The sequence below is a fragment of the Myxocyprinus asiaticus genome, chromosome 40 (assembly GCF_019703515.2).
Source record: "Myxocyprinus asiaticus isolate MX2 ecotype Aquarium Trade chromosome 40, UBuf_Myxa_2, whole genome shotgun sequence".
NCBI classification, from domain to species: domain Eukaryota; kingdom Metazoa; phylum Chordata; class Actinopteri; order Cypriniformes; family Catostomidae; genus Myxocyprinus; species Myxocyprinus asiaticus.
Genome location: NC_059383.1, coordinates 26,846,294 through 26,918,382, shown reverse-complemented (window position 1 = coordinate 26,918,382; position 72,089 = coordinate 26,846,294). Strand labels below are relative to the sequence as shown.

The window sequence follows — 72,089 nt, the reverse complement described above, 5'->3', positions numbered from 1 at the left end:
TTCTCTTCTGCTTTCTCTTTCTCAGGCGAGGCCTTGGCCTCAGATGCTTTAGAGCTCACGACAGTCTCCTCAGCTTCCTGCTCTTCTTGTTCTCCCTCTTCTCCTCCCTCTGCATTCTCTCCTTTCTCTCCCTCCTCCTCATCCTTTCCAGCCTCTTCTTCTTCTTCATCACCTCCCTCCTTCTCTCCCTCCTCTGCATCTTCAGCAGGGGCGCTGGAGGCCACTTTGGCTTGGGTAGAGGCAATCACCTCCTCTCCTTCTTCTTCTGCTTCTTCTTCACCCTCATCTTTTTTCTCTTCTTCCTCTTTAACCTCTTCTTCACCCTCAGCTTCCCGCTCATCCTCTCCCTCTTCTTCTGCCTTGGCAGCTGATAACTCCTCTGCCATCTCAGCCAAGGCCTCATCCATCTCAGACTTCTCATCCACTACCTTCGTCTCCTTGATGATCTCCTCCACAAACTTATGTTGCACTTTAAGCTTGGGGGGTTCTCTTTTGACTTTGGGGCCTTTGGTGACGGCCTGGCGATATGGAAAAGTGCTGAAGTGGCTTTCTTCTCCTTCAAGAAGTTTTCTACATATATAGAAAATGCATAAAAGTAGATGGTACAGATTTAGTCTGTTATCGAAATAAAATGGAGACATGATTCCTACGGCGAAGTGCAGATAATGCAGTTTTGATGAATTGCTGTAATATTACCTGTATGCAGCAATCTCTATATCTAGTGCCATTTTAACATTCAGGAGGTCCTGATATTCACGCAGATGCCGTGCCATCTCCCATTTCGTGCTCTTGAGTTCATTCTCCAGCTGGTGGATATTTTCCTGGTGAGTCAGAAACAAATTGTGACAGTTTAGTCAAATATGGTAATCAAAAATAAATCTATTGCTGTGGTAAGGAAGGGAGGCAAGAAAGCAAGAAGGAATGAATAACTGTCTCTGTTATATTCTTAAAGTAAATTGTGTCTATGTGAAAAAGTAAAAAACAAAAACATGAATTCCTCTTTAGGATTCAGATATACAGTAAACTTCATATCCTAAAGTGGGTTTGAAACATTTTTACTGTTACTGCGGATCCATTCTGCCTATGATGCTAATGCTTTCTGAAACTCAACATCAATTAGATTATAATTTACAATATCATTGTCTGGCTCCAAGGACAACCGCTAGGCGGGTTCTGTCTATGTGTATGAGGTTAATGAACCCCTTCCTCTTCTCTGACTCAGCAAACAGCAGAGGAGAGACTGCATTGTGGATGTCTGCCCCTCCTTAACCCTTTCCAGCTTCATACTGCACCCATGATTTATTCATGCATCATATAAATCCTCTTCTGAATGAGTATGAAATTGTCAGACTATAATACTCTGCTTTCCATTCTCCACAATGTTGCGCTCAGAATAAAATGCACTGGATGTGCTCTTAACGGCAACTTTATATCATACTTGAGGATAGCTCTAGCACATTTTGAAAGTCAAATTAATTTATGATGCACTAAAGCACAATTGCACATAGGCTATACATAAAAGCCATACATTTATTCATACACAGTAAAAAGTACCGTGGTACCCTGCAGTTGTTACCTAAGGAGCTATTTCTACCTGATCTAACCCTTAAAATGACTTTTGTTTCTGTAACCTGATGAATTCAGGTTGATTCAGATGTTAAATATTATTTTTGACTTGAGCATCACTAGACTTGGTGAGTTCTCATAAAGATGATAATATATATATATATATATATATATATATATATATATATATATATATATATATATATATATATATATATTAATGCTGAATAACTTTTTAGTACTTATTATTAATGCATTACACATCTAGAAGGCCAGACGTGCATCATTTACTAAAACTACCTTTTAAATGAACTTTTAATAGGTCTATATGGGAAATAATTGTTAAAAAGCTAAATGCAAAAATAAAAAATACAGTAAATGCATATTCTTAATGGTTATTTTGTAAACAGAAGTGATTATTTACCTGTAGGCTGGCGAGATCACTGTTGTGTCGGTCCTCTATGTCATTCAATTGCCTCTCCAACGACTCTTTGGTTCCTCGGACAGATTCCAGCTCGATGGTTTTGGACTGTAACTGGCGGCGATAGTCTGCGATTTCATCCCGTGCGGATTTGATGGCGCTTTTGTTCACCTCGGCAGCCTCTGAGAGTTTAGCGTAGCGGCACACGAACCAGTCTTCAACTTGCTGGAGGTTTTGCGTGGAGTGGCCCTCCAGCTGCGAGCGAATCTCACGGAGCGCTTCGGTGATGTCCACCTTCTGGTAGTCTCTCTTCTCCACTGTGATCTGCGACGCCTGCATCTGCGCCAACAGATCGCTGACCTCCTCTTGGTGGTTGTTGCGGATAAAGGCGATCTCGTCCTGCAGGGACTGCACTTTCTTCTCTAAATCTGCTTTAACGAGCGCTGAATCACCCATGTCCTTCTTCAGCGCACGGATGATCGCTTCTGTCTCCTCCCTGATTCGGGCTTCCTCATCGAAGCGATCCCTCAGGCGCTGGATGTCTTCTTCAATGTGATCCGTGTCTAGTTGGATCTGCGACTTCTCGTGGTGGATCTGCTCCAGCATGGAGCGCAACTCCTGCAGCTCTTGGTCGTAAAGTTCGCCCATCTGAGACTGCGACACCTGCTTCTGCCGCAGTGCCTGGATCTCAGCTTCGATCTGCTTGTTCTGCTGCTCCAGAAAGTGCACCTTGTCGATATACCCGGCGAAGCGGTCGTTGAGACCATGGAGCTGCTCCTTCTCGTTGGAGCGCTTGTAGTCTCCATTGAGGATGGAGGTCTGGCCGAAATCAAGGTTTTCGGCGGAGCTCAGAACAGTTGAGCCATAAGCTCTCGCCACAGGAGCATTGAAGGTCCTTTTGTATGAAGTAGCAGATATCGGGCTAGCCCGGGACCATGTCTGGGAGCGGAAACCGCTGGAGGGGCTGCCGCTACTACGGCCATAGCTCGTCCTAGTCTCCATCACCCTCCGGTAGGGACTTCCTATATTGTCAAACGGGTAACTCATCCGGACGGACGGGGTGTGAACGTGCAGATGGAAAGAAGTGTGTGGAGTAAAGAGGTGCAGTGGATGTAGTGTGTGTGGCTATCTCAGCGCTGCATAGCCGGTCTGCTTGCCTTTATATACTCGAGGCGCTGTTGCGAAAACGCTCTGGCTTGTTTTGACTGGACCATTGATCCGACGATGTGGGAGGGACATAGGGATCTTCATCAGTGTTTCAGATTCCTGGTCAAACATAACAAGTGGTTTGAAAATAATGACAAAAGAAGGTGGAAAAAAAGACACTTAAAAGAACCGTCCCTTATAATGTAACTTCAAATGCTGTTTTGGAAAAAACTTACGCGCCTTAGGGGCCGTTCACACTAAAAGCGGCGCTCCTGCTTGGGACGCTGAAAACACAGCTTGACGCGGCACAACGGTCAATGGCATCCATCTAGCGCGTGTTTTCAGCGTGGAGTTCGGTGTGAACGGCCCCTTTTTACCAAACTTATTCATTACAAGGACGTCATGCAGAAACATTCGACGTGACATCATTGGTACTCTCTGGACAGAGTCTGAACACGCAGCCCAGTAACTGAGTGTCTGCTTTCAGCACCAAGGACAGCGGTCATCAGCTCTAACACGCTGGGCTTCTTGTAGTGTGCTGATCTCACTATGAATTGACACAAACATGTTCTTTTTAAAATGTTGCATAGAGTTAATGCTTGCACAGTCACGTGTGTGAAATGGAAGTGTACTTAGTTAGCATAGTTACATTTCTTAAAAGAGAAACACTGAGCAGATATGTATTTTTCTATATGTCTTGCACCAGCTCAGGAGCTCTATGTATTCTTATATTGCAGTAAACTTTGTCCAACAGTTAGAACGTGTTGTATTCATTTTAAACTTGTTTCTGTATCCATAATTTATGCATGCTATTTGTATTAAGCATTCACTTTAATTTTCAAAATGTGTGGACAATTTATGGCCTAAAAAAATTGGAACTATAGTGTCTTTCCATAGCCTTGTTGTGATAGCATTAATTAAAGGTAGTATGAATTGGTTGAGAGTGTGTAGCACTGCTCTGGTCTGCTGCAAAACAATTCCTTTATTTTCTGCATATTAGAATTCTGACCTTGGCTTTTTGTGCAGGGATGATGAACGGCTTCTCTTCTAGCAACCAGAATCCTGCATGTTTAAAATAGACTAATTATGCATGTCGGGTATGGGACTGGGACTTGTCAGATAGTGCTGACTGGCTCTAACACCTGCCTATGCATAGAATCCACTCTCTTTTTATGATTTTTGCCTCATATGACCAGGTTTTTAATTTGTTAAATTATACAATAACCCTTGACAGGCATATGATACATCTGCTTTATTGACCTCTCCCTCTTTCAAATAATAGGCTATCTGAGAAAAATGAGCAGGAAGGCTTTCAATATAGGCTTATAATAATATTCAGACATGCCAAGGATCCACAATGCTTTATAAAGCATTTTACAGAGTTAATTTGTATCGGTATCATCTTACATAGATTCATAAAAAAAAAAAAAAAAAAAAAAAAAAAAAAAGCACAATAACTAAATAAACGCTGGAACCTTATTTCAAAATTTACATTCAGATACCTGAATGCCCAAGAATGTTGAAATAGTAAAAGTGTTAATTTCTTGATGCAGAACTGCAGTTGTTGTAGAAAATTGAAACAAATGCTTCATTAGGAGGTATTCACTGGTAAAAATCATGAATATCTTATGCAGACAGTTATTAACTTGTAAATACCTATATTTGCAAGTGCAGCACACATTGGGACAATCGCAGAGTTCAGTTGTATCACCAAAACTTCAAAATGATTTATCACAGTGCTCCAGCCATTCCTATTGAACCACAAGAGTTTCATAGGACAATACATTTATCCCTGTGAGAGGAATACAATTAAATATTTCCATTTAATTATAGGGCTTATTCTATAATCTTAGTCACTGAATTTGTTATGTCTGAGCATTGGAGTGTGCAGCCAGCTTTAAACTGCACAGTCTGCGTGCACTTTTGCAGAGCAGCAAAAATAGCACTATACTGAACTCAATTACCTTATGTCTCTACTGTCCAGGACTCTGATTGCCCAGCCTTGAGTGAAGACCATCTCTTTTAAATGTGCAATTCATGAGGAACAGGGTATCTGTTGCTCAAGGTGCTTTTGTGGTCATGCAGAGTAGTACGGTTTAAAATTCAATGCAGGCCACCAGTATTGCTGCAGAGCCCGCCCGCCCTTACAGTACCAGCAGTGATCCATAATTGGCGATCCAGTGATCCAGCTTTTATGAGTAAGCTTTATTACAGGCAGTGAGCATATGGGCTTAGACTCAGTTTATCAATGATGAGGCACGTATGCAGAGAGAGATGCCTCTGATTTATTAATAGACAATGCTTGGGGAAGGTATATAAGGCATACGTTCCTGTAAGTGACTTTCCTAAGAAAGCATCTGCCAAGAACAGAAATGTAAAGGTAGGGGATCAAATAGGATTTAGAAACACAGGAAGGGCATTTACAGTAATTCATGAATAGGGTCTATCAATAGCATCCAAAGTGATTTTATGGAAAGACAAGGTCTGTTATTAGCTATTAAAGTTGTCTTTTAAAAATGTTAATGTGAGTAATTACTGGGTGGTATTACTGGGTGTCTACACTTGCAATGTTTTTAAGGTCACCCTTAAAGGGATATTACTGAAAGATCACATAAAAAATAAAATTCTGTCATAATTTACTAACCCTCATGTTGTTCCAAACCTGCATGACTTACTTTCACTTTTGTATGGAACACAAAAAGAGATGTTGGCCAGAATGGCAATGTTCAGCTTCAGGTTCAGGTTCAGGTTACTTTGTTTATACCCATAGGTAGATTTGGTCTGCAGTGAGTGAGTTCACACATTTTGACACACTTTTTTACAAACAGCACAAACAGTGTACAACATGATAAAAAATGCTCCATGTTCCAATCAACATTTAAATACAATATATAAATAGTTAAATAAAATAGACATTGCATCTATATCATCATCTTAGCAATGCTGCTACGACTTGTTCAACTGAGTAATAGCTGCTGGAACAAAGCTGTTTTTATACGGCTTTATTCATGTTAGTCATCATTCACTTTCATTGTAAAAGTGGAAAAAGATGCAATTAAATTAAATGGTGTCTGAGGCTTTCATTCCCTAAAATTCTGCCTAACGTGTCCTTTTGTGGTCCACGGAAACAAGAAAGTGGATGAATAACTGATGACAAAATTGTCATTTTGAGGTGAACTTTCCCTTTAAGCCCCCATTTTTACCATGTTATATTATAAATATTTTTACCATACAAGAAAACTGTTGTACTACAAAAAAATCCATTAACTTTTTAATGGGCAAATATAGAGCTGTTTACCACTTTCTCTCTCTCTTTCTTTCTTTCTTTCTTTCTTTCTTTCTTTCTTTCTTTCTTTCTTTCTTTCTTTCTTTCTCACAATTTAAATTCCTTCAATAAGACTCAGCCCAAGGGTGTTGAGATGTTAATTACTTGCAGTTGCTGTAGATTATTTAACCAAATGCTCTGTTAGGAGGCATACAGTGATAAAAGTTATTATGAAAGACAGTTAGCATTAGCAACTTGCTAATTTCCTATATTTTCCTAAAGCATGAACAAGGAGGTTTAATGAATGAAAATGTTCCACTTACATTTTCAGGACATTTGGGTTGCAAAATAAGCTTTTTGGTACAAATGCAGAGTAGCAGTGCATGAAACTGGGTTGATGCTGATTTAAATTTCTAGAGGATACTGTTGTTAAATCAGCCCTGAAGGGATTCTTATAGTTCCCTCCCTTTTGGTGAGACTTGATGACTCAGCAGCAATCAATAGACAATGTGACAAGAAGTGGTTAACAATTTGAGAAGCATATGGAAATACATTGATCTATTGGTAGGGATTCATTCAAGGTCCCACCTAACATCAAGGAAACATTTTCCACTCCTTGCATTATTGTCCTTGAAGTGTTTTTCTGCCAGCCTTGATTTATTCATGAGAGAGAAAGAGAGAAAGAGTTAGAGAAAGGGTTCATGTATGTGTTAGTATGTGTTGCGTGAAGAAGGCACTGAACGTGTGTAATAGATTGAGAGACTGCTGCTGGTCTCTTTTTAGCTGTGATTTATGGCTGTATTCTGATCAGCCCCCCAAGGTAGTTAGCAGAACGATGTGGAAGCAAAGAGCAGCATCATATGAGTAGCAAGCCATAACAATCCATGTCATGGACAAATTCCAACCCTCATTAGGTACACCTACAACATGTGTATACACTCATCAAACTCAATCAATGGGCTTGAGAGGTGGCACAGTAAAAAAGGTCTTTAAAGCATTGGACCACCATACCAATTTAATAGATGTTGTTAAGCAACCTAGTTTGTCTTGTATTTGAGAGTGTTGGGTAATTCATAGTGATCCATGACAAATTACAAATTGATTCTCAAAAATTATTATCAGATTACTTTGAGGATTACTTCATGAGAAAAGTAATCACATTATTAATTAATTTAATTTTAAGTTACTTGAAAAAAATAATTCCGCTCAACAAATTCAAAATGTGTTTCCTCGTTCATTGTCCCTTCAGTTGTTACAGAAAGACAGATGTTTAAATTGTATTCCACATAAATATTATTTTATAAATATGTGTAACCCAAGCAATGTTCTTAAATGTAATTAACTTAATTCAGAAACTGACATCTGATTACTAGAATTTTAATTGTAACTTTTTAATACTGAAAGTAATTATATAACAGTAACTAATCAGATTACACCAAACACTGGTTATAGATATGAGCTGGATAAAAGCATAATATACATTGGGGTTAAAAAGTCTGAGACCACATTGAAAATCTGGGATTAAAACTGAATTTAAACCTGGAAATAAACTGAACGTTTTCGGATTTTGATACATTTAAACAAAGTTGACAGTATTAAGAAAGAAAAAAATGAGATAAGATTCTGCATGCATTTCTAGGTCATTAATCAAATGGTAACATATTACAATAAGGTTCCATTTGTTAACATTAGTTAATACTTAATGTATCATTAAAATAAATTAACAATATATTTTTTGCAGCATTTATTAATCTTTGTTAATGTTAGTTAAAGGGACAGTTCTCCCAAAAATGAAAATTCTCTCCTCATTTACCCTTATGCCATCTCAGATGTATATGACTTTCTTTCTTCAGCAGAGCACAAATGAAGATTTTTAGAAGAATTTCTCAGCTCTTTTGGTCAATACAATGCAAGTGAATGGGTGCCAAAATTTTGAAGCTCAAAAAATCACATACGTCAGCATAAAAGTAATCCATAAGACTCCAATGGTTAAATCAATATCTTCAGAAGTGATATGATAGGTGTGGGTGAGAAACAAATCAATATTTAAGTCTTTTTATTATACATTCTCCTTCCTGCTCAGTCAATCTCCACTTTAACTTTCACTTTCTTCTTCTTTTGTTTTTGGTGATTCACATTCTTCATGTATATCGCTCCCTACTGGGCAGGGAGAAGAATTTCTAGTAAAAAAAGACAAATATTGATCTGTTTCTCACCCACACCTATCATATCGCTTTTGAAGATATGGATTAAAGCACTTGAGTCATATGGATTAATTTGACTAAATACGAAGACATTAACAAACTCATTGTTAATTTTCCAGTTCAATTTTTCACTCAAATTGTTATGTGGACAATAAAATTTGTACTGTTTTTTATTTATTATTTTTATTTATTTATTATTAAATTAGCAAAATAGAAGCATTTTCACCAGTGATCTGAGACTTTTGGACCCACTGTCATAAAGGTGTTCTTTGCAAGGCCATTTCTCATTGGCAGAGATCTGTTTTTAATGAGATGCCGTTTGATTGAATATACAACACATTTTTTTCCAGAAATAAACTGAACAGATAGCAATGTCAAAGAAGGTGGCAAGATTCCGTCAGCCAGCTTATCATGAAACATCAGGTCAGTTTTCTTACTCTTACTTTCTCTTACACTTACGTGTCTTTCTCAACAAATGCCTTTCAGCAGAAGGTAGCTTTTAATGTACTGGGCTAAAATGAATACAGGAGAAACTGTGCTCACTCACAAGACTAAGTGAATGACTAGGTGCAGTTTTCCTCAAAGTTATTGAACACTCCCTCTGACCCCATGTCTGCCAGGGATGGATACCCTAAATCAAGTATCTTTGCATTTTCAAGGACAATGGAGGGGCTTTACCATCAGTAGAGAAGAGAAAATTACTGTAACAGCATAAAAGAGGATGTTTTAAGCACTTTCACAGCTATATATTTTGTCTTGTTGTTTAAACTCTCACTGAGGTGGCTGTCATCTTTCATCTAGTATCTAATATATTTATACTTTCACAGATTTTAATTTTTTCTGATGCAAATGTGACATTGCAATGCAGAGAGTAACAGAAGCTGGGTTACAATGAGGTCATGGCTGAGATTTAGGGATTCCACAGCATCATCTCACATGGGGGTGCAGAGGAGGCATTAGGTTGGGTGCAGAGGAGGTGGCTGAGTCATGTCTCCCTCACAGGGGCACTATGGTGGAAGTGATGATGTCAAAGAGAGAGTCTGGTGGAGGGGCGTATGGATAGAAAAGGGAGGGGTTGCCCAGGATACGCAGTTTATCTGCAATGCATCAGCAACTCCCCGGCTCCTTATCATTCTCCCCTCCCTTTCTCCCTCTCTCTATGATTATCATCCTCAAACTTTAATAATGCAATAAATACCAATACTACATATAACATAATCTTTTTAAGACAGCTAGAAATTCATCATGTTTCTAGTACATGGGCAATTTTATAACATACTGAAAATCCAAGGGAGCTCAGCTTGTTCTTTGTGTCCTATGTAGTTCATAAGTTAGTTTCCTCTATGGGTGGACTCCCCCTGTCATGTGACTGAACTAACCAATCTAAACTCAAGTCCTTCATCAGGTGAGAGCGTTCAAGGAGGGTCATCATATCAGTGATATCTGTGTCAACAAATTGCCCCTCTCATGGGACAAGAAAGGAGACCGCTTACCCTTCATAGATGAGATTAGCCAACAAAAGATGACTTTCACCAAAAAGGACCAAAACACAATGCAGTCCATGAACACACACACAGACAGCAGCTGCTCACCCAAACACCATGTACAGGCATTCATCCGAACACACAAACTCACTAACACATGATTCATGACTCAAAAGCACTCAATACAAAATCTATCTTATAACTGCGATAAACATTCATCCATTTAAATCATGTGGTAACAAAGTTGTTTGTAATTGCTCCTACTTTTTATGTGCTTACATTTTATGTGGCTAAGTCAGTGCACAGATCAGTCATTATTTTGTAAGATTGTGGAAGACGTGCTTTACCTCCTGATAAAATGGCTATACCCAGCAGACCAAAATAAATGACAGTTTTTAAAGAGTGATCAACTAAAATAAACTAAAGAAGTAACAAGTTCTCTCTCTCATATACCTTTTCTAGTTTACTTACAACTGTCACTATATTTTATTTTACTTTATTTTCATATTATTTTGCAATACTGGTATAGTTAAAATTTTATTTGGTTCTTAATATGTATTTATTTACAATAGTGTTATTTAACATATTTTTCTGCACTATTTTTTATTGTACACAGTTATGCTGCAAATGCTTTGTCAATACAAAAGCAGCTTATTTCATGCCAATAATGTAACAAACAATAGTGAGAGAAACAGACCCAAGAGAAGAGGAACAGTTCAAAGGATTTATTAACAGTAATAATGAGCAGTCACTGGGTTGAGGAATGTAGAAAATCCCAAAACCGTCTGCAGCCCTCCTGACACCGTCTGCAGCCATCTCCAATGGCGTACAAGGGGCAATCAGTGAAGAGTGTGTTTGTAGGATGAGTGTGTGCATTGTGGAAGTCAGGAACAGATTCGTAGAATCTTCCGTTGAAGCTTATTGAGATGCAGAACAACGGCCAGCAGAGAAGAGTGAACTTAACTCCCAACACGCGGGCAGAGACGAGGTATCCTCCGTGGAAGACCAGCTGACATGCAGCAATACTGGAAGGTAACCACACACCCGACACACGGGCAACCAACAGATACATGAGAGAGGACCATCTAGGCAGAGAGAGTGAGGTTAGTATTCAACATCAAACAACAATCTAGCAAAGATACTAAGAACACGATGGGCTTAAGAAGGGAGTGAATTAGGGGAGAACAGGTGTTGCTCGGCACGCTAATCAGTGGCATGATCAGCGTTCCCCCGGGAACAATCAGTTTTCCCATGGAAACGCCGATCATGCATGCTGGCCGTGCCTGCGAGACATGAGGGAGAGAAAATGACAAAACAAAACAAACCAACAAACTCACCGGAGCCATGACAAATAAAGCACTAAATTGACATTTGAAATCGAAAATTGAGAAAAGGAGAAAGAGAGATAGTATTCAACATAAAAACGTCTTAAACATGAAAAGAAGTCCTTTGCATTTTAAAAAGTCAAGCCTTACAATCCCATTCTTGCACACGCATTACTATTGTGTCCATTGCTATGGTTGTGTGTTTGTTGTTACTGGGACAATGAGCCAATCCGTGTGGGAGTTTTATTATGCAGATAAACTTTATTGGGTCCTTTGGCTGTACTATAAATATAGACAGTGAAAGATCTATTTGTTGAATATGCTTTGCAATATCCTGTTAATAATTACCTCTATGTCTTTCCCTACACCTCTCTTTCTTTCTCCCTCAGGTTCAAGGATGATGCAGCACTGTGCAGTGAACATACTGATTAAAACTGAAAGCATGCTAGGAATAACATCCCTTCTATTTTCTACAGATGAACAAGAAAAAGAAAAATACCTCAATGGAAATTTTGATGAGTGACATCATGTCTCTGACTTGTTTCTTCCATCTTGTTCTTCTGTTTTTCTGTTCAATCATTGCAGACAGCTCTCCAGAGATCAGTTTTCTGCAGTGTCATTCTGTTCATTTCTTTTCTCACAGCTTCTTTTTCTTTCTCACTGATGATTTTGTTTTCCTATGCTGGCCTGACTATATACTGTTTAAAGTAAGGATGCATACCATGTTTCACACATTGAGTTTTTTTCTTTTTCTTTTTTTTGTCCCAGAGATGTATTAATACAATTATTTACACAATCTTTCATATTAACATACTAAACTGTTCCCAGACCCCCCAAGGGACCCAACATGGCCAAAATAATGTAACCTGTGGGGTCCCCTGGTGTTTCGTCAAAACTAAAATACTAGAAACATCAAATTCAATTTATTTTTTTCAAATGTTTTCGGTGACACAACACGGCATTGCCTGTTTTCATCAATAATCCAATACAGATTTTTTATGGAGGGATTTCTTATGAAGGTAAATCAGTAGCAAAACTCGAGAGCTTGCATATTTGAATTTGAGAACTTGTACAATAAATATGTGTACTCGTAAGTTGAAATTTACACTTACAGCACCAATGTGAAAACTTGTAAAATAAAAATTTGAAGTTGAATGTTGCCTTCTGTTCTCACAGACAATAATTCAAAGCTTGTGTTTTGAATTCACAACTGTAGAGAAGTAGTCACAAATGTGTAAAATGACATTCACATAAATACAACTACAGACACAAACTTGTATTACCGTACTTTATTTCATTTTCGCAGTACAACCACAAATCGGCACTTACAACCTTTCAAATCTGGCACTGCAACTTTAAATCTTCACGCCTTGACTTTTGCAAATATTTTGTGAAAAACCTGTAGCAAAACTCACTTGTGCACTTGTAAAATCCTGATGCGAGATAGAATAAGGCTATGTTCGGACAGCAGGCAAATCAGATCTTTTCAGGCAGACTGTCCGCACTATTAATTGCAAGTGATCAAATCAAATTTGCGCGTTCAGACATAACCAACCTATCTGCATGGGTTGCTTTGGTAACGACGTAGGCGTACCCATGTGACAATGCTTTCAAAACAGATGTGGGAAAAATGGAGGTGCATCATCTCGCTCTCCAAATAAGTACCCTGTCCAGTCGCGGTGCACAAGAAAAACTCAGCGACGGAGGAGACTGGTAAATATTGTGATGTTCCGTGCTGCAGTCACTGATTTTTGACGTCATCTTTGTGTGTCGCGTTAAGAATGACGCAAAAGACCATTTAAAATCCGATTTGAGCAGCCAGAGTGTCCAGACTGAGACGCATCTGAAAAAATCAGATTTCAGTCGCATTTGAAACCACCTCCCAATGTGATTTGAATCAAATTCGGAAAAATCAGATTTCATGTGGTTTTTTGCTGTCCAGATTAATAAAAACTCATCTGGATACAATCTGGATATGCAAAAAAATCAGATTTTTAGTGGCAGTCTGAACAAGGCCTAAGACAAGTGTTCTGCAGGGGAGGGGAAGGTGCAATGAAGTTGTTTTATTGGTTGATGCCTAGCCAATGAATGCCACCAGTGTGGATAATTTTTGTTTAATTGCATTACATTTATTGTACCCTTATGTGCAGTTTTGCTGTGCAGTTTTATGTTGCCATGGATTGTATTGTGCTGTGTTGCACTTACAGTATATTGTAGTATATTGTGCTGTGCTAAACTATACTGTGCTCTGATGTGATGTCAAAAGTGGTAACCTGCAACTGTTACCTTTAGGAGCTATTTCTACTTGATCTAACCCTTAAAAGTAGATTTGTTAGCATAACCTAATGTGTTCAGGTTGATTCAGAATGTTTTTATTTTTTTCTTTTACTTTAAACCAGTTCATTTATCATGTTACCACATGAAGCACATTTGTTAGGTTAACATTTTTTCAGTTTATCTTGTGTTGGACTGAGTTTCATTTGTTGAAGAGGTGGCCTCATTGTCTCATATGTTGATATCCCCACTGCATCTGTCTGTTTACAGGCTCCTAAGGTCTCTCTGCCTCCCAGCAGCTGTTTGCCATAAATAACAGAACAGACAGTCCCCCCACTCTTCTCTCGCTAATGTGCTTTTGTCTCTGCTAGAGTCAATAAGACAATTAATGTTTTTATGGAGGCACAGATAAAGTTCAATATATTTCTGAAATTCATTTGGATTGCTGACTTTTTTACTTTAACTGTCTCTGCTGGATCCCTACTCTCACTGCTGGAAAATCCTGCTTAAATGAATAGTTCATCCAAAAACTAAAGTTGTGTCATCATTTACTCTCCTTCATGTTGTTCCAAACCCATATGACTTTATTAACACAAAAGATGTTTCACAAATATGGTCATGCAATTTCGCCATTTTACAAACACCATCCTTGTGTGGTAAAGGATCAGACCAGTTATATTTGGGAATCAATGTCACAAAAACTGCCTCAGAGTTATCGCTAAAACAAAAGTGCATTTTGTAGCTGAGTACGAAAGCAGTTCACGAAACTTAAACTATTTTTATGCTGCTAATGCAGTTGGATTACATTGTGAATATGAAATGACATGTATTTGGGAATTTTGATGCGTTTGATGGACAAAACCCCTCCAACAACAAAGTGGCACATGGTTAAATTACACACAGAGTGATAATTCAAATAATACTTAAAATGTGTCCATCAGGAATTAAGAAAGTTAAGAAAACATGTAAACATATTCAAATGCTTCTTTAAATTTGACGTTGAATCCTTTGCAGTTGACAGGATATTAACTTTTGGAAGGGAGAGTTTACATTGCACAGTGATATTTTTTCCCCGTGTCGCATTAAAATTTAAATTATTTCTGTTCTATCTTCACCTGGCTTATGACAAGTATCAGGTCTGTGTGCAATTTGGCAACCCTCCCCCTCTCCCTCTCTTCCGAAAACATTCGAAGAGTTACTGAACATATATCATAGTTAGGCTGAGTGAAAAATGTAAAAGATTTAATAAAAGAGAAAAAAATTCCATATAGTGATCAATTAACTGCTGTTGCCTAAATAACATGTAATCATGTAATCCATAAGAAAGTAGCTGTAGTCCGATTATGAGTATTTTAAAATGTAATTTAATCCAATTACAAGTACTTGATTTTTGTAATATGATTATATAATCCAGATTACATGTAATCAGTTACTATCCAGCACTGGCTATTTGTTAGTCTCAGTCACCATTCACTTTCATTGTATCTTTTATATCATGCAATGAAAGGGAATGGTGACTATCTAAAATGTCCTTTTGTGTTCCATGGAAGAAAGTAAGTTATATGGGTTTGGAACAACATAAGGACGAGTAAATGATAACATAATTTTCACTTTTGGGTGAACTATCCCCTTAAACTGGATTTTTTAACAGGGTTCCTGTTTGCCTCAATTATATAATGATTACGTCAGTATTCAATACATATTCATACCTCTTTATGGAAAATCATTTTGCAATATTTCTTCAGATGCAGGAATAGAATGAATTAGAGTTTGTAGATTTAAAAAGAGAAAACAGGTTATCAATGCAGAAAACAGCTGAGGGCGGAGACATTGAATTTTCTGTAGGGTGGTAGTAAGAGAACTGGGTGGGATACTGTACTGACTAACATTCGGATATTAACATTCTCTGTCTCCTACCTGCAGGCACATTATATGATATTTAATCAAAAGCTGTTATGCAATGCTGTCTCACCTCGTGGGGCGGAGGGAGATATATGGATGTTATTAGTTTTATGGCAGAGAAGGGCAGCCAGCCTGCCTCATTGCAGCCCTGAGTCACACCCAAGGAGCACTGGTCAGCCCATAACAACACGCAGAGAAACATCTGAGAAACATAATACGGTGTAATGGGAAGTGAGTAATGTCGCCACCTCAAGCTTGCATGAGACTTTCAGTTGGTGTACTGTAGATGTAGAGATGTACCAAGGAGGTTTTTAACATCTCAGTGGCAGTTGCTTGGCTGGTGCAAAATCCATCAGAGGGCTGTTATTAAAATTCTACCATAAATCATCAATTTCATGTTTTGAAGAGTACTCTATCCAATAGATAGCTAGATGGATGGATAGATGGATGGATATATAGGAAGGATTTCACTGAGGTTTAAACATACATTTTGGAGTCAACTAGTTGACTAGTCTAAAAGTAAAAAACCCTCAGAAAACAGTTAAAAAAATTGTGTTTATGCGACCCATATAAAATACTTAATCTATTCCAACAGCCAATTCCGACACTAAATTCAGCTGAAAAGGGGCATTTATCTGCTACATGCTTGCCTTGCATTATGATCATTGTACATTAAATATAGAACATGACACACATTCACTGAATCAAAGTTAGCGAATACAGGCACATTTATTGAAAACAATTTAATGAATAGTGCAGGACCAACAGAGCAACCCTAATAGCCCGTTCTAAATTGAATTCACCAAGTAAAAGTTACTTAACATATTAAAACAGTCAGGAGATTGTTGAAAATAAATAAACCATATTTACAGAAAAAAAAAAAAAAAATGTGCTGAAAAGTTGTGTGTTTTTAATGACGTGTATCCTATGATCTAATATGTTAAGAACATTAACCAATAACAGATACATTGTAAAAACAGCTTGGATAGAAAAAAATAGGCCTGTGCGATATGTACAGTAAACCTAATGAATTGTTCTAAACATGACGTGCACACAGAATAAAAGATCGTTTAACCAGTTAAGCAGTTGGCATTTAATTGAAAATAGCCTTCTTGATAAGCAAGGTAATAATAATAATAATAATAATAATAATAAAAATTGGCATACCTAGCCTAAAATAGTCATTTTCTAGGCTACTTACTCAGACCATTAATGTGTCAGTGTGTTTCAGTGTCCCCTTCTGCATATCGTGGCCGCCTTCGCCATTTCACAGCCCTGTTTCGCTGCCGGCCCACCGGAAAAGTCCCGGTTGTCCCAGTGGCCAGTCAGCCTCTAGCTAGCTAGATAGATAGATAGATAGATAGATAGATAGATAGATAGATAGATAGATAGATAGATATAGAACAATAAAGTACAGTACAGAATAATATAGTATAAAGTATAGTTTAGTAGAGTAGTATAGTATACCCAGCTAACAAATAAATCTTAAAACATTTTCCAAACGTTACATTGTAGTTGTGGGAACATGAAAATGTCAAGTTTTCTTTACGTTAGTAGAATGTTATTTAAGGTTAATAAGGTTATAAGGATGTTCCATTAACATTTTATTTACAACATTTGTTCCAAACCTTTAAATAATGTAAGCCAAAGTAGTTGGAAAGTTCCCTCTTATGTGAGTAGTATAGTATACATGTAAACATTCATTATATGCAGGTTGCATATTCATTATTCATGCAACCTATACTAACACATGTGTTCAATATGCAAATCACTGTTTTAATATTTTATTTTCATATTTATACTACTAACTCTACAAACTCATACCTCTTTGCACATAATTTCCTTTGCACATTCCTATACATAACTCGTACATGTACTATTCAGAGGCAAAAATCCTTGTGTGTGTAGGCACAGCTTGGCAATAACACTCTGATATCTATGGTATCAGATGTTAATACCATGGTACTTTGATATAGGTACAATTACCATATTGAAATACCATTCTATTTGCATGGTGTTTCAAGGTAATGGTAAATGTCCAAAAAAGCATTGTATACTGTAGAACTTTTTGGATGTGTTTTTGTGTAGATTTATTTATGCGTGATGCTTCATGTCATGTCATGTTAACACAAAACCAACACCTGCAGCCACTAAGCCAGGTCTGATCACCCTTTATATGACATACATATGGTCAGCCAAACATTGAGTCTGCCCATATTACCCATGAATCCACGGTTACTTTGATAAACCCAACGACACTCATGATTTCTGCTGCTGTTTGCTATGGACTGGGCCGGTCTGGACTGGGCAAATGTGCTGCGTCCGCAGGCCTGCATGCTGATATCTGATGTGAGGTGAAATTGATAATGGTGCAGCCTCTGTTCTGCACTGCAGAGCTCCTTTACCTTCCCCTTCTTCCTGTGTGTATATCTGAGCGTGTTTGTGTGAGTTTGAGTTTTATTTTGGCAGTGCTCGATTACATTTAGCTACAGATAATGCTGCCCTCTGTTGGACAGTGAGAACACAGGGGCACTGTTGTGCTGACTTGCAGAGTCAACAAAATTCTGCTGATGCAGCTATACCAGAGATTGTTTCTCAATACATAGCTGCATCTTTCACATAAGAGCCACATATATAGTGATGAGCAGGCTCTGGGATTTTTTGAGGTGACCTTGAGAAAATGTGTGTGTTGGGGGGGGTTACCTTTGAGGCCTACTCAATACAAATTGAAGAGAGCGGAAATCATTTTATGTATTGCGTTACTATAATTTAAAGCCCCTCGCACACCTGAAAAGTCATAGGTATGTGCGTAAGAAAGATATTATCAAGACAAAAGAAAAAATCCCACACACTACCATAGCTTGCAAAACACGATCAAGAATTTATTGCGATGTTTCGGTCACACAACCCTTGTCAGGCATACAAGTATTACAAGTATGCCTGATGAAGGTCATGTGATCGAAACGTCACAATAAATTCTTGATCGTGTTTTGCATGCTATGGTAGTGTGCGGGAATTTTTGCTTTTTGTCTTATGTATTGCATTACTGCCAGGGTTCCAGTCCAGACTTAAAAAATTACTACTTATAAACTGTGACAAAATGTGTCAAGAGTTCAGAATGGCATACTACTCATACTACTTCTGTGTAAATGACTGCACAAACAGTTGCTGGTCACATTAAATGTGTTTTACAGACCTATGCTGAAAAATAGGTAACACAAATTAGTAACATCACAGCAGTGTGAAGATAATGTGTGCAGCTCCGCATGTTCCTGATTTTGAGATCAAAGAATCCTCTGGAAAATGGTACAAATATGTGTAATTCAACTTAGTACCCTTTGGCAAGCGGAGTGAGGTATGTAATCTCAATTTGTGTTTCTTTGTTTATTTCATCATGGTTTGAAGCTTTGTTTGTGTTAATATTTGTGCACGTTTTTTAAATGGTCTAAATCATCTGTTGTGACCATTTATTTCCATTCTGTGACACTGTGAATATGCATCGATTAGATTTAATCCCTTTTTATGTGTATCTTCATTTGTGTATACTTGTTTTGTCATTTCTTTGTGTAGTTTCACAGTGCTATACAGCAATACATGGAAGTGATTCTTAATGGTGCTCATCTGAGCAAATAAATTTAAAAGCACCCATCAGAAACACTCTGTGTCCCATTTATTGAAGCCAAGGGGGCTGCTACATTCTGCCATATACAGTATATGTTTTGCAGAAATAGTAAGAGTAGTATGATAGTATGCCATTCTGAACATGGCCAAAATATGCACTCTTACAATCATTTACAATGAATTATAATATAAATACTACAAAGTGAACATTTTCATTTAACAAAATGAACAGTGATTGATCAACAGTATCATCAGCAATCACATGCTATAAATGCCCTCTATTCTGGTAACCAGTTGTGAATTCACTGAGAAAATGACTCTGATTCAAATAGCTTACCTGAGCTTCTGAGTTCAAACCTGTTTTGTGAATCTTTTCGGCTTATTTATTAAAAAGACCCAATTCAAATCAGCAATTTGTCCGCAAATCAGACATCATGGGTCACGCTGTGGTTGTTGCTGTGTGTAGCTATAGATGTTATTCAATAACTCACATAATGATATCTGACCAAACCACATATGAACGCATACAAAGTGTTCCTGTCTGTCAGCAATGGCTACTAGATTTTAAATTATTGTCGCAATTATTATATTTTTTTTGTCACATTTGCAACGATTTTAATTTCATTCGGATCATTTGGAGCAAAATGTTACCCTATGATCATGTGCTACATTGATGCATTTTGCTGTTGCACACCGTCTCTATGTTTATATCAGCTTGATTTTTTGCTCGCGTGGGCCCCCTAGTGGCCTGGCTCCCTGGGCACATGCCCATAAAACGGATATATAATCTGTTAGCCAACTTGTTTGCAGGTAATCCAGTTTCACTGCAGTGCACTACAAGTGTTTTCTCTCTAAAACCATCCTCCTCTCCGGCACCACCTGTCTATATCTGCTTCAGGTGGATTGTTTTATGTCTAATTGTGCAGCAAGTGTCTTACATGCTCAGCTTAGCATCTCTGTGTAGGTTCTAGCAGCAGCAAGTCTTCATATTTGCTCAGCAGTAGCAGCAGAAGCATAAGCAAAGCTAGTCTGCCAACAACAAACCTACCAACTTGTCATATCCATTATAACACCTTTATTTAGAGAAAAATACTTAGAGACACTAAGAGAGTTGTCATGACTCATTAAATGTAGTAATGTTGTTAATGGGGGGATATTTGGCAGTTTTCAGTTTTCGCTTTGTGCTATTTAATAAAAAATAAAGAGTGTGCAGAAAGCATACAGAACTATAGAGAGACGCTGAGTTAACCATAGTCTGTCACGAAGACATCTGTAACTAAAAACCACAAAAAATCTAATCAGTCACTCAATGAATTAATGTATAAATAAATAAATCAATAAATAAATGTAAAAAAGCCTATTTAGGATGCTATATGAGCTTATACTCATAGTAAAATAACAATAATGGGCAATCAAAAAAATGCTCAAGCTACAGAGAAATACGTCCAGATGATCAGAATTATTATTAAAACTTTTATGATATTGCTGTTATTACCAAAGAGAGTTATAGAACATAGCGATAAAAATATGGAGACAATTAGCAACTTTGAACCTAATGTGTGCAAAAGCATCTGAACTCCATGTGATGAGGAGGAGGGTGTGGCCGGGCCGTGAGGGTGCATGGCTAGTGCTAGATGATCAGCGGGAGATAAAGGGGGGCTGGAGACACCAGTTAGAGATAGAGAGAGACGCGCGCTGCCGTGCTGCATGTGTATGTGCTTGTTTATGTTTGTTTAATGTTGAGTTTGATAAAAGTTACGTTGACTGTTCAGCCGGTTCCCGCCTCCTTGTTGCCCATCCTTATACTGTTACAGTGGTGCCGAAACCCGGGAGGGAGGAGGGATGCGCTGTTGCGGAGTCCTCGCCGCTGCCGTCCGCCATAGGAGCAGCCGCGGCCGTCTGTCTGGGGATGGAGGGGTCGCTGCCGGCCATCGAGAGCCGGAGGAACTGCCATCTGCCGAGAAGGGGAGGAGTGGTTCCGTCCGCCAGGGGTCAGAGGGCTCGCTGCCATCCACTGGGGGTGGAGTGAGCTGTCATCTGCCAAGGGGTGGAGGAGCGGTTGAGGGCCGGGCGACAGCGTGTCCGAGGACCGGCGAGCAAGTTTTTCTCTCTCTCTCCTCACTCTCTCTGTGTCTCCCGCTTGCCCTTTCCCTCTCCTCATGCCTCCCCTTGTCTCTCCCCCAGGTTCCCAGGAGGCGGGGTGGACCACTGGCTGATGGAACAGCCGGAAGGGCAGCGTCTCCCCTCCAGAGATGTGGGGGAGTAAGTCAGTCCTGTGGGCCCCGGCCTGAATCGGGCGGGGGAGGAGTGTGACGAGGAGGAGGGCGTAGCCAGGCTGTGAGGGTGCACGGCCGGAGCTGAATCAGATGATCAGTGGGAGAGCGAGATAAAAGGGGGCCAGAGACACCAGTTCGAGAGAGACGCACATGGCTGTGCTGTGCTGTGTGTGTGTGTGTGTGTGTGTGTGTGTGTGTGTGTGTGTGTTTGTTTTATGTTGAGTTTGATATTAAACTTTACGTTGACTGTTCAGCCAGTTCCTGCCTCCTCCTTGCCCATCATTATACTGTTGCACTCCATTATAAGGATGAGATTTTTCTCTTTCATCCCATGTTTGCTTTCTGTATAATTCACTCAGCATTGCTTGAGATCAAAGACACAACAGTATCAAGGGCATAGAGCACCTCTCACTCACTCTCTGGGGAGATCTGAGCTTTGTGCTCCTCCTCTGACTGCTGTGTGGTAGTGAAGAATTGTGCCTGCTCTGTATATAATGGCATTTGTCTGAATCTCATTAGAACGGGCCAAGTCCATGATAAAAAGCCCTTCCCTAACATCCCCTAGCAGCTCCTACAGTCTGAATGCAGGCATTTGCTCAGCCTCTGCGGATTCCTCTCATTAAATATTTAAAACTCTATGCGCAGCTATTAGTAATCTAGAAATACAAAGCTTCCTGTTTTCCAACCAAACCACTGTGTTGGTAAATCTAATACAGTGTTGAAGAAACTTTCAAAATGTAATGCGCATAGTTATGGAGGACTCAGTGGGTAGCACTGTCGCCTCACCACAAGAAGGTCCCCGGATCACCCAGAGCCTTTCTGTGTAGAATTTGCATGTTCTCCCCGTGTTTGCTTGGGTTTCTTCTGGGTGCTCCGGTTTCCCCCACAGTCCAAAAACATGCAGGTCAAGTGAATTGGAAACTCTTAATTGCCCACAGGTCTGCGTGACAGTGTGAATGTGTATGTCTGTGTGTTAGCCCTGTGATGGACTGGCCACCTGTCCAGGGTGTTTCCCTGCTTTCGGCCCAAGACAGTAGAGATAGGCTCCAATACTCCCCGCTAACCTGCATAGGACAAGCGGCTGTAGAAGATGGATGGATGGGATGGATGAATGGATAGTTATGGACACATAGTTAGAGGTGAAGTGTGTAATTTCTGCACCACTAGTGGCACCAAATGGAATTGCAGAAATAATTAGTTTTTCAAACAATTTTCCTGAACACTCACCCATCTTCTATTGGTCTGACAATAAAACAATCTTGCCACAAACCCACGCTATTGAGTGAGCCAATGTTGCTGTTTTTTATTTATTTATTTTTTTACATTTTATACTCTGGCCATTAAACTGGGATAGAAGAAAATATTTAGATATAGGAAAAAAAATAATAATAATAATATGCACTTGAACTTTAAAATACAAATCTCCCATTTCATTCTTCAATCAAGCTGTTATCCTGTTTCTTGACTCCACCCACATTCTCTGTATTTGGATGACAGACAATGTTGCAATATTTTCATTCTGATAAGACAATATAATCTTCTTTAAATAAATGTTTAAGACTTAATAGTGTTTTATCACAGCTTAGTTTTTGATGTCAGAGTTTTATAGCCTTGTATTCTAGCACTTTTGAGGACAGAGAAATTCTTGTTTACCAAAATTCTTACCATTCTGGTAATTCTCCCATAATGGAACCATACTGTGTAATCTCTGTCAACTACACAGTGAAACTGATGTTTTAGTGATAATGTATAAACATTTCATAACAGAACTGCTGTGAGCTCAGAGGTTGTTAAAGGGATACTTCACCCAAAAATAAATTCTGTAATCATTTACTCACCCTCATGTTGTTCTAAACTCTTACGACTTTCTTTTTTCTTTGGAACACAAAAGGAGATGTTAGGCAGAATGCCTGGTCTCAGTCACCATTTATTTTCAATAAATGGAAAAAAAGATGCAATGAAAGTAAATGGTGACTGAGATTATCAGTCCCAAATGGTCTACCTAACAACTCTTTTTGTGTTCCATGGAAGAAATAAATAATTTAGTTTCGGAACAAACAACATGAGGTTGAGAGAATGATGACAATTTTCATTTCCGAGTGAACTATTCCTTTAAGCAATAGTATATGCTTCTGTAGATGTCTCAAGTCAATGTGATTTCATCTTAATTTTTAAGAAGTCTGAGCAAGTCATAATTTTGAGATACTAAGTCAAAATTATGAGATACAAAGTAAAAAGTTTGAGTTAAAATGTCTACATTATGAGTTAAATAGTCTTATTCCTTCATAAAAAAAATTAAGTACTGAGTCTTATCTGATCAAATTATTTTTTTTGTTTTGTTGTGAAATTAAAGGTTTTAATGTTGTGATTCAACTCAGACCCGGTTTGTTTTTAAATACCTATGGAAAAAATTAACTGGAAAAATACTTCTAAAACCTAGGCAACTGAAAAAGTGGGCAGTCACTGTATGTGCTCCTTATAAATGTAGAACAGATTTTTATAATTGTTTTTATAAAATGTATACTTTTGCAATTATTTATTTGCTTTATTATTTATTTATTATACTGTTTGTTTATTTTTTGTACCTGCAGGCATATTGTCCTAGGACATGAATGGTTAATTGATACCACAAAGGTGAAAGAGGTCACCGAATGTCATCAATAAGCAGTTAAATGCTCATTAACTGTATTGACTTAAATATGTCAGTTGCAGTTTTTTCACAGCAGTGTTGAAGTGTTAATACAACCTCTCTCTCTCTCTCTCTCTCTCTCTCTCTCTCTCTCTCTCTACACACACACACACACACACACTCTTATTTAATTCCTTTCTTTTATCTTCCTTTTCTATTATGCTTGGGTGCTAAATGTGGCCCAGTGCTGCAGTGGGCCACATTTGTTCACCATCTTGCATTACTCCCTCTCCTCAAATTCATAGCCAACGCCCAGCTCCTGCAGTACTGCAGTCTCTCTTCTTTTCCAAAACTCTCACCCCTCCTCTTGATCACTCTCTTGTTATCTGCAGTGAGTAGGAGGGAGAGAGAAAGAGAGTTTCCATGAGGAGTAGCACACCTCATGTCTCTCATTGCTGCAACGTGCAAGGATGAGACTGACAGCCTGCCAATCCATCACAATTCAATCCATTACAGTCACTCAGACGGGTACTTGTACAATTACACTGGATCTTAATTCATAACACTCATCCTCTATCAGACACCCTGCCTCTCATTAGTAATCAGAGCTCATTGGGCCATTGCCCTCTCACAGAAACATCTGCATGAAGAGATTGGTTCTTTCCATGATGTCTTCATCTCATCTTCACCTGTATTACCCGATGCCAGTGTTTCACAAACTTTTTTGTGTTATGTACACCCATAGCCCCATCAATAATGTTCAGGTACTAGTTCATTAACACCAACTTAACTCATATTTTTCTGAATATCATTTAGCATTAATATTAAAATTATATCAAATTAAGGATAATTTATATATTTTGTACAGTAATTACAATGTATACATTTTTTTATAATTAAAACATTTGTATTAAATATGTTATACATTAATTTTTACACATTTTATTAATATAAATGTAAAAATACAATTATAAAACTTTCACACCATTTACAATTAATTAAAAAAATATATACTAAAAAGTACCATGGTAAAACTATGTTTTTTAAACATGTACCATGGTACTACCATGTTGTTGTTTTTCCTGTTTATTATTATTTATTTATGTATTTATTTTTTGACATGTCAGGGTTCCCATGCATCCTGGAAAACCTGAAATTTTGCAGTGCATTTTTCCAGTCATGGAAAAGTCATGGAAAATTAGAAAAATACCTAAATGGCCTGGAAAACAATTATTTATTCTGGAAAATATTTTTGTATAATAAAACAGTTTGACTATGTTGCTAGCAAGGTTTTCGTTACATTTACAAAAACATGGTAACAATCAGGACTCGGAATATGAGTCATAGGCTGCATCTGAAACCAGGAAATTGCTGCCTCTGGAGGCTGTATACGGAGGTAGGAAGGGATCAAGGCACGTCCGCATCCAATGTTCATGTCACATCTTGTCTATTGAGATACGTTCATCTGATCTATTTTTGAAGGCAGCACAGATGTATCCTTCACTGCTATGAAATCCCGCAATCCTGTGCACGTGGATCTACAGTGGTTGAGCTGAAAAAAAAATGGCGGCTGAAGAGGCAGTTGATGGCCAATTTCTAGCGAGAAATTAGTATTGTAGTTATGAAATTTACACTTGGTTATCACCAAAATTCTCTTGATTTTGTTCTAGATTATTATACCTTTTTAGATTGGTTGGATGAATGAAGCAGACGTGTTACCTTTAGTGGGCACAAGATGGCGTTAATCAGTTGCTGGTATCCTAGCAATGATGTGACATGCTGCCTCAGTAGCCTGTCCAAAACCAGCTTCAGGAGGTGCCTTTGTACGCAAACGCTGTCTGCTGAGAAACCTTTGGTTTTGGATGCAGCCAAATACACAAACTGCCAGCAGCTGCGGATTGTGAAACAACATTAACGGTTAAGGGCACTTACACCCTCGTAACTGATTACAGCAGCAGCCAATTGTGTGCTTGGTAATCGCAGTCCAACCAAGGCAGATTGCTTGATTTGTTACAGCTACAGCCAATTGCGTGCTTGGCTACAGCAGCGTGTGCACAGTGAGAAGCAGCATTCGTGAAACTTCTCATTCATAAACAAACTTAATGACCTGCTACATGTACCAACTGACTGAATGAGAGGAGAATGTTCATTTACTTAAGCATCGACATTTGAGTCTACCTTGTTCATCACAGAGAGAAAAGTGTGGAAGAGCTATTAATGTGTAAAACTGACTGATGTTTATACACGTTGAGGGGCTTTCACTTGACTCGCGTCAGTGATTTGACACCGCCAAATACATTGAAGTCTATGAAGTGATGCGTCAGCACAACCTCGGCTCCAATTTCACACCAAAGTGTTTTTCACATGTTTTTGCCTCACAGATGATGTCTTTCAGAATACAAAGCTTCAAGAAATATTTTAAAACTGTCCAAATATATGAAGAGATAGTAAAAATAATTTATTTTAATTAATTATTACCTTATCGTTTCCAAGTATCCAGCTTTTTTCTTATAATGCCTAAATACTATAAAGCAGTGTTTCCCAACCACTGTGCCGCGGCACACTAGTGTGCCGTGAAAGACTGTCAGGTGTGCCGTGGAAAATTATCAAATTCCACAAAATAAATAAATTATTTCAGGGATCCGAACTCCTCACCTTTCGGAGAAATTCGGCATTTTGAAACCATAATAGGTCATTTTTGTGATTGTGAAGAGCAATGATTAATGTGCAAATGCGACTGATATTTATACGTGTTAAGGGTCTTTCACATGACTCGCGTCAGCGCTGCAGAATACACTGAAGTCTATGAAGTGACGTCACTTTACACCAAAGTGTTTTTCACACACACGTTTTTGCTTCACCTGTAATGTATTTGAGAGTACTAAGCAACAAGAAATATTTAAAAACTGTCCAAATTTGTGAAGAAACATTGAAGGTCTCATAATTTCTTTTAATTAAATATTACCTTATTGTTTACGAATATCAGAGACCCCTGTTATTGAACTAATTTAAATTCACCAAAAATGAGTCCTTTTATTACTTTCTTCTATCAAAGCAACTGCAAGCTTTTTTTTCTCTCTTCCAAATACATGTCTTCAATGTTTATTGTGCACACCTCCTGCTTTTTTACGTGGCAAACTCGTAAAATCGCCCCTCTGTGACGCTTTCTGCAACTCTTGTCATGTGGAGGGCAATGCGGCACTTGACGCTGGCATTGAACGGAGTGTTGATGCCTCGAATGTGCTGAACAATGACAAAAGAAAATTATTGAAACTCAAAATTATTATTATTTGTCTATTATTGTGGTCTTCTCTGATAAAAGCCATGCTCAGCAGTTTAAATAGGCTACTGTAGGAAAATGATACCGTAGACCTGCTTTGTGTTTATAATTCTTATACTGAAGTCAGTAGATTTGTAGCCATGCAAGTTTTAATAAAGGAGAAGGTAAGGACGTTATTGAAACACTATTATTAGACTATTATTGTTGTCTTTTTGGATGAAAAATAATGCTCAGACTGAAGGAAGACTATAGATCTGCTTTGTTCTTTTAATGCTTAAACTTCATAAACTCTCTTGGTAGATTTCGGTCATGAAAGACTCAAAATGATTCACTGACTCACTCATAGCACATAAGACGCTCATTTGTCGCCACCTAGTGACATTTCCAGAAGGGGTCAATGAACTAATCAGTTAATAAAATTGAACAAATTTGTGAAACAGAAGCAAGCCTCACCAAAATACTTTTTATTTTGCAGCTGATTCTGCACAATTGTAAACTTGAATAAACTTGAATCACTAAAATAGCTGGAACTGGTGCTTTTAGCTTATTCTTTAAAAAATATATCCCCAAATATATTCGTGGACCAGTTATTGTCTTAACTTTTTCGTCCCTCATGAGTTTGCATCACTGTAATTTGTTGTGGCATTGCAAGAACAAATCTACAAATTAAAAAAGAAGAAAATTTGTTGTTTTTTCATTACCCATTTAGCGCTCTTTCCACCTGTGACCTCACACAGCGTAGCCTACCTATGTGACTTGTTTTTCTTTTTTTCTTTTTTTTTTTTTGGCATAGCCGAATTTCAAACATTACAAGTAAACACGCTACTAAGATGGACAGAAAACATGGACAAGTTCTTGAAAAGGAAAAATACTGACGATGGTTAGCCTATGTGGGATAGTGGTGTGCCGTATAATTTTTTAGTCGTAAAAAGTGTGCCGTGGCAGAAAAAAGGTTGGGAAACACTGCTATAAAGTCGGTCGTGAACATCTCAAAATGATTCAGTGTCTCTCTCGAAGCACATAATATGCTCATCGGTCACCATCTAGTGGCATCTCCAGAAGTGGTCACTAAAATAATCAATTAATGAAACTGAACAGATTTGTGAAACAGAAGCAAGCCACACCAAAATACCCTTTATTGCAGCTAATTCTGCACAATTGTGCAGATAAGTTGCTATACTTGATTCATTAAAATAGCTTAAGTTGGTGCTTTTAGTTTATTCTTTAAAAAAATAACCCCAGAAAACATGTTCGTGGATCAGTGATTGTCTCAACTTTTTCAAACCTCATGAGTTTGCATCCCTGTGAGTTATAAACTTTAGACAACGATGACAGTCGGACCACTTCTTCTTTTTTTTTATTAATTCACACTGGGTTGTTAACATGGTGATTTGGCCTTAATACCTCAGGATGTGAATTAATTTTCAATAATTCAATAATCGGTGTCAGCTTATACCACGGTTACCACACGTAGTATGCGGAAAACACAGAATCTAGTCATAAAAATGGCATTAGCAATAAAACGCAGAATGTCATGGAATATGACATTTGGATGAAAATTAATGTTTGAATGTACAATTAATCAAATTTAATTAAATTGTGATATGTCCTAGTGTGATAATTAAACTAAAAAAGGTATCTGATTTAATTGAATAAATAATCTGCAAGTGATGCACTCTTCAAAATGAATGTGTAGGGCGGGCCACTCATACACTGAAAACACCTCATCGTGATCATCATGTGTGCTCTTGTGTGTGTGAGATAATGACAGAGAGCACTCTGAAGTGTGCAGCACATACAGACTATATATTTATTTAATTAAATCACTGCTTTACGGGAATTAATAATCACACTGGGCCATGGAGCAAACTGCATATCTGGAGATGAGAAACTACCGTCAAAAAAACTGAAAAACACCTAAAAAAAAAAGAAAAGTGATTTTGCTTAACTATTACACTTGTTGGGGCGCATAAAAAGTCCTGGAAAATTGTGCCTTGAAAAGAGAGGGAACCCTGCATGTGCCAATGATAATTCCATGGTATTCATGAAAGTATCTTGGAGTTTTATCTAAATACCATGTTACATAATTTCAGTACCATGTTATAAAGTGTGTTACCATCTGATACCATCACTGTACCATAGTACCACCTCAGTACTTTTTGTCATTACACACATTAATTTGTTTTTTTCTTCCCATTAAACTGAACTGAAAAAATTAAAATCTATGACAATAATCATGATCAGTTATTTTAGTCTATTAATTTTTTTTACGCTTTATACTTTTAACAAAGTAAATTCTAAATCTTGTACCCCTATGCTTTGCTCACAGAGGATGCACTCTACAGGAGTGTAACTGAGGACTTTAGAGTCTGTGCCTAAATTGAATCAACAAAAATAAAGAGCCATCAGTGGTGGGAAAATCCACAAGATAGTTCAGAAGATATGATTAGAAAGGATTGTGCAATTCTTATAAACTCCAACCTGGCAAAAACAAACGTATTAGATATCAGTAGAAAGGTTTCTCTGGAAATATATAGAGGTTCCCTATAAGAAAAGGAGCGTGTCAGAAAAATGCTTAGGTGTGTAAGGACAATGTACCATGAGGGTATGAGCAAGCAGAAACTTTTGCATGCAGGCATGCTGGGTTTTGTTTAAGCAATGTCAGCTGCATTCAAATATCCAATATACTGTATAGTAAAATGCTATATAGTAGAGACTAATAAAGCTATTTTATCAGATCAATGTTCCTATCAGTGAATTAAATGCTTAGCTATGGGGGTCTAGTTTTCAAGCACATTTAATGGATTAATATGCTGTTGTCACACTGAACAAGCCTGTACAAGGCTAACAAATTTGCTGTAATGTAATGCTTGGTACACGTTGACCAGTCGCAGCAATAACATTGTCCTGAAATTCTCTAGAATTGTTCTCAAGAGGCGAAGAAATTTAACCTGTGAGCTTCAGCAGATTTCCAGGCAGGATACAAGAGAATCAGTTCAATACTGCAGGAAGCACACAGGTCTCTTTGGATAACCTTTCTGCAGATAAAGGTAAGCAGAAATAGAAACAGTTTAATGGGAACAACATAAAATTCTACAAAGTGTACCTGTGCCACAGACAGAGTTTTGGAAGTAATGGCCCAAATCCACTATCCCTCCCCCTAAACACAAGGACTGCATTGTATTGAGGAGAGAAGGAAGGAAAATAGAGACAAGTGTGGCTAATACTGCAATACAGCATGCAGTATTCATTTTAGCAGCGTTTCAAACACACAGAAAAAAGTGAGTTGCCATTATTTCTCGACAGGAAATGTAGCTGCGATATTGAATTTTTTATTGGTTACACATCTCATAATGATTTTCTGAGTTCTTGCTCAGTGTCTTGTGCCAAATGAATGCCCTGGCTTTCTAATGCAACTGCATGGCTGCTGCATAGTCTTATATTCTAACTGATTATTGAAGGTATGACAATGCATTTTAGCATTAGTCAAAAAAAAAAAGAAAAAATAATAATAATAAAATATATATATATATTGCAATTATTCATCTTTTTTGTAAAGTTACAAACAGGAACAGTCTAGGTAACTCATTTGCTTATTTATTTAGTTGATTTTAATTATTTTGTTTGGAGTGCTAATTTTGTTAAGGAATAGATTAATTATTTTTGGAGAAGATGTATAATGCTCAATTATATATATATATATATATATATATATATATATATATATATATATATATATATATATATATATATATACACTGCCGTTCAAAAGTTTTGTCATTTACTCATTCTTTATTCTATTTATATATATATATATATATATATATATATATATATATATATATATATATATTCATTTTAGAATAATAGTAAAGTCATCACAACTATGGAATAACAGAAATGGAACTATGGGAATTATGTTGTGGCTAAAAAAAATCCAAAATAAATAAAAAATATGTTATATTTTAGCATCTTCAAAGTAGCCACCCTTTGCCTAGAATTTGCAGAAATTTACTCTTGACATTTTCTCTACCAACTTCTTGAGGTATCACCCTGGGATGCTTTTTAAACTGCATTGAAGGAGTTCCAATCTATGCTGGGCACTTACTGGGTGCTTTTCTTTATTATTTGGTCCAAGTCAACCATTTCAAAAACTTTTTTTGTTTTGTAATGAAATAAATCAATTTGTTGACAATTATATTTTTGTCTACAAAACTAATTTCAAACATTTAAGCATACGCCTTCAGATCAAAAGATTTTAAGATCATGAGAAACATTTCAGTCAAGTGACCCCAAACATTTGAATGGCAGTATATATATATATATATATATATATACACACTGGCAGCCAAAAGTTTGGAACTTTTATTCACCAAAGTAGCATTCAACCGATCACAATGTATAATCAGGACATTAATAACTTGAAAAATTACTATTACAATTTGAAAAACATTTTCGGATCTTCTTAAAGTACTTCAAAGAGTTCTCATCACAAAATCCTCCACTTGCAGCAATGACAGCTTTGCAGATCCTTGGCATTCTAGCTGTCAGTTTGTCCAGATACTCAGGTGACATTTCACCCCACACTTCCTGTAGCACTTGCTATAGATGTGTCTGTCTTGTCGGGCACTTCTCACGCACCTTACAGTCTAGCTGATTCCACAAAAGCTCAATGAGGTTAAGATCCATAACACACTTTTCCAATTATCTGTTGTCCAATGTCTGTGTTTCTTTGCCCACTCTAACCTTTTCTTATTGTTCTTCTGTTTCAAAAGTGGCTTTTTCTTTGCAGTTCTTCCCATAAGGCCTGCACCCCTGAGTCCTCTCTTTACTGTTGTACATGAAACTGTCTGCTGTCAGCTGAGAACATGTGAGGCGTCTATTTCTCAAACTAGAGACTCTGATGTACTTATCCTCTTGTTTAGTTGTATCTGGACCTTCCACATCTTTCTGTCCTTGTTAGAGCCAGTTGTCCTTTGTATTTGAAGACTGTAGTGTACACCTTTGTATGAAATCTTCATTTTTTTTTTTGGCAATTTCAAGCATTGCATAGCCTTCATTCCTCAAAACAATGATTGACTGATTAATTTCTAGAGAAAGCTGTTTCTTTTTTGCCATTTTTGACCTAATATTGATCTTAAGACATGCCAGTCTATTGCATACTGTGGCAACTCAAAAACAAATATAAAGACAATGTTAAACTTCATTTAAAGAACTAAATAGCTTTAAATTATGTTTGATGTAATGGCAAGTTATTTTATAGTACCAAATTAGCAATTTAGCATGATTACTCAAGGATAAGGTGTTGGAGTGATGGCTGCTGGAAATGGGGCCTGTCTAGATTTGATCAAAAAATACTTTTTTTCAAACAGTGATGGTTCTGTTACCTCAGTAATGTCCTGACTATACTTTTTGATCAGTTGAATGGCACTTTGGTGAATTAAAGTACCAATTTCCTCCCGAAACAGCAAAATCTGTACATTATTCCAAACTTTTGACTGCCAGTGTATATATATAAAATTATAATTTTTAGAAAGTCCAACTCAATATAGAGTCATACGGATGCCTTGATATTGGTTGATAAATTGATATTGGTTGATAAATCATCCTGTTGCTGCTAGCGCTCATGTTTGAAGACTTCTAGCCTGCTTAGCATTGCTTACCTTTCTATTTTCAGTGTTTAACCATTTCTCTGCTCATAGTTTTTTCTGCTTTTATACTTTTTTAATGCGATACAACTATGTGCATTTTACCGTGCACACCCACCTTTACCGCACACATTTTTTTTACATGGATTATTGTATAGATCTCAAACCACTGGTAATCAGGAACAAAGCCATAACCATGTCTTGAACATTAGGGGGGACCCAACCATTTTGGGGGTGGGGGTCATGGGTGTTGAGGTCACAAATATAATGGTCCTCTTTGGTCCCTTAATATAGTGAAGGTGCTGAATGCAATAATTTTCTGAATAAAGGCTTGAAATGCGATAAAGGCCCAAAATTGTATAATGTTTGGTTTTAAAATATACATGGATTTTTAAAGTTCACACAGTACAAGACAGTTTGCATTGCTAGCAATTTGCCTGATTCAGTCATCTTTTCTTTCTTTTTTGTGCTGTCTCAAAGAAAAGATGAATATAATTTGAATTTTTTTTCATCAATGATGTATCTGTAAAATGACATGACTGTGTCAGCTGGCTAGCAAAAAGAAAATACACAAAATTATTTACTGCCCTCAAGTTGTCCCTCATTGTTTTTTCCTCCCAGTAAAATCTTAACACAATACTTTCTTCAAGAATCCTAACACTGCTGTTTCTCATACAAAAACTGTTAATTATTGACCAGTACTGTCAAGGTCCAAAGAGAAGAAAAAAAAAAATTCATAAAAATACCATAATAGTAGTCCATACAACACAAAGCTGTTGTGTGGCCCCAGAAAGCTTGGAATATAGTGCACTTGTCATATGGACTACTGTTATGATGTTTTTATACTGAACCTATAATAGTGCTTTATAGTATTTGTCCTTTTTTGAAGCTTGACAGCTCCTGCTCACTACAAACTGTTATTCTATGCAATAGAGCTGCTTAAAATATCTATTTTTATGTTCCAAGAAAAAAACCAGCATATGGGTTTTGAACAAAATAAGAGTGAGTAAATGAGAGTAAAAGTACATTTTCCATTTTTAGGTGAACTACTCCTTTAACTGGTGGCTGATTTTTTGAGCACAGCCTGACAAGACATACTCAAAATAAAATAGTCTCTTTTAAAACTAGACTCTTAGGAGATGCTGTACAAAATTCAAAATTAATAAATTATTTAGAAAATCTTAAATTGATTTTAAATTATTACATAATAATATTTGCATTAAGAATATATGACACTGGGGGCCTCGGTAGCTCAGCGAGTATTGACGCTGACTACCACCCCTGGAGTCGCGAGTTCGAATCCAGGGCGTGCTGAGTGACTCCAGGTCTCGTAAGCAACCAAACTGGCCCGGTTGCTATGGAGGGTGGAGTCACATGGGGTAACCTCCTCGTGGTCGTTATAATGTGTGGTTCTTGCTCTCGGTGGGATGCGTGGTGAGTTGTGTGTAGATGCTGCTGAGAATAGCGTGAAGCCTACATTTCCGCAGTAACATGCTCAACAAGCCACGTGATAAAATGTGTGGATTGACGGTCTCAGAAATGGAGGCAACTGAGATTCGTCCTCAGGATTGAGGCAAGTCACTACGCCACCACGAAGACTTAGAGCGCATTGGGAATCGGGCATTCCAAATTGGGGAGAAAAGGGGAGAAGATCTCAAACACACACACACACACACACACACACACACACACAAAAAGAATATATGACACTGTCCTTGCCAAAACCTAAAAGCACAATAGAAGCCACAAGTCACAGGTCTTACCATGTTCTAGTTCTATAATGCTCTACTTTGTGTTTTTTTATAGATAAGTTTCTTAGACAATGTCAAGAGAATTTTCTAAAAAGCTACTTTAAAAGCCTGCCAAATTACCACATTTATTCAATTCCTTTACAATATACACACTTTGTCTTAAGCCTGATTTGCTGAAAACTGCTCCATTAATGTTTTCACATTTACAGTTATGAATGACATACAAATCACGTACTGTACATGACATATTTTAAGTTCAGAACGGCGAATTTCACCAAATGGTGATTAGTTTGCACCCTTGGAAATTATTGATGGTTTACAACATTTCAGTCATAAAACAGTGGTCAAATATTGCATGTTTAGTTAGATACTTACATCTCACATGACGCAAACACTCTTAACTGCTTGCTGATGCGTGGCGCTCCACGAGGTTCAGAGAAATTTAAGTCCCGCCTTCATCGATTTGATTGGCTATCTCATATGACATTGACAAGCGGTGCAGCAGAACTGCAACAAGTATATCAATTATTGGTGGGTGGGGGGTCAATCCGGCCATATCTGAACATCTGCTAGCTGCACTGAGATATCACACAGGTCACATAAACTACAACACATAGAGAATTAATCATCTATATATCATAAAGAGACTGTGTCTGTTCCCCGAACTACCAAACACAAAACCCTCATTAAGTAATTTAGAAAAATTTTGATTGATGTCAAACTTGAAAAAGAAGAGAGAGAGAGAAAGAGAGAGAAAAAAAGAAAAAAAAAACCTGAAGATAAACATCATATAAAGGTAGGGCTACTAAACATTAGATGGCTTTCATCCAAAATCACTAATTGTAAATGAAATTATTACAGATCATAGTTTGGGTTCGCTCTGTTTGACTGAAAACTGGATTAAAACAGATTAATATATTAGGTTAAATGAGTCTATTCCCTCAGGTTATTGTTATAAACAAAGGTCAAGGAGGAGGTGTTGCTATTTACAGTGATATTTTCAGTGTTACTCAAAGGTCTGGATATAAGTTCAGTTCTTTGAACTGATAATGCTTAATGTGACATCGTCGGATATAAATAAAAAAATCTTTGTCTTCTATTGTTCTTGCAACAGTATATAGACCACCAGGGTGATGACAGGTCCAACTCATCACCAAAATCATACACTAGATCTAATTTTGTCATATGGAATTGATGTTGATAAAAAATTAATTCTGCTGCAGAGTGATTATATCTCAGATCATTACCTCGTCTCTTGTATGCCGCGCTTCGCAAAGGTCACTCAATCTATGCAACATTATCGTTCAGGTAGAACTATTTATTCAATTACTAAAGAGAGCATCACTAATATTCTTCCAGACTTGTCTCAAATACTCAGTATGCCAAAATGTTCAGAAGAACTTGATGTTGTCTCAGAAATTATGAATACAGTCTTCTCCAGCACTCTAGATAGTGTCGCCCCCATTTGATTAAAGAAACTTAAAGAGAAAAATCCAGCACTATGATACAATGATCACACTCATGCTCTTAAGAGAGCAGCTCTGAAAATGGAGCGTAAGTGGAAGAATACAAAATTAGAGGTTTTTCATGGTACATGTAAGGATGGTGTCTCTAACTACAGACAGGCTCTAAAAACTGCCAGGTCTGCATATTTGAGCTAACTCATAGAAACCACAATAATCCTAGGTGTTTATTCAGTCTTCTTCTTTTGGCTGCTCCTGTTAGGTGTTGCCACAGCGGACCATCTTTGATCCGCATATTTGACTTGGTACAGGTTTTACGCCGGATGCCGCTCCTGACGCAGCCCATTGGCTGGGGGACTCTCACTCACATCTACAGGGCAATTTTGGAGTCTCCAATTCACTTAACCTGCATGCTTTTGGACTGAGGAAAGCTGAGCACTTGGAGAAAACCCAAGCGAACACGAGGAGAACATGCAAACTCCACACAGAAAGGCCCAGTTGAGCCAGTGTTATGGATCAACTGGGGATGTGCACGTGCAGGTGAATAATTTTACTTGCCTTTTCAGCAGATTCGTTCAATGTGAATCGTCAGTGAGTAAAGAAAAGATGTTTTGCACATTATATGTAAAAAGTTGGTATCATTATTAACCCAATTCGTTTCATCGATGTCTGTTCCAATCAATTTGACACAATTTTAAGAGCGATTTTAACGGTTTCACAGGGTAACATCTGGTTTCCCATGTTAACGTGGGACATTGGTTTGAATGGGAACTGGCGATTAAACTTGTCAAGAGCAGTAAATCATAAGTGGAACTCTTTAATTTGCAAAACTAAAGCATAATAGGCTGAAATGTGTAAATAATAGGCATATACACTTAAATTACTTCCATTTATCAAAAAAAAAAAAAAAAATTAATAGTAGTTTTTATAAGTTTAAGAAAATGATTGTTTGCATATGATAGAAAGTCCAGTTGGTCTATCGGTAGCATGTTTGAAACCACACTAATAGACCCAGGTTCAACTCCCCTGTAAACATCTTCAAATTTAAATAATTGTATGTAATAATATCCTTTACTTTTCAAAGGTTCTGTAAATAACAATGTCGTATATTTATGATTACCCATGACACTGCCAAAATATGATCTTTCAGAAGTCCAGTTTTGTTTTTGTGTGGAGACTGGAGAGCATATACAAAGGCCAAACTGACCAATGATAAATGATACTCTGAGAAAGCATGAGAAAGTTCTTCAGAAACAATGATTTTGTTTGTTTGGCAAAATATTAAGATCTTAAGATTTAATCTTTAAAATGTTTGACATTTCAGGAAAAGCCTGTAAACTATAAACAACGTAGATCTTAATTTTCTTCTTAGTAATTCAACCATTCTCAGAAAATTCAGTAGGTTATAATTTGATTACTGGCTGTCAGATTCGGTTGCAATTTTGATCGATTTGTTGAAAAAATAAAATATTTTACAAAATAGTTCTCAATAGACCTATAAAAAGTACATCATAACCTGCAGCAGAAAAGATACAACTGCACTTAATGAGCCAGGATTTTAACCCGGGACGCTGAGTGATGGACCAGTGTGACTTACACTGAACCAGCATCCCAGCTCTAATTAGTAGAGCACTTTGTTCATTTTCAATTGTAGGAGAAAGTTACTCAAACTACCATGGCTAATTAAGCCATTATTCATTATAAAGAAAAGAAAACGCAATTGAAAGTATATTATTGACACACATCAGCCTATGATGCTTTAATGTTGCATATAAAGAAATCCACTTGCGATTTACTTCTCTTGACAAGTGTAATTGTCAAAAATATAAAATCGTTTTGTTTAATGACCCACAACACTTACTTAGTTTACTAATTTTAACCATTAATAGTTCTAAACATAAATAAATAATATTGGCATTATATGAATTCCTTTTCTGTTATAGCATAATTTCATGTACAGCTGTTTTGAAACTTAGAAACGCCTGTTGTGAAAAGCGCTATACAAGTAAAGTTGACTTGACTAGTCCCACAGAAGTTTTGCGCGGGTCTGCAAAGGGTGCCATCTAGCGGTCAAAAGAGTGGAGAACATGACCATTAAGGTTAACGGTTTCTAAAATGTTTACATCTATTTATTTTAAATAATATAATACTTCAGATATTAATTTAAAATAAAATATTACGTTTTTACTATTCAATTCAATTTCTTTGATATTGCTTCATTTTTAAACAAAGCATTTCTTGCTTTTCATCACACAGGACTGCACATCTTGTTCATGTATCTTATACATCTAATATGTCTTTCTACCTGAAGTACTTGGAGTCTTGTACACTGAACCTGTAAATTGTTTGTATATTACTTTTTTGTTTATCTTATATTATGTGTATCGTATATTGTTATTAAGTATTGCGTATATTACTTTTTTATATATACAACTACAATGTGTGGACCATGCACCCCACCCACATTCTTCACTCATCATTTCACTTTTGTACATGTTGAAGTGACAATAAAGGGGTTTGATCTGATTTTATTAGAAGAATATTTCAGCTCTGTATAGGTCCATACAATGCAAGTGAATGGTGATCAGACCTTTGTAGCTCCAAAAATCACATTCTGTAAAGGAAACATAAAAGTAATCCATTTGACTCCAGTGTTTAAATCCATATCTTCAGAAGCATTATAATATGTGTGGGGGGAAACTAGAACAATATTTAAGTCCATTTTTACTCTAAATCTCCTCTTTAACTTTCACTTTCCGATGTGAAAGTGAAACTAAACAGGTATGACACGTGACTTTAAGATGTAAAAGAGTAAAAAATGACTTACATTTTTATCTGTTTCTCACCCACACCTATTATGTGGCTTCTGAAGATATGAATGTAACCACTGGAGTCTTATGGATTACTTCTATGTTTAATTTGTTACTTTTGGAGTTACAAAGGTCTGATCACCATTCACTTGCATTGTAAGGAGCAACAGAGCTGAGATATTCTTCTGCAAATCTTTGTGTTCTGCTGAAGAAAGAAAGTCATACACATCTGGGATGGAATGAGGGTGAGTAAATGATTGACTCATCCCTCCATCTAGGTTACAGTGAGGCACTTACAAAGGAAGTGAATTCACTTCCATTGGGGCCAATTTTTGTAGGGTTTAAAAGCAGAAATGCAAAGCTTATAATTTTATAAAAGCACTTACATAAATTCTTCTGAACTCATGCATTATTTGAGCGGTAAAATTTTATAAATTGTCATATACCGGGATTACAGGTTTAATGGTGTTACGTTGTCATGGAAACAAAGTTGTAAAATTGGATATAACTTTGCACAGAAAGGTTAATCACACTAAAATCATGTTAACACGCGTATTGTTTGCGTCTTGTGGCTATACTTTTAAAACAGGGAGTACTTTAACGTATACGAATTGACCCCATTTACTTCTTTTGCTAAGATTGTAAGATTTTTTTTTTTTTTTTTAAAGAAAAGAATGGCTAAACTGAAATAAATTTAATGGTGCTAAGACGCTAATATATATAGCCTATCTGTCTCTCTCTCTCTCTCTCTCTCTCTCTCTCTCTCTCTCTCTCTCTGTGTGTGTGTGTGTGTGTGTGTGTGTGTGTGTGTGTGTGTTCCTTTAATCAAAAAAAGTTAATAAAATCATTCACACTGAGCCCAGGTTAAGCAATACCCAGTATTTGCGTTAATATTCCATATATAAATATTAAGTTTATTTAAAAAGGTCAGCTCCTTTGTTTTATTTATTTATTTGTTAATTACAGTAAATTGGTAAGCCGTTTGTCAGCTATTGTTGGCCGATCGAATTTTCGCGCCTTGCAAATTTAAACTAACTAAAAAGGGTGCTGTTTCTCTTCCTGCTTGTGCTGTCATGCAATTTACCTACATTGACTATACTGAGCCACTGTGCGGCGCCACTACTTTATCAAGGGCACTGATTGCTGCAGAAGCACGCCACGATGAAGCAGGAACGCATTTGTTCTCCCAGAATGCATCTGACTTCCTCTTCTCTTCCGCGGCCTGAGAACGTAAGTGCCCGATTGAATCCCACTGCAGCGATGGTCAGAATATCCCCTTTGAATCCTCTTCATCATATGATTTTATCTCGAAGTAACGTATCGAGATGTTTGTTTTAGCTGTATTTAATGTTCCTTGAGAATATGGACCGTCGTACAACTCTAAATTGCTGTATTTTGTCTCTTGTTCAGTGATAGCCCGTGCGCTGCCATTTTTACGCTGTCCGCATTAGACAGCAGCACTTTTTAGAAAAGTAATAATAGCACGTGCTCAGGGCATTCCGATTTAAAGTGTCTATATTCTGATCTGTAATGTATTGGGTTAAGTTATGAATTCTGCACAATTTACAGCCAATCCTGACAATGTCAAGTTGCTTGCTGTATAGAGTTATGTTTTCATGCAGTTCACATAGTATTTAATGGTCGTTTTGTTTCGAGAGTCCTGTAGGAGTTGTTATCTGTACGCAAAACTCGGGCTTTATTTTCAGTCTTTTCTAACCCGCTTTTGTCACTCTGTCCAATTGCAGATCTCCAAAAATGGTCCGCTACTCTCTCGACCCAGAGAACCCGACTAAATGTGAGTTGACTGCTCCTTTTTTATGTTAATGTTATATTGTTGATAAAAATGTTAAGTAACTGTCTAAATGTTTGTCTTGTACAGCATGCAAGTCGAGGGGCTCTAACCTTCGTGTTCACTTCAAGGTAAGGCTTAACCTGTTCACGCCTCAAAATTACTATGATAAATGCACAGAGTGGCTGCAATGATGACAACTTAGGACACCTTTCGATCAAATATGAAAAGAATCATGAGTTTGTTTCTGAAAAGCCTCTCTTTCTTTTTTGGTTTGTAAAGTGTTGTATGACAGGTGTACTTGGAACCGTCCTGTTAATGAGATTTTTGAATTCCCCCCCTCCAGAACACCCGTGAGACCGCTCAGGCCATCAAAGGCATGCACATCCGCAAGGCTAACAAGTACCTGAAGGATGTAATGATCAAGCACCAGTGTGTTCCTTTCCGTCGTTATAATGGAGGTGTTGGTCGTTGTGCTCAGGTGAGTTTTTTTTTTTTTTTTTTTAACCCTTTTGCACGAACGATTAAACTGGTGTGATCTGCATTCATGCTGCTGTTTACCAACAAAATTGGTTGTCATAATGAACCTGCTGCTCAAATAGTCTTCAACATTACAATATTTTGTTACAATACTTTAAAATAATAACGAAAGGGTATAAAGCCGTTACCGTTGGAGCGCACTGTTTAGATGCAGCGCTGCGGCCATCTTTTCTGACGTCAAAGATACAAACTAGTTAGTCCACTCGAGCCTTCTACCATTTCGTCTGTCACAACCACTAACGGGGCTGGGAAATTGGAAGGGCTGGGTTTTTAGAACCTTCTATGTTGCTCCTTTTGTATGCTTCTATGACGATAAAAACTCAGAATCCCACCTTCCATTGCAACGAAAATATGGCGGCTTGCAGAGCCGGCAAGTGCATTCACGATCACATCTTATCCATCATTGTAAACATCTAATACATGAAAGCTGATTGAAAATCAGGGTTATTCCACCAAATATTGATTTCTGAACTCTTACTAAGTTAAAACATTTGTTTAAAAATATGAACTTTTCTTTGCATTATTCAAGGTCTGAAAACACTGCGTCTTTATTTTCTGCAAAAATGCTCAAATGACCATTTTTATTTGGGAGAAATGTTGTCAGTAGTTTATAGAATAAAACACATTTTCATTTTACTCAAACACATTACTTATAAATGGTAAATCCAGAGAAACTGAATTTTGCAGTGATCTAAATTTTTTCCCGAGCTGTATAATCTGACCTTCAGTACACCTGCTGTGATATAATCTGTCCTCCAGTGCATCTGCTGTGAAGTGTAAGGTAAGATTTATTTTAATTGCAGTGTGCATTAAAGAACTCTCGCTGGGAGATCCGTCAGTACACGAGAAATTCTGTTCTGTCCGTGTTGCTATGATGACAGTCTTAGGACACCTTTGGAATTTACCATGAAAACACCTCTAACTCTGAGCAACACGCAGTTCAATTCTTGTGCTCAAATTCAGTTTTACGCCATAAGTCTTTAGCTTCTGTTTTGTTTTTTCTCGTTTAGGCCAAGCAGCATGGCTGGACTCAGGGGCGCTGGCCCAAGAAAAGCGCTGAGTTCCTGCTCCACATGCTGAAGAACGCAGAAAGCAATGCTGAGCTCAAGGTATGGCTGTGTGAATAATTGCACAGTGCATGAACCATTTTAATTTGGGTAGGGTAATAGATTCTATTAGTAAGTCTTGAGTTCACCTAAAAATTTAGGTTGTCATTCACTTACTGCCATGTTGTTTCAAAACTGCATGACTTTGTTTCTGGAACTTAAAAGGAGTTTGTTAATTAATGCCTTATTCAACATTAACTTTCATCTTTTTTTCCCACACTCATTAGCATGAATGTTGACAGGTTAGCATTCTGCCCATCATTACCTTTTGTGTTCCATGTTTAGAGTAATTTAGGTTTGGAACAACAAATGTAAGTGGTGACCATTTAAATTTTTGGAAAAGCTACCCTTTGTGCTGGCCTTTAAATGGCTTGATTGTATTCAGCTTTTACTACTAGATGGTGGTTGGTTTTGATTCATCCAGTATGGTCACCCTATAGGGTTTGGATGTGGACTCTCTGGTGATTGAGCACATCCAGGTGAACAAGGCCCCAAAGATGCGAAGGCGCACATACCGTGCACACGGACGCATCAACCCCTACATGAGCTCCCCATGCCACATCGAAATGATCCTCACTGAGAAGGAGCAGATTGTTCCCAAACCAGAAGAGGAGGTGTCTCAGAAGAAAAAGGTATGAGTGCATATGTCCTTCTGTTACAAATGATTAAAATTGGTTGTTTAACTGAATGCATTGCTGTAATGATGACATCTTAGGACACCTTTGGATTAATAATGAAAAGAACCATGTTTTTCTGAGCAGCCATGTCAATGCTGGGGTTCTTCAGAACCTGGATTGAGAACCAATGGTCTTGGGGACTTGATGTCTTCGTATCTGTTGAATGCATAGTAATCCATTGGTTGTTTTTGGTCTCTTTGCAGGTTTCCCAGAAGAAACTGAAGAAGCAGAAGCTTATGGCTCGGGAGTAAATGTAAATAAAGTCCAATATTCATACTACACAATGACTCTGGTCCTTTTTGTGTGTGAATTCTTTAGCTGTTGATGGCATGCCTGCATGATGCCAAACTAAGATTGTTCTTCAATTAATAGGTAATTGAAGAGAAATTCTTAAGAGGCTTTGTCAGTAATATGCAAAACTTAACAGTAAACATTTTTATCTGTGAGGAATTTGTTAAAATAAAAATATTTATAACTTTTGACCAGCCAAAAAGTACAAAAGGCTAGCAGACTTTATGGTTAAAGCTTAGGTGTGTATTTCTGTGCAACTTGCACCACCGTGAGGAATTGCCAAAATAAAGGGTTGTTTTCAAACTGCTTACTGAATACGACCTGTGTTATGTTGATTGAACAAACAGATGGTCCCGCCCCAATCTTACGCCATTGAATGAGTCCGTGAATGGCGCCACAGTGTTTAGTTATTGGAAAAAAATATACAGTTATGCAGAGGTAATAAGCTGGGATAGGAGAGAAAGTGTTTAACAATGAAAGTTACACACTTAAGCTTTAAGGTCTATCAGGTTAAAGATTTGGGCTTGCAATCTGAAAATGGCTGAATCAAACCCTGTTAGACTGCCAGAGTGTTGCTGGAATCTCCTGTGCCCTTGAATGGGTATTTCCAGGTGATCTGTGATTTTATTTTTTTTAGTCTTTGCATAGGCCAAGTGATTACTCATGAAACCTGTTGATATCATGCTACTAGCTATGCAAGCTAAGTAAGGTCAGTGTAATATAAGCAAAGAGATGTCAATCAAATCCGCTCCGAGGTTTTTTGCAACAGATTGAGTGTAACATATTGAGCATACCAACTAGATAAGGTTTTTGGCTTAACTCCTTAAAAGGAATTTGTCATTTTGCACTTAAATTATTTAGTAGGTATCAGGAGTTTGTTCATATATTTCAAAGTTATTTTAGTTGTAGTTTTACTAGGCTATAATTAATCCTATCATTGATATTTTGTAGCGCCAAATTACTGATTGCATAAAAGTGGCCAGTTATTCAACTAGCTCTCAGTGTTTGGTGTCTGTTTTGGGATTTTAAAAGAAACCCTTAAAGTTTGTAGAGCCAACACACTGCCATTCTATGTGAGCGGATGCGTTCTTATGAACTAGAGCAAGTGGTTTTCAAACTTTGATGCCAAGGACTCCAAACACTACAAACCCCTTGGGAGGGACTCAATTTGTAAATATAAAGCCACCAACATATTTTCATGTATTAAGACCCATTTAGATATTTTGAAGAGCCTGCTGTTTGCAAAATGAAATAAATGGCTTTTATATTGTCATTGTACGAAAGCCAATAGAAATTAAAAAATATCTAGAAAATAGTTATGTTGGATTAAGATAAAATCCTATCTTGTTCTACCCACGATCAATGTTGAATGTTAATATTGTTCCAAAGTGCTTTACGTAAAATGTTTTACAACCTCAAGTAAGCTAAAAGTGACTGAGTGGCAAGGACTCCCTATAAAGATACAACACAAATAGAAATTACTCTCCTACATTGCAAGGAGAGAAACACAATAGAAATAATTTTCACAAAATCATAAGCAGATTTATTTTTATTTCAGTAGGTGTCAAAAGAATAAAAGATGATCACATTATTTCTGACCAGCCTTCAGAAAGCAGAATGAAACGTAAATACATGTTAAATTTGAACTTGTTAAAAATAATATATATATTTTTGCTTTAAAAAAAAAATTGCGCACTTTTCCCCCTCTATGAAATCTACTGCGGACCCTCTAGCACCCCCTTGCAGCTCTTTGGGGATCCCTAGATCCCCGTGGCTCTAAAATGACCACTAGAGAGCAGTGTAGTGCTAAGTATCTTTCCGTTATGGATAAATGCTTTTATGAGGCAAAGCATGAAATATATACATATATGTGTGTGTGTGTGTGTATATATATATATATATTACTTTGCTTTAATTGTCAATTCTACATCTCATGTTGCTATTAAGCTTACTAACTTCAAGCAAATAATTGTGACTGGTAAATAAATAGCCTATATTTAATGCATACAGGATGACATGAGTTTATATATTTCAAACTGCTGACCCTCAAATAATCTGGGAACATTCCTGACGTAGCCTACTTCATTTAAATTACCCCGTGTAAGTTATTTCGCTCGTTGACCACAAGATGCCGCAACTCTTTCAATTTGGCTAAAAACTGGTGGTTTTATTTTAAATTGACAGCGGAGAAAAGGAAACGTAAAAAGAGTCCAAAACACGAAGCTAGTTTATTTTTGGTTTCCTTGCACAACTGCTTCTTTTTTTTAAACCTACTATCTCCAAAGCCGGCTCTCTTTTTCATGAATTGAATAAAATGTTGTTGAATGTCAGTGTTGTAAATTAGGTAGTCCAAATTTCTTGCTAAAGCTTTCCGTGTCCAGCATGTCCACAACCGTCTTTTGGTTGTGCAACTCAGTGATAACTTTCAGTTTCTAACGTTTAAATTAAAAAAAAAAAAAAAGCTTGCAATTGGCACTTAGTTTAGTTAGAAAAAACAATAATAGGCTAGTTAATACAAAATTGCTTTGTGCTCTTAATGAACAACAATAGTAAGCAATTGGCTATCTCAGGCTGAGTAAGTTGCAAAATAATAATTAATAAATAAAACATTGAAAGATGTAGATGAAAACGTTTTGATCCTCTGACTACTCTCTTGGGATATATATATATATATATATTTACATACTCTATATACTCTTGGAATTAAATATATATATATATATATATATATATATATATATATATATATATATATATATATCCGAGTAAACATATACCGTACACCTCAAAGCGGTGAAATTATAGTGTTTTTTTCGAACTTCATTATTCTGTGATTGTATGCTGATTTATCTCCAAACTCCTCTCGAGTGTTTAAGCCCTGTTCACAGATGTTTTTAAAGTTCATAAATGATCCGGTTGGCTCACAGGACCAGCAGCACATGCAGATGTTACTTTATTTAAGAAATAGATCTCAAATTGACTCGATTGATTTTGTCCCCTTTTTGTATTTAGTGGGTCTGATGGCGGCTTGTTTAACGTGCAAACTAAAGCGGTGATAGAGAACCAATGAGGACAGACTCCTAAATTCACTTCAGACACTCAGCTGACACAGACTACGTCACTGCTGGGTTTACCCAATCACATCACAATGGACCCCTCTACTTTCTCGGACACACTAGCAAAGTTTTGACTTTTTGCTGCATAAGACAGCAAGTTGATGAAAATGTTTTATTATCTTCCAGATCTTCATGTGAACTACTCAGAAAGACAACCTTTTTGTGTATAGATCTCTAAACCCTGAATAGGCAGCTCTTTTCTCTCTCTTTGATGGGACGGTGCTCTGTTTTATCATGCCATATTTTCACGATTTGCAAGATCTGAAAGAAGAGAATGGATTTTGCCAGAGGAGATGAGCATGAAGCTTCAATAACACTGAATCGGAATTTTTAGAAAAATTACTTAACCTTTTGTCTGAAGACTTGAGATTGAAAGGCGTTTACATTATTTGCCTCATCCAGTATTTCTTCTTTGGTGTTCACGCTGCTGAACGTTTTGACGATTCATTTAATTTCGCCTGGGTCTCCGTTGTTTTGCTTTTTGCGAAATATTAAGTTCAAGTTGTAGTATCTTGGTTATGTTAGCGGTGGGGCAAATGGACGGGTCTCGCCAGTGCGCTTTCCTACTCAACTCCCCACCTCTGGCTGCTTTACACAGTATGACCGAAATGAAGACACAGCTTTACCCAGCCTATCCGTTATCTTCCACTGGACCAGCATCCTCCACCTCTCCGACCGCTACCTCCCCTAATCCAGGTGGTATCCCCGTTTCTTCCCCGGGGATAAAAACGTCAAATGGACTTTCAGCTCTTGGATCACCCCAGCAGTGCGCGGTCGCCACACCTCACGGAATAAACGACATCCTCAGTCGACCCTCGGTGCTCTCCGCAGGAGCGGCGGCCGCCGTCGCAGCATCTTCTCCCGCTGGAATCTTGTCTGGACTGCCCCGTTTCAGCAGCCTGAGTCCTCCACCGCCTCCAGGGCTGTATTTCAGCCCAAGTGCTGCGGCTGTGGCGGTGGCTCGCTATCCGAAACCTCTGACAGACCTTCCAGGCAGAACTTCAATATTCTGGCCTGGAGTTATGCAAAGCCCACATTGGAGAGACGCCAGATTTGCATGTTCACCACGTAAGTGGACGATTCATTAGAATATAACTTTCTGAGAGCTTGAATAAAAATTATTTACAATGTCCTAAAGGCCCTGATCCAATATTTTACTTGAGGATAATTATATATATATATGTATATATATATATATATATATATATATATATATATATATATATATATATATATATATATATAATAACAACAGAAACAATATTAATGGTAGAATGCAGTTAATATTTTTACTTTGCTCCCACAGATCAAAACTCAGTGCTGCTTGACAAAGACGGAAAAAGGAAACATACACGGCCAACGTTTTCCGGGCAGCAAATTTTCGCTCTGGAAAAAACATTTGAGCAAACGAAATATTTAGCGGGACCAGAAAGAGCGCGGTTGGCCTACTCTTTAGGAATGACAGAAAGCCAAGTAAAGGTAATACGTCACTTCAATAGTCCTAATATTTTATTTAAGTGGTGCATAGGAAAACATTTTACATTATCATTCATTCATATTAAGTGCTACAACGGAAGTTGGCACTGCAAATTATTTAAGAGTTAGCCTACGGCCTGATAAATGTAGCCCATTTATTGTTTCCATCTATAGATTAAAATGATTTGTGTAGTTAAGTAATTGATAGTTATTTAATTCAGTTTAGAAAATTGTTTGAAACACCACATGTTTCAGTATTTAGGGCAATAAAAGCATATAAACTATTTCAGTTTCAACTTCAATAATAACAATCTCAGAAATATGTAATGTTTTTTATTTTTGTAATTTGTCTATAATTTATATATTGGCCTGTTTGCTGTTTCTGTGTTTAATTTATATTAATCTAGCAATTTTGTGTGGAGTGTGGGTAGTCAGACATTACATAGATGTCAAGAGTTATCTCGTGAAGCTATCTCCTATATTTTACCACTAAATTTGGCTATCAAAAAATATGTCATCTCTGACATTTGATTCACATTGATAAATCATTCAGTGCTTTATTTTTCGATTTTGGTTTCTGTAACTCCCATTTGGAATGCTCACTTTTTGATTAAGATAAGCTGGTCCGTTTTCCTGTGTGCATTAAACAAAGTTTTATGTCACTTTCATTTGCAAAGGTGTGGTTTCAAAATCGAAGAACGAAATGGAGAAAACGGCACGCGGCTGAAATGGCTTCGGCTAAGAAAAAACAAGATTCGGAGACCGAAAGGCTGAAAGGGGCCTCGGAAAACGAAGACGATGATGACGACTACAACAAGCCTTTAGACCCAAACTCAGACGATGAGAAAATAACTCAGCTACTGAAAAAACACAAACCAAACTCAGCTCTTATTATTCACACGTCGGAAAACGAGAGCTCGTAAAACGGAAACGGGCAAAGAGTTGCCAGTCATTTGAGGCGAAATTCCTCAAGAAGTGTCAAAATAATGTAGGCTACTGTTTATTCACTATGTTTGAGCTCATGTTTGAGTGGAAGGATGCACATCAGAGGAATATGCACTATTGGTGAAGCTGAGCGTGCATCAGTGTCTGCAATAGACACAATTCAACGCAAAGACAACGGTACCTTTTTTTTTCTTTTTTTTTTTTTTTTTTTTTTTTTTTTTTTTTGTAAATTAACGGCTTGAGTTGTATCGCATAGGAATTATATCACTGTGAATATTTATGTGTAAAATATTTTGAATAGTAAACATGCCAGAATTCGTTCAACCCGCTTCAGTTGAATCTTCTGTTTGGGCTTTGTGATTTGCATACTCATATCATTAATTTGTATAGGTGCTTATCATCTTGAGTTTAGTATGGATGTAAGCTGCATTGGCTCTTTGATCCTTAAAAATAATCAACAATGGAAATATAGAATAATTACAGAATTTACCACTTATGGTAAAATACATCTGTTTCAGTTATAGCCTAAATAAAGGCTCAGTCACAGGATTAATCTGGCCACAAATTGTAAATAAACACATAACCATATATTTGTAATATAAAGCATAGTGTTCGTTGCACAATGTTAGAATGTTCCCTTAATTTTTTTCATGATTAATTTATGATATTTTAAGTTTGTAACAGTGTTTGAATCCTGCAAAATGCGCCTTGCAGGTTCATGTGTATTGCACTTTTATTTAATAAAATGTTAAAATATTTTTTTTCTTTCATTTTGTTCTTATTAAATCGCATATAAATATTTTGTCAATAAATGTCAACAAATTTCAACAAACGGATCAATTTGTTTTGAAATTGTTTTTCGGTAAGATGTTATGATGCTTCGGTGAAGTTTACTCTCAATATCACTATTAGGACACTGAGTCAATTGCACTTCAAAACAACAACAATAATAACTGTAAAAATAATAGGTATTATTATTATTATTATTAATACTACTACTACTACTACTACTAATAATAATAATAATAATTATTATTATATTTAGCAATTTATTCGTTTTTTGAAAGCAATGTCTCATCACACAACCTGATATTTAGAATTTGATTAACGGTAATTGTATTAGCATGCTATCCGTAATTGATGTACGCCTATCTTAAACACACCTGTGAAGTAAGGTTTTTTTTTCTTCTTCTTTTTTTTTTTTTCTTAACTCTCATTCGATCACGAGACATGCCGATGAAAAGGCCATATTGGCATAACTGGCTAGATGAAAGAAGAAAATCATTTTCGGTGGTCTTCAGTTGATTGAGAAATAAGCAAAACGAGTCACATCTTCAATATGCCAAATGATTCGCGCGATTAGATCACCGTGTTGTTTGGAAATTGGAAATCACTCAACCGATTTGTTCTCAACAAGCCCACAGAAGATTTCATTTATAAGGTGAGAGGATGTACCATGCTCAGTATGTTGTAATTTCAGAAAATATTTTGAGCTGTTGAAATTGTGGTGTTTTTGAAGGCATCAGGTTTAGTGCTTCTCCACAACTTATCTTACCTAAATGAACCATGTTTTCAGAAGCGACACAGCATTATAGATTACATTTACTATTTCTGACATTCTTGGCTACAGCAATAAATAAATAAATAAATAAAAAAAGAAATCTAATTGACAATTCTTATACCCACATGTTGTCATTTAAAACATTTTAACTAGCTTTTTCCAAACGTTTAATTAAAATACTTTTGTGACAATTAAGGAAACACCAGATTTAAATTTTAGGGTCCATTTCTGCCAAAATTAGAAATGAAATTGCACAGTAACTTTTGGTTTAATAATGTGACATGGTAAGCACATGAGGTATAGCCATTCAGTAACTCTGAAATGATCGAATTGACTAAAACGACTTCCTAAATCTCTTTCATGTACTTGGCAATTTGATGTGACTGTATGCCTACAAATAAAACTGTGGTTGAAATAAAATATTTTCGGCTCAACTGATAAGAATATTATCCTACCAATAACACAGATTGTGATATTTCTAAGGTCAATGTTTTTAACAGATAAGTAGCAAAATGTCCGATGATTTGCTGCATCATAATGAAGGTTAAGCTTCTGTGATGTAATGAACGCGTTCCAGATTTCTTTGAGCAAATGTAATGGTTTAAAACAAGTATTTCTATTCTCCAACGACACAATAGTTTTGAGTGACGTATAGATTACGTTACAGAATCTGAGAACAAACTTATTCCAGCTAGTGAGAAGGTTGTTTTCGACAGTGGTCTAATCGATTTTAACCAAAATTTGGTATATTTTAAAAAATATAATGACATTTTTTTTTTCGCAGCACTGTTTCGTTTACAGTATTTTTATTTTTATTTATTTTTTAAATATGAAAAATGTATTTACAACGTGCAACGAAACGCGTTGACACAACTATAGCCTATATTAGTACAACATTGAAACGACGATTGAAACGTCATTTTAAAATTGGAATCCACATTGGAAGTCATATTTTTATTGGTACATTTTGCTACCTGATGCACACAGGATTATAATTGTACTTTTCTCTCTTCGTCTGTGGTTGCGAATATCAAATGGCGGTTACCCAGCAGGATTTTGGCATAATTTAATAATTTAAACGGAAAATGTTGAACTTTTTCAATGGGTGAATCCTTTGATTTTTTTGCTTATTTTCTAAATCCGTTTAATAATTCTTCCTAATTTACAAAGACATCAGTGATGTTTTTATTGCATTGCTTATTATTATTCTAGGCTCAATCACTGACGATTTCCTTCAGCATGTCAAACTCTAATGAATCTATCCTTATTTGGCTACATGTGTAGGCCAATGACCTAATGTCAATAAGGTATCAAATTACTGTTGAGTGAGAGCTTAATGAACTCTCATCTGCAATAATTAATCTCTGATTGCTTCACACTAAAATACATTCATGAATATGCTCATTAACTCTCTTACTGTACAAAGCCATTTGATTGGAGGACATCATGAAATGAGCTAATACAAAATAATTACCAGTGCTGATTGGTGACTGGCAATTAGTGAAATGAATGATTTTGTGACCATTTATTAAAAAATGTAAATGACAAATAATATCTAAGTCATATCTCTTAAAAAGTAGACCTGTCTAAAAACTGGGGGACATTGTCCATATAAGTGGCCACAAACTGTTGACTGCCAAGAAAGAAGTGTTTTTCATGGCCTTTTCATGAAAGTGATGCAGCCACACCATGTTCAGTATGATTTTTTTCTTAATAATGCCAAGATAATTAACAAGATTATAGATCCCAAATGTGGCATCAGGTTTAAAGCAGTTTACTCATTTTAACGGGTTGTGCTTTTACTTTTACAACAACAGCATACAATCACACCAAAAGCCAGTTCCATGTTTTCGAATGAATAGTAATACACCAGACTAAATGACATATGATGGCAACAAAAAGTTGCTTGGTTCCTATATTACATTTCCCATATGATTAACCTGAAATTCAAAAAGTAATCAATATTGTCAGCTTATTATTTATGAATGTTGTGGTGGTTCTAGATTGACAAAGGTCCTCTGAATACTACATCATTTTAGAATATTATAGATTCCCCTTCAGAAGCAACAATTAAATAAACAATAACCATTCCTGCTTAACTTTATCATAGATTTTATTTTGCACCTATTTCCATATTAATTTCAACTTAGTCACTTGTATATAATGTCCTTACATTCTTTAGAATACATCTGGCATAAATGAAAAAGCAAGATGGATATGAAGGCAGAGCAGGTAAGCAAAGATGAGAAAGACCTGGTTCTCCTGATATAGATAAAATTATGATCCATCACTGTGGTCCAGATGTGGTGAACAAGGCATCTAGCTCCTCAGGGGGAAAATGTTAGCATCTGCTGAATACCTGCTGATCTAGTGCCGTAACTGCACTGTTCCAGAAACAGTGCAGTGGCTGCATCTGGCCACATGATCCTGGGTCAGTGCTGCTCTCCCATCAGACACTTGTTGGAAGTGAGGTTAATTAGTTGAGAATTAACAGCTGCTTCCCACAGCCCAGCCCTTACCTGAAAGGACATTGATGCCTGGACTGTGCAGTTTATCACCAGTTGTTTAGTGTGTGCCGTTTTCTATGAACATATGAACCCAAACAGAAACATATTCACATGCTTGTAATTACAACAAAGTCACAGGGGTGTTTTAATTTTAAACACTCCTGCAAGCCTTTCTGGATGCATAAAAAGGCACAGGATTGACAAAATTATTCCACCAATGCAGTTCCATTATAGTGACAATAGATATCTTCATCCATGGCACTTGATAAGATATCATTTGACATTTAGTGACTAATTTGCTGATACTGTGTGTTTTGGATAAAGAAACCACTGATGTGCTCTCAGTTGAACATGTACTACAAGAGATTGCATACAAGACTGTGTCACAAGAGGCTGTAGTCACAGGGAATGGATCCTGGTTTACATGTGCCTGAGGCCATATCTCTTTCTCAACCATTTGGAGAGTCCTGATAAAGAGCACCTTGGGATCCCCTATTATGAATATCCTTGCAGCCGTCTCACTGGTTGTCACAGTGCAATGAGATTACAGGGAGGTTTCCAATGCATGGATGATTTTGATATTTTATGCTCTTATTTCTTTACATTACATAATAGGCAAACGCAGTACTTTGACTATACATAACAATTCAATTTGATCGTCTTCACTGTGTTACATACAGTAATAGTGAGCTTGCACATTACACTGAATAAAAAGCACATTTGTAGTTGTAAACAGGGACTAAAAATGAAATGTTGGGGTTGGGGGTGCAAATCATATCTGCCACTGTTTGCACTGGGATGTAAATAGCATATACCATTATTTGCACCAGGGTGCAAATAACATCTGCCAATACCAATTGCAGTGTTGCCAGATCTAGCAAGAGAAACAAGCAACCTGGTCTGGAAAAACAAGCCCAACATAAGACACTTGCCTCACCAAAATAATCTAAAAGTTTGGTGGATTTATCAGCATAGAAATCATAACAAGCATACAGTAAATTAAGAGTAAAGTATAATTTTTATTACAAATCTGCTTCTCAGTTAAAAACCGGCAGCATCAAATCTGTATTAATGCATCATATTTAACAATAATTCAGTGAAGACTTGGAAACAGCTGAGAAATGTACTTTTTCCTCTAACAATGTTTTCCTTGTATCTGGATTAGCCGTGCATATATATGCAGTAATTATACATAGTTGCCTTCATTCACAGAATGCAACATCCACAATGGGCAATTAGGCAAAGAAATGTGTGATGCAGCAATTTCTTTCAGGATCAAAGCACATGTTTAATTTTTTTGGGCAACATGAAGTGGTATTGTTGAAGAAAAATTTACTGTGATAAACTCTTTGGCCTTTGGTTTCATTAAAAAAATGATTGGAACGAAATTGTCCGGTTATTACCGGTTACCAGCATTTAAAAATAATGTTTTCACTCTGGAACAATTGAAAATCACTTTGTTCCTGTTTTCGGTTATGCTCTGCAAAAAAAAAAAAAAAAAAAAAAAAAAATTTGTTCGTTTTTGGTTTTCGTTTCTGTTACTTGAACCATTTTTAGTCCCTGGTTGTAAACCTAATTAAATTAAGAAATTAACAGTTTGGTTAATCAACGCTCTTTTCAGCATGTAATCCTAGGTGAGATGCAGATGATTGTGGAGGTTTGGGTTTGAGGTTGATGTTGATGTGTGGTCTCTTGAGTACATATGTATTGTGTCCATGAGCTGAGGGTTTTGGGCACTCTGGGTGGTATGAGCAAATTCTAGTGTTTATAATCTCCTGTAATCTTGTCTAATGATGTTCTCATGATCAGGCAAAGCCTCTAGTCACAGTGGCTTACAAACAAATCCAGACTGTGGTAAACAATCTAAAATAAACACATTTAAGATAATCTGACGGTAGCAATCATTCGCAATGTGGATAGAGGGGTAGGCTTTTGTGGTATAGTGGTTTGGTATACATAGTGAAGTGAATGAGAATGTTAATTTGTTTATAAATTGTCTGTATTTGCAAAAATAAATAAAGCCAAAATGTGATTACCTCATTGACAAATTTAATTTGACTATAGATTAACTTTATATTCTTAAATAAAAAATAAACAAATAAATAAAAAACTTAAAGGAATATTACAGGTTCAATACAAGTTAAGCTTAATTGATCTCATTTGTGGCATAACGTTGATTACCACAAAAATTTATTACGACTTGTCCCTCCTTTTCTTAAAAAAAAGCAAAAATCTGGGTTACAGTGAGGAAAGTGAATGGGGCCAGTCCCTAAACATTAAATACTCACTGTTTCGAAAGTATAGCAACAAGACATAAAGTATATGTTTGCAAGGATGAATTTAGTGTGATAAAATCACTAATTAACCTTTTCTATGTAAAGTTATATCCAATTTTACAACTTCGTTGCCATGACAACATAACGTAAATCCTGTAATCCCAGCAAATAATAATTTAAACAACTTTACATTTTAACAGAATAATTAATGTGAGTTATTTTATAAAATTATAAGCTGCAGATTTGTGCCTTTAAACCCTCCAAAATTTGGACCCATTCTCTTCCATTATTAGTGCCTCATTGTAACATCGATTTTTGCTTTATTTATTTATTTACAAAAGGAGGGACAAGTTGAAATAATTTTTTGTGTTATCATTTACTCATCCTTATGTTGTTCCAAACATTTTCTTTTCTAAATATAAAAAAGCGAGTTTCTTTCTTCTGTGTAGCACATAACGGGTAATGTTTGGCAGTATGTTAGTCTCAGTCGCCATTCACTTTCATAGCATTTTCTTTTTTCATAAAATAAAAGTGAATGGTGACTGAGCCTGTCATTCTGCCTAACATCTCTTGTGTTCCATACAGGTTTGAAATAACATGAGGGTGAGTAAATTATGACAGAATTTTTATTTTTTGATTGAGCTTTTAAAGTGGGCTGTTGGCATTTTATTTAATGCTTGTGGTGGTGGGGGTGTAGGGGGTGGGGTATAATGACAGAATGAGCACCCTCAATAGACGGCTCAAGCCATTAATAAACTGCCCTCATCGGCCAAGTCCTGATTTCTGCATTTTATTAGCACTAGCCATGCTAAAATAACCTGCTAACACGTAGCTTAGTGCAGCAATAATAACCTCCTCAATCATATTTTAAAAGTCATGTCAAGCCAGGCCAGTATAATTCATCCCTATGCAAATACATCAATGTCAGCCCATTAGTCTATTGCTAAAGAGGTTTTTTATTAAAATGCATTCTTGCCTCATCTTTCTCTCTCTCTCTTTCTCTCTCTCTCTGTATCTCTTTCTCTCTCTCTTTTTTAACTCACTCCCAATAAAACATGAGCCCTATTGCCCAAGAATTATAGCAACTATTAGAGTAACATATGGACAGCATGCACTCTGAAAGTAAAAACCAACAGATAAAGTAGCAGGGTCATGGTAGGGTACAAACACTTAGGAAAATGGCAGTGGAGTAATAGATTTCTCCCTGGCTGGCTGAGGAGATCCAAAGCCTTATTATACATGTATTTAGGGCTGTGTTGTGTGGCAGGATCCGTAGCGCTCACTCACCGGGAGAAAAGTTAAGGCCGACACAAAGAGGGCCAGTGCGATGCATTAAAAAGACAATAAGAAGGTGATAAAGTGCACCCTGAATGTATTCAATCTTTTAATGAAATTAAAGTAGTGAAGAGGCTCTGTCACATCTCTTATCATTCGGCAGTAGTGACACTGTGTATAGGAAAGAGAGAGAGAGGGTCATGGGTAAAGCAGGAATCAGCTGATGGTGTGCTTCTTTCTGTTGAGACAGAGATTAGTGAAACCTAACTCCAAAATTTTGATCAACCACAAACATGCATAGAAAAAGTACTTTAATTATATTAAATATATTATATCAAAGGAATATTTTATAAATGTATTGTCATAATTCAGTTTTGTATGTTGATGCAATAAATGTTTATTAAGAGTAAGAGTGTGTGAAGCAATATGTTCTTACTCTAACTTCCACAGAATTTAGTGCCATGAATGCAGAATGTAAACATGACAAATGACACATAAAATGCTGCATATATATTGCTTTAGATCAGGGGTGTCAAACTCGGTTCCTGGAGGGACACAGTCCAGCAGAATTTAGCTCCAACCCTGATTAAACACACCTGAAGCAGCTAATCAAGGTCTTCAGGAGTGCTTGAAGATTACAAGGAGGCATTTTGGAGCAGGGCTGGAACTAAACTCTGCAGGGCTGTGGCCCTCCAGGAACTGAATTTGACACCCCTGCTTTAGATCATCATTAAATGATTAAAACAGCATCTTTTCACTGATCTCATGTGGATTCTATTCATAGAATGAGGCATGAAGTCACTAATAACAAATTTGAATGTCACATCCGTTTTACATTTAGTCTGTTGTCAGGACAGCGTACATCTCAAAATTTAAATGCTCATCTAAATACCGGCCCCAGTGGCGTGGGCAGTGCCTAAATGTTCGCAAACAGTATCCCGTTCCTCTACTTTTTCGACTCTCTTTCTAGCTCTAAGCAAAGAAAAAAGATGATCTTCGCTATGAGTGTTTCGGAGCCTTTACTGATGTCATGTAAAAATTTGCTATTCATAGTCAGCCATGATTCATTTATTCTGTGAGTCAAAGCATCCAATTACAAGGTATTATTGAGATAAAGAGAGTAATTTTCGGATGGTCATGTGATCTCAACTGACGGCGCTCATGAATGTATGCCCAGTACTGTATGTAGAATAAAGCAGCTTTTTTTTCTAAGACTAACGAAAGTCTCATACATGACTTTTTTATAGGCCTATTATTCTGATTTTAGCATTTGTTTCCATTTAAAAGTTTAGCAATTAGCAAAAAATGACTGAGTATACCTTTGATTAAATTTTTTGACTTTGTTGTTTGTCTTTGGAAACCTCTGGGGTAACCCGCTCTGCAAAACGTGAGGTGATTAGCTGCTAAAATTTATGCAAAAAATGTTTTATGATCTGCACATAGTATAGTCAGTATGGTACATTCCCCGCACCGTTTACTATGTTGTATTTGGCTCAATGTTGTGTTTTCAGGGCCTGATTACTCCCTTATAAGTTTAATGCTTTAGCAGGGCCAGTGGGTCCTGTCATGCCTGCATGAACAGTGGATTTTTCTCCTTTATGGTATCATTAATTTAATGCGGATCATTAGCTCTCATACAAACCCATGTTTTGACAAATGTAAGCAGTGAATTATGTACATAATGTACCGCGCCCGCTTGTGAATGTATCACATGATAAACAAGAACTGCCCTGGCATATTACCCAAATGTGTTTCAGGGGGTGTCTCTACCCAGACTCGTCACTCCATTACAGAGACAGCTCACTCAATAGCGGCTGTGTCTGACACATGCGGCCATTGACAAGCTTTTCATTGTGACCGCCGGTGCGTTCTGGCTAACAGCATTAAATATTGGGTCTGATGAAAAATGATGAAAAAGAGAACATGGAAATTATATTATCCCCAGCTCTGGGTGATATTCTTCTGCCTTGTGCATCTCGGTTTTTAAATATGGAATTTTAATCTAACTCACAGTGTGAATTTCATTGATGATCTCCAGCTTATTTTTTCTGTCGTTTGTCTATAATTGTCATATCTTTGCTAGGTGACTCAAAATGATATATACTAGATTAAGTCATGATACTACTATGTGTTCTCATTGTAGAAACACTGCTGTGAGCCACTCAAACCTGGCAACTTACTGTATAAAACAAGTAGCACATGGTTCTTTGTACAATAGTTAACTATGGTTGACTGTAAATAACTGAGTCCAAGGATGATACAGCTGGGGTGGAAGTGGGGATAAGCTCCCATTTCTCTAGAAATACACCATATGGCATGCACCTCTGAACGCCTCTGTCAACCAAAATCCAGCTCCTGGGCTTCACGAGTGGCTTAGCTTCTAAGCCTAGTGGACCACGTTTTCAACAAACAGGAGAAGGGGTGTAGGCGGGTCACTGGCACCTTAAAACCAGTTGCTTCGGGCAGATGGGGATTGTTAACCTTGGATGGTCACTCATCTAGGATAAGGTAAACTCTGATTTCAAACCTCCGCTGCCTTGTGGCTATACCCACTCATGGGAAAGGCTAAGGGAGTCAACCCCAAAAGCAAATCCAGAGACGGAGTCCCTAAGGCGGTCTGACATTGTACCAATGTCCTTTTGGCAACTCCTGTGACGCTGTTGGTGCCAGGTTGTATCAGCAGCCTTTGTTCCCTTGGATCCACCAGCTGCATGTAGAGGGGGTAACTGCTGCATGGGCAACAGCTGATTTTCAACAGTACCCTGCCCAGGCTATGTAGCTTCACTAGAGAGGACACTCCAGCGACGTCACAAGGCATCGGCACAACACGGGAAGTGGCAGTTACTGGTGATAAACTCATCTGATTGGAAACGAGTGCCAGGGGCCAATTCAGATGGTGGGAGAGGTCATTGTAATTCATTGGACAGCTACTGCCCACCCAAGCTGGGAAGCCCCCAGCCAGTAAGGTGCTGTCCTGCCATGACCTGCCTACTTCACTGGGTGTGTGGAGCTTAGAGAACTAACTAGGCCACAAACACCGCACCAGGCAAGACTCAAAAAGAAAGAAGACTCCACCTCTTCGAATTTGCAAGCTGGAACATCTGGACTATGTGTCCTGGACTCGCACGCAAGACTGGCATCATCGACAGGGAACTCTCCAGAGACATTGCCTGCCTACAGGAGACAGTGGCATCATTAGGAAAGCAAGCTACAAGTTCTATTGGCAAGGGAAGTCAAACTAACAAAGGCAGCACAGTGTCAGCTTCACTGTGAAGAACACATTTGTCACCTTCATCGAGCCTCCCTCATCAGCCACCGAGAGGATCCTTGCCCTCCGCCTGTCAACAACATTCACCAGGGGAAACAGCTGCAGCACTGGGTTGAGCACTACCTCGAGCTGTCCTCAAACCAAACTGTCCTCACACACACCACCCTGGACACCATCCCAGATCTGCCAGTCATGAAGGAGCTAGATGCCCCATCCACTCTGGAAGAGCTTAGCAAAGCCATTGACTGTCTCGCTTGTGCGAAGGCCCCTGGGAGAGATGGCATCCCACCAGAAGTCCTGAAGAGCGGGAAACCTGCACTGCTTTAGCCAATGCACCAACTCCTCTGCCTCTGCTGGGAACAGGGAAACACCCCCCAGGACATACGATATGCCAACATCGTCACTTTGTATAAGAACAAAGGAGATCAATAGACTGCATTAATTACCAGGGCATCTCCCTCCTCAGGATCATTGAGAAGGCATTTGCCCGTTTCGCCCTGGTACGCCTGCAGACCTTAGCCTCCCGAGTATACCCAGAGTCCCAGTGTGGCTTCAGAGCCAACCGGTCAACTGTGGACATGATCTTTTCACTACGCCAGCTGCTGGAAAAATTTAGAGAACAGCAGATGCCCCTCTACATCGCCTTCATTGATCTGATGAAGGCGTTTGACCTGGTCAATAGGAGCGGACTCTTCAGGCTACTGCAGAAGATTGGCTGTCCTCTATGACTGCTAGCCGTCATCACCTCGTTCCACGAGAACACGCACAGCATGGTATACTTTAACAGCACAGTGCAACAGTGGAGGCCTTCCCAGTTGGCAGTGGAGTCAAACAAGGCTGTGTCCTTGCGCTGACACTCTTCTGCATTTTCTTCTCCATGCTGCTCCAATAAGCCTTCAGGAACTGCAGCAAGGGAGTCTACTTTCACACCAGGGATGATGGCAAGCTGTTCAACATCTCCCATTTCCATGCTAAGACTAAAGTCACAGATGTACTCATCAGTGAGATGCTCTTCGCCGATGATGCAGCCTTGACGTCACACATGGAAGACGGTCTGCAGCAGCTTGTCAACCACCTTTCCCACACCTGCAAGGAGTTTGGACTAACCATCAGTCTGAAGAAGACCAACATCATGGCACCATCATCATTGATGGGTACAATCTGGAAGTTGTTGAGAACTTTACCTACCTCGGGTCCACCATCTCCAGTTTGCTCTCCATCGATACAGAGGTGAACGGCAGGATCACTAAGGCAGCAGCAGCCATGACCAGACTGAAACAGAGGGTCTGGAACAACCCAAATCTCACAGAAAAGACCAAACTGCTCGTCTGCCAGGCCTGCGTGCTCAGTATGCTCCTCTACAGCAGTGAGACATGGACCACTTATGCGAGACATGAGAGGAAACTCAACAGCTTCCACTGAGGTTCTGGAACGCGCTGGCATGAACAGCTTGTTCACCATTCTCAGCGGAAAGGTGCCTTTAATGGCTTGGCCACGTCAGGAGAATGGAACAAGGCAGCATTCCCCAGGAGCTACTATACGGCGAGCTAGTAGAGGGCTCAAGGCCGACTGGACGCCCACTTCTGCGCTAAAAAGACATCTTCAAGAAAGACATGAAGCTGTCCAACATCAACACATGGGAAAGTAGTGCAGATGACCGCTCCGCTTAGCGCTTTGCTGTCAGACAGGGTGTACAGAAAGCCAAGGATGCCAGAAGCAAATACCTTGCTGTAAAGAGAGCAAGGAGGAAGGAAAAACAACGGCAGCCTCAGCAGGCGTCACCATCATTCATCTGCAGCAGATGCGGCAGAGACTGTCATTCAAGAGTCGGACTATTCAGCCACTCGTGAAGATGCAGATAAAACACCGCCCAACTGGAAGCTACACCATCGTCTCCCAAAGACGGAAAGATACCCATAAAAATAACTGAGTGAGACTGATGTTCACGTCTTTAAGTAAAAACATACACATACACATGTGTACATAATATTTAGCATCACAATGTGAATCTGAAGGTGAATAGCACCAACAACTACAAAATCAGGCAGATGTTAAGGTTCTGAAATATTGATCAATTCACAATTAAAACTTAACTGAAATTGTAAGGCAGAATCTGAGAACCTTCATAGACATGATCCAGCAGAAAATACCAGGCAGGCGGTCCATTTTTTTATCTGCTAAAATTGGTCTCTCTTTTAAAGAATTTCAGAACTCCCCCCCCAGTGAAAGTACTGTATAGGTCTCTGCGGAATAATAATGGGCATTTCCCAATATGTGGGTGTTTTCAAACCGGGATGGGCATTTTTCAACTATCCAATGAAAGTAGGGAGTCTCAAAGTAGTAATCAGGGGGTGTTTTCAAACCCCGATGGGCGTTTCTGAACTATCCAATGAAAGTAGGGAATGTCAATATATTAGGCAAATTGTGTAAAGCAGTTGAAAAATGCCCAACCTGGTTTGAAAATGCCCACTGATTGGAAGATGCCCATTTTTGTTCTGCAGAGACACAAGTTTCCCCAAGTGGCCGAAGCTGGAAGTACAGTTGATCACATTCACACTATTGCATGCAAGAATTGAACAAACATTATCCGAAGGAAACATTTGAGTATAAAATACTGTTCATACTCATACAATATAATCCTAAAACTAAATATTTGAGACCAAATGGAATCAAAAGGGATGTAATTTCAAAGTTCCAGTGTGCCTGATTTTCAGGGCATGAACATTCGCGAGTGGTGGTGCTTGTAAGAAATTTGGCATAGTAGGCCAAATTTAGAGGCATAAAAATTCGGAACCAATGCGACAATTTCCCACAAGATCATCCTTCAAAAACAAAACAAAACAAAACAGAACAAAACAAAACAAACCAACAAAGAAAAACCAAACAAAACCACATCAAATGAAAATTATTTAACTTATCTATTGTCTGTTGGAAGAATTATGCAGTCTTCCTTTTTCTTCTTCTACCTATTGAATTTCGATGATTCATGTATATGTTTCTGAGTTTTATTGCCAGGGTGAGAGCTTAAGTGAGAGACCAGAGCATGAACTCTGCGCAGCCTCTTGCTGACCGGCGCTAATATCTAAAATGCTTCTTATGACCTACTTATGAAGTCAATCTTTGAGAATCTATTGATCTGAATGCCAAATCTAAGGATGTAGGCTCATGCAAACGGATGGACGACGATGGGCAGAGAAGAACTTAAGTGCATTGCTCTGACCTCTTGCCTCTCTTCCCTCTGATTCACCACATGACCAGAGCCCCAGACACTTCTCTCTGTCAAAGGTCGTAAGTCAAATGTTTCATGAGAGGTCAGTTGCCAACAGTATGGTCAGAGCTTAATTTAATATTTGGACAACAGACTATATACATAAAAGAATGAAATGCTTTTAAAGAGCAAGAATTAAAAACAGGGTGACCGCTAATTGAATGGAGTCCTGATTTTACTGCCAGAGTTGTTTTGGTGTGTATTTAATCAGTGCTTAAGGCTCACAACATCCCTAGGTCATAGTAAGACATATTACCATAATCAATAATGACGAGACCTCAAGTTCAGCAGGCTATGATCCAATTTCTGCCTCTTTATTTTTCATAGAGATATTTGTCACTATTGCTGTCAATGAACATTGGAAGCGGCATATAAATGCTCTTCTTTGTCTTCGTCTTGAAAAGTAAGATTGCATGTTTCGTGCACTTAAATTCTGTTCAGATTCGATAGAATGATAAATTCTATGCTTTGTGTGGTCTGGTGTTTATCCTCTGCCTCTGTATTTGAAAGCACAAGACAGTGTTGTACACATCTAGTTTGCCTGCTGATACACCGTGAAGCAGAAAATATTGAAACGGCATGAGCGGGTGAGAAACAGCAACGAGACCTATGAAGCTGGCAGACAATGTGAGACATGACTAACATTTTTGAGCATGTTAATAAGTGATAAAACTAAACAGGCCATTGCTGACGTTTAATCACCTGAGGTTAATGGTTCTAATTTTTTACTTCCCATTAAGTTTGAGGTTTTTCTCATCTCGTTATTATTTTTACTTCATTTTGTTTGATTTTATAAGCATCTCTTTAGCACGCATTGATGCCCCGAGCTGTTAAACTCTAAAGAGCTTCAATAAAACACCTCCGTCAGTGGCCTGCCAATAAAAAATGAAAACCGATTTAACTCTAAGGAGGTACAACTCTGGTCTGTGGCCAGTCAATAAAACAAACACAGACTGTGGACTCTTGTTGAAACATACATTGCTGGTTTGCAATTGAGATTGCAAGGTCAAATAGACAATTCTAACATGGCAAAAATAATTATTTTATACTAACACATTTTGGTTAAAAGTATTGTTTACCTGGACAGAAAGATGAAACGGTTCAGTCACATTTATTGTTCTTCGCATAGAAAATTAAGTTAGATAAATACCCAGATACAAATCTGTATGTCTTTTAAATGACTTAAAGTTACATCAACAAGCACACCATCTGGGAATCATTTATACACCCAAGGAGAATATACTGTATCAGATATATGCTTTTAGTAAGTGAGTAAATCATAAGTTATTGGATATCTACTGCCCAATGGATCAATATGCGCAAATGACAAAATATTGGCCGAATTATTTCTATATTAAATACATATATGGTCTTCTCATGGAAGAGGGCAAAGTGTCAAGTCCCACTGGCTCTGGACATGATCGTCACACTGGCTGGAGTAATGAGGCCAGGATCTCCTACCTCCAGTGTGTGAGGAGAATTTGGATGAGGCATCAGAGTCATTGTTTACACTTGGAATGATTCCATCTGAAATGAGCCCCATTACGTTCTTCTCAAACACCTATCAGCAGTACCACAGTGGCCAGGGGTCAAAAGTTTAGTCTCCAAAGGCTGTGTTAATGCTTCTGAGCAAGCACAAGACATAGATTATGCATGAAGGTCTGTTCCTGTCACACCTGTTCACAGATCTAGTGCAAAAAGGTAGACATCCATATTAACTTCCAGAGTAAAAAAAAAGATTCTTAGATCATGTAATGAACATTGTAATAATTTACAAATGCAAATTTAAGTTGTTACAGTAATGATAACAGGACAATTTAAAAAAAAAAAAGTTCTATGATCACCTTTCTTTTTTTACTTCTTCTTCTTTTTTTTTTTTTTTTTTTAACATATATATTATATATTGTAAAAATGTCCTGTATAATTTCCTGTTCCCAAGTCCTGTGTTACATTTTGGACTTTATATCACGTCATGTTGTCATAAGCATCCTGACATCCTGGCAGAGAGAGCATTTGCCACATAGGGCATGTCAGATTCTTCTCAGTCACAGTGTAAAGAGCAGCGGATTCCTAAGCTGATCCTCTCTGACCTCACAATAACACAGTCTCGATTTCTCCCCAACTGAAACAGTCCAGGATTGAGAGAGGAACGGCAGAGACGCTCTTCTGCTCCTCGTCAGGCCGGTATGACATAACTAAAGAGGCATTAATATCCAATTGTGACATCGCTAAACAAGCGGCAGGGCCTTGGCGAGCATGGGAAAATAGCATTATAGCCCAGAAGCAAATCGACAAGGGGTAAAAAGCACAATTTGAGCCTTGTTTTGCTCACCCTATCTGTGCGCAACTGACAATTTTCATGTATACCAACTTTCCCAGGATTAGGTACATAAAGGAGCATTTTTCTGGTGAGCATGGCCATAAATCAAGCTCTCCTGGGTCTTTCCTCCTAGCACTTGTAGACAACACAAGTTTTGTCTGTTCTCAGGTCTTGCAGGCTAGTGGGACAACTGTGAGAGTAGATATTAACCTTCTCTGGACCACAGGACAAACATGTTTGAAAAATCAGACTTTGTCAGGTGCAGCTGGTTCATAAATCATGATTTCAGTTGGTTGGTAAGTTATTAATTTATTTGCTTTTACAGATTTGGACCTTAGCTGAGAAACCACATGAAAGTCTACACAGCATTTGGGAGATTTTTTAACAGTGTATAAAATCCTCTAATCTTATAATAAAAAGTAAACATAACAAAGGTGAAAATTACACCAAACCCCCAAGTTCATAAGTTAAATTAGTAACACTTACAATAATGTTCTATTCATAAACATCAGTAAAGGAATTAGGCAGAGGTGGAAAGTAATGAATTAAAACTCATCCCAGTTTTTGCACTCACAGTATGAATTGCTTCCTTCTGGAAGAAGATACAGAGTGCCACATTGTAAATTAAATAGATTTAAGAACTCATTTGTGCCTGTATCAGTGCTAATTTTTAATAGCAGTTCACATTGACTGAATGTCTTTTTATTATGTGTTTGTGCTGTACTATGTGTAATTTTTAATGTTCAATGAAGGGGAAATTTGGTGTGGACTCCATGTAGAGTATACTTAGCCTTTGACTTTGAACTACTCTCATTACAGTACTTGAGTACATTTTTCAAATTTTTCTACTTTTTTTAAGTATAAATAAATAAGAGTACTTTTACTTGAGTTGATTAAAAATGAAGAATTCAACTTTGCTACATTTTTCACCACAAATACAAAGTACAAAAAATACATAATATTTCTGAATTTTTGGGAAGAAGAAAGTTATAAGCGCTAAATATGTTTATAAACTAAAACGCATTGTGCCCTGTCACTATACAAGAACTGTAATACTGTGATCTTCTGCATATTTAATTTTATTCTGGAGAGGAGCTGTTCATTCATGTAGGAGGGAACCGTCTGAACAGGTTTAACCACTGATCAAACTTCACTTGATTTTAAGGTAGGCAATGTTTTAACTGTCAAACATTAACACAATGTAGTTTGACATATATGTGGGGATATCTTGTTTACTTGCTACTATATGTCTAAAACAAACTTTTAAATTCAAAATTCAGAAATTCAAAATATGGAGGCAAAAAATGCTCACGCAATGAGTTCCCGTGTTTTATTAATAATATCTGATATAGTTACAATTACATACATTGCGATCTTCTTTTGATTTTTCACTGAACATTATTTTTTCCCCCGCCATTCAGTTCATCGCGCGCACAGACGGGATCTCCAATTTTATCAGTCCACATCAGTTCGGTGTTGTACTCCCATGTTAAATTCTGTAACCGTTCGCCCCTCTTGTTCAAAATAAACTGTCCTAGCAGGTAACACTCTCGCTCATGGTGCTGTACTGTACTTCCCTGCCTTGTGCTGCTGTTAATCTGTTTATCTAGAGGCCAAAAGTGCACAAGGGATGAATGTTATATAAAGAAGGTATGAGAAATCACAAAACATAATGTAACCAAATGCTACAATTTACTTAATAATAATATCTCAATATGTTAAATAACCATAATGTTAATTAAGACTTTATTATTACAACTGTAATACAATAATACATATACAGAACAACCATTCAGTTGGCATGTAGGAGTTGATAACAGTTTGCTTAATAATCTCATTCCATATCTGGATAATTGCTGCAATATCATAGAAGATAAATTTCCTCCTCTATGATATTGCATTATAGTAGTTTTGTACAGCATGTTAACTAAATATCCAAAATACTTGGACATACGTGAATGAGAATAAACCTGAAATAGGAATATGTTTCAGTCACAATGACATTATGTAGTTTAGAGATGATTTAGAGACATTTAGAATGTTACAAATGGCTATTTCTATTTAAATAAATGTTGTATTCTTAAAATTTTCTGTTTGTCCAAGAATCCTCTTGCAGCAATGCAAGTGATTGGCATTTAGAAGCGGCTAGTTTAGGACCTGTAAGGAGTCTGTTTCTCAAATTAGAGACTCTGATTTACTTTTTGTCTGGCTTGTCTGGCTGTCCACTTCCCTCTCTATCCTGGTTAGAGATAATTTTTTCAAAACAGTAATGGAATAGCCTTCATCTCTCTAAAACAATAGACTTTAGGAAAAAATAGAATTTCAGGAGAATTGTGTTTTTTGTTTTGTTTTTTGCCTATTTTTAAAACTAAAATTTGACTTGCAAGTGTAAAGCTACCTGTAAGAACTCAATACCTCAGCAAATGGGGGAAAAAAACACCGTACTGTGATTTCCGCATGGTAGCGCAACCATTTTTCAAATGTTCTAATAATAAGAACATTTTCTTGAGTACCAAATTAACACTTTAGAATGCTTTTGTAAGGAATAGGTGACACAGTAAATGTTTGCCATCACAGGTAAAGAAAAAAATGGAACAAATACCACTTAAAAAATTATTTCAAAGTTATGCCAGTTTTTTACTGTGGGGCCTGTTGTCATGACTAGCAATCATTCGAAATGTCTTTTTTTTTTCTTTTTTTTTCAACACAAAAATGTGAAATTTAGCTGGAAAATCTAATCAATGGTGTGGAGTGTTGTGGGCCGGGTTTGGTGTGCCGCTCTGGGCCAGAAAGTCCAGGGCCACTTTTTAATCCCAGTCCGCCCCTGAGTATATGCAGAAATGATCATTAACCAAGATTTATAAATGCTGTACAAGTATTGTTCATTGTTAGTTCACATTGAATACAACCTTACTGTACATTGTTTTAAGCCTATTCATTTGTCATCAAATTATTTCAATAAAATGTCTAAAATTACAAACTGCACAGAATAGTATTACTTTAATATAGAAGTATCAAATAACTTATTTATTTAGAAATACTATTTATTTAGTAATACTTACAAATAGTCTTTTGAAAAACATTTAACACAATTAAATCATTCATAAAAAGAAACAAATTCTCCCAAATATTGTGGCAATAAGATTTACCTTCCTCCTTAAGAAGGATCAGTAACTTTTCCAAAAATCCCATGCTGAAAAGTCACTGGCTGTCACTCAGACAATTCCCTGAGCTTCTTTGTTCATTAAGCTTTGCTCTGGTTTCCTGCTGCTCTTCTGTATGTGTTGTGGAGAGCAACTCAATGGGGGCTCTTTGTAATCCTCTAAAATGGAAAATTCGCAATTTGTAGCAATTTGTCTCACAGCAGCCCAGGCTGTTTAAAGAACCCTGATCCACTCCCCATCCAAGTAACCCCTACTATATGCCTATAGGTTAAACAGAGATAATAGGTAATAAATAATCTGGGTAAATAACTAAATAGCTTCATTCAAATGAAATGAGAATTAAAATGAAAGTTAACATGTGGCCAGTATAGGCACACCCCTAAATGAAAATGAAATGTTAGAGGCCTCGTATGCATAAAAAATTCACAAGTTAATAGATCAATCTTGTCAGTCAGTCCAATTCCTTCTGCAATGTGCATTTGCTTTATTTTCTTGGAAACAAATCAGCATTAATTCCCGAGGCTGATTTTGTGGAGAGTGAGAAGAGCAATACTTCAGGAGAGGTGTACTTTGTAGAGTTAGAGATTGAAGATCAGCAATGAGGTAACCATGTCAGCTAAACCAAATATGTACATTTTCAACAAATTATAAATGGAAGTGGGAGCCAGTTCATCTAGTTCTAAAGCAAACCATTCCAGGACCAGATCTTATAGATTATCCCATCTTGCTTAGCATAGTCTGCATTGCAAGGATAATTGTCTACAAATTGGATGGTGAAATACTTATGTTATCAAACTGGCTAACTGCATAACAATCACTTTCTTTTCTTTAAACAATTAACAAGCCAGTTATTTGTGGAAAGTTTTACATGTCACACAATTAACAGTGCAACACAGTCTCTGCAGATTTTCAGCAGGTTCATGCACAGTTGTTGAATCAGGACAGAAAACCCATCCTATTAATTTTTGTATGACAGAATTCTACAGCAACCAATAAGAGATGTGGACACTCAAGAACATGCATAAATGTAAAGCAGCTGTAAAGACAATCAATCTTTTCTTCCACCCACACACATACTGGCAGGCTCAATTTGACCCCGAATTTGATAAATAACGTGCTTATGTGCTTTAATAATTCAGCTATGTTGTGAACAATGTGAGCAAGGGTGTTATATAGTAGTCCCTTACCTCCAACAATGTAATAGTTGTCTTGTTGTCTGCAGTTTCTTAAAGAGGTCACTGACTGGCAGATTACAATAGCTCTATAAAGTCTGGTGACCTCAAAGTCCCACCAATTTACAGCCAATGAGTTAAAGTGTGTCCATTCTAATTCTTATGTATTTATGGAGTGGAAAGTGCTGCCCTGCTATCAAAGTGAATTGAAACCTTACTTCTCATGTATGATGCTCACCTGAATAAATGATACAGAGTATAAGACAGTTTGGACAGGTGGACACAGGCAGGTAATATTAATCTAGCCCCTGTACACACCGTTTATTGTATGATGCAATAATACTTCATTATAACATTATAAAATTTGAGGCCCATTTTTTACTTAGTCAAATTCAACAGTGTGTCTTTTAATCTGCAGAAAACAACACTATCTGAAGCACAAAATGGAAACTTGCAATTCCTAAAATCTCTGACAAGCAAAAGCTGGCACACTGTTCAGAAGTGAGCCTGGAAAACTATGCAATGGGAACTTGTTACACCTAGCAACTATCCAGCTGTATAAATGGGAAAACTTGTACATGAAATGTAAGCAATGCCGGTCAGCATGAGTTAAACCGTTGTTAGGCAAATAAAAACTTGATGTAATTGCATAAGGAGGTCTTTTTTGTCAAACTAAATTTACACTTCACCTCATTAGCAACTCGGTTGAATGATGTGAGTTGCCCATTTCAGTAATGAAGCATTAAAAAAGGACTCTCAATGATTTTTGGTCGAGCTGCCCAGCAAAAGGTACTGTTATAGTATGTTATAGTGCTCAGACTGCTCACAGATGAAACCATCATGAAAAATCAATATGGACAATGGCAAATTAATGTGTCAGCATTTATTAATATGGATCTTTCTGACATAAGCATCAGATCCTATTATGAAACCTTTATATTTCTGATGCAGATTCTGATCCTTTATTACATTACCCTTTTTCGATAAGAGTAGATCTTTTTAAGTGCATCTGAATGCGTCACACTTAGTATTACATTTAATTTTGTATACTGTATTCAACATTTTAACTTTGATAAGCTTTTCATCTGAACCCTTTTTTTTTTTTTTTTTTTTTTGCATATCATTCCCCATATTTTTAATCTGAAACTTTTGTTATGTGTTGTGTAATTGATCCATTTTCAAATTTGTGCAGCAGTTCTTCAAAGCATTTAATTTGGAACCCTTTGAAACCCTTGGTGCCATATCAATTGTCTTTTTCAATTCACACACAGCCATTGGCAGACAGTCTCACAAAATAATTTGATTCATCACCAGTAATTTTGTTTTGATTATTTTCTAGTTGGCTGTGATAATGTTTGGCATTTTGATATTTAAATGTGTATGTAATTGTTCCAGCTCACGCATTTTGGGTACGCCCTACTATCAAATCTCACTTTTCATGATTTGTTTGATTTTTCTTTGTAAACCAGGCAAGCAAACAAACCAATCTCTGTACTCAATGAGAACCTTTTCCTGGTTTGATGACAACACACACACACAAACACAAAGAAAAAGAAAGAAATGCTTCCATCTCAATTTATTTATTAATTCCATCTAAAGTGTGCCGTGTTGTTAAAAATGGTTTTATATTAATTTCATGGATTATTTGCTCATTAGGCATTAATCATAGTGCCCCATCTGGATGGGACTGCCGTGACTTCAGGAGAAACAGCTATTCTGATCTCAATTAGATTATGCCTCTCTTCTTAGCCTGACCATAAATCATTCCCCCAAAGTGAAATTAACAGTTACTCGAGCGCATTAATAATCTGTGTCAGGCATAGGAGAAATTCAGCAACTGGAACCACCCGTCCCATCCAATGGTGAAAACATTATTTTGTTTATAAAATATCAACATTCAACGGTGGGGTTCCTCTGCAAATTCCATCCCCCTCCGTCCATGACAGGGAAAAATTATGGTGTGCCGTTTGCCAGATGAGCAGTCACCCAGACACAGTGTGTATAGCTACACAGCTTGATCGTACTCCAGATGGGCCCATGGCAGATGAGCTGACTTTACTGCAAACATATAATCTGCTTATAATCTTAGATTGGTTTTTGATATGATAGGAGAAAATGCATGAAGATGAAGGTTGAGGTTTAAAGGGGTTGATTAATTTTAGACCTGTTTTTATTTAGGAACACATAAAGGCCAGCATTAATTTTAGCTAGTGTCTAGGTAGTGTTGCTTTTTTCTTTCAGTTCTGAGTTAAATTTTTCTGTTATTGTTAAAT

The 72,089-nt window shown here is 37.3% G+C and overlaps 3 protein-coding genes and 3 non-coding genes across 6 annotated transcripts in view; 5 read left to right on the top strand and 1 right to left on the bottom strand.

The window, feature by feature from the left end:
* The window catches only part of nefma (neurofilament medium chain a), a 4,786-nt gene extending 1,585 nt beyond the window's left edge, over window positions 1–3,201 (bottom strand). The window contains exons 1-3 of the mRNA XM_051681655.1: window positions 1,991–3,201; window positions 697–821; window positions 1–570 (exon numbers count right to left, since the gene is read on the bottom strand). The exon at window positions 1–570 is cut by the window's left edge and continues 1,585 nt beyond it. Coding sequence (XP_051537615.1) covers window positions 1–570; window positions 697–821; window positions 1,991–3,034 — 1,739 coding nt within the window. The 5' untranslated portion in view covers window positions 3,035–3,201. The remainder of the gene's footprint in view (window positions 571–696; window positions 822–1,990) is intronic.
* A 37,045-nt stretch (window positions 3,202–40,246) lies between these two features.
* LOC127431015 (60S ribosomal protein L17) lies at window positions 40,247–43,461 on the top strand. The gene is made up of 7 exons (XM_051681193.1): window positions 40,247–40,295; window positions 40,811–40,860; window positions 40,945–40,985; window positions 41,201–41,335; window positions 42,405–42,503; window positions 42,941–43,132; window positions 43,381–43,461. Exons 2-7 carry the CDS (start codon window positions 40,821–40,823, stop codon window positions 43,426–43,428), a joined length of 555 nt encoding a protein of 184 aa, XP_051537153.1. The 5' UTR covers window positions 40,247–40,295; window positions 40,811–40,820; the 3' UTR covers window positions 43,429–43,461.
* On the top strand, window positions 41,040–41,110 carry LOC127431378 (small nucleolar RNA SNORD58). Its single transcript, XR_007895582.1, has one exon. It is a non-coding gene; the product is annotated as a small nucleolar RNA SNORD58 (small nucleolar RNA).
* On the top strand, window positions 42,261–42,327 carry LOC127431400 (small nucleolar RNA SNORD58). The gene has a single exon (XR_007895602.1). It is a non-coding gene; the product is annotated as a small nucleolar RNA SNORD58 (small nucleolar RNA).
* LOC127431401 (small nucleolar RNA SNORD58) lies at window positions 43,196–43,262 on the top strand. The gene has a single exon (XR_007895603.1). It is a non-coding gene; the product is annotated as a small nucleolar RNA SNORD58 (small nucleolar RNA).
* Window positions 43,462–43,610: 149 nt separating the features above from the next.
* On the top strand, window positions 43,611–49,832 carry nkx6.1 (NK6 homeobox 1). The gene is made up of 4 exons (XM_051681192.1): window positions 43,611–45,092; window positions 46,481–47,652; window positions 47,891–48,063; window positions 48,738–49,832. The coding sequence occupies exons 2-4, from the start codon at window positions 47,103–47,105 to the stop codon at window positions 48,981–48,983; spliced, it is 969 nt and encodes a 322-aa protein (XP_051537152.1). The 5' UTR covers window positions 43,611–45,092; window positions 46,481–47,102; the 3' UTR covers window positions 48,984–49,832.
* The last annotated feature ends 22,257 nt before the right edge of the window (window positions 49,833–72,089 follow it).

What these genes read in the sequence shown, in the direction of transcription:
- LOC127431015 (XM_051681193.1), top strand. Translation starts at nt 40,821, where the DNA reads ATGGTCCGCTACTCTCTCGACCCAGAGAACCCGACTAAAT. An exon ending in AAAGCAATGCTGAGCTCAAG is followed by an intron (nt 42,504 to 42,940) that starts GTATGGCTGTGT and finishes GTCACCCTATAG; the next exon opens with GGTTTGGATGTGGACTCTCT. An exon ending in AGGTGTCTCAGAAGAAAAAG is followed by an intron (nt 43,133 to 43,380) that starts GTATGAGTGCAT and finishes GTCTCTTTGCAG; the next exon opens with GTTTCCCAGAAGAAACTGAA.
- nkx6.1 (XM_051681192.1), top strand. Translation starts at nt 47,103, where the DNA reads ATGTTAGCGGTGGGGCAAATGGACGGGTCTCGCCAGTGCGCTTTCCTA. An exon ending in CAGATTTGCATGTTCACCAC is followed by an intron (nt 47,653 to 47,890) that starts GTAAGTGGACGA and finishes TTGCTCCCACAG; the next exon opens with ATCAAAACTCAGTGCTGCTT. An exon ending in TGACAGAAAGCCAAGTAAAG is followed by an intron (nt 48,064 to 48,737) that starts GTAATACGTCAC and finishes TCATTTGCAAAG; the next exon opens with GTGTGGTTTCAAAATCGAAG.